Consider the following 69945-nt stretch of genomic DNA (forward strand, 5'->3'; position numbering starts at 1 on the left):
GCTCCTTTGCACAGAAAACACACTCACAAAACAAAGCCGTTGCCGTGGAGTCGATTCCGACTCATAGAGGCTGGTGGCTTCGAATTGCCGACCTTTTGGTTAGCAGCCAAACGCTCTTCCTTAAATCTTTGCTAAGTGATTTATAGTTCTCAGGTGTTGAGCTTCTACTTTATCAGGCCTTATGTGAACACTAAACAGACACAACCTCATAAAATCCTCACAACATCCCTGTTGGCTGAGTTTTGAAATAGTCCCTAATTTACAGGAGAAAACTGAGGCTCAGAGGCGCTGTTTCTGGTCACGATTAATACTGTTGGGATTTGACTTCAGCTGTCTGATCTTACATGGCCGGAGGGGGCAGAGCCAGCCAATCACGACCTGGAAGGCGGAGCCTATTTATCAACACTGCATATACACCTGCCCAGGTGAGGCGTGCACAGCGAACCTTTAAAGCGCACGTCGAGGGCCCCTCCCTCCAGCGGGAATCAGCCGGCCGACGCCAGCCTGGAGGATGCTGGTGAGAAGCAGGGGCCCAGGATCCACATTCCGGGTGCGGCCTCTCTGCTGACGCTGACCCCAGGCCCCTCTCCCTCGCAGAGTCCGGCTGCGTCCCTCGATTCAGAGCCTCCGAGCGCCTCCCTCCCCGACGGCGTCCCTGCGGCCACGCGTCTGTCCCCAGGAGGCCCCGCGAGGCCGCCGGGACCGTGGGCGCCGCCGGGGCTGGAGGAGGCGCTGGGCGCACTGGGGCTGGAGGGAGAACGCGAGTACGCAGGGGACATCTTCGCCGAAGTTATGGTGAGCGGGTCCGGGGCACAAGTCCGTGACCGGCGGCCCTGGGGTTAGGGTTAGAGAAGGCGAAGCTGGCCCACCTACCCAGTAAGCATTTCCGGACTCCCACCTGGCCAGCCTCCTCTCCCACCTCTACCCACTGGCTTTCCTGCTTCCCTGGCCTTCTTGACTGGTTCTCGCAGTTTCCACAGCTCCAACGCCCTTTCCCGCTTCGTGCCCCTCACCATATTCAAGCATCTCCTAATCTCCCCGGACTGCTCTGCCCCTCCTTTGCTTCACAGCCTTTCCCATGGGTCCCTCACTTTTATTCATTTGACAGACAGAGATTCATTTAACAAATGTTTCTGAGCACTGTTCTAGGGACCAGAGATACTGTGATGAGCCAGCCTGTCCTCATTGTAGGGAGACAAACAAGCAAATAGGAGATAATTTCAGAGGGGCCACAAAGACCCAAAACAGGCCATGGGACCATCAGATATCTGTATGAGATATGTCACATTGGAAGAAAGACTGAAGGGATGAATTCATTGACTGAGCATCTTGTGTGTGTCTCTCCTGGGCTGGGTCTCTGTTAGGAGCTGAGATCCAGCTGTGAACTGGACTGAAGTCCTTGCCCGTGTGGTATGGGCAACTCTAGGGGGTAAGCAGGCAAAACGCAGAGAAACACTGGACACCTTCAGAAAGAAAGTAATGAAACAGTGATAAGGTGGAGGGAGGAGTACAAAACAAGGGAACCTTTAGCTGAGACTTGAATGACAAGAGAAGGAACCAGCCATGCAAGGAGCTGGGGGCTGGGGAAAGGCCATTTCAGGAGAAGGAATAGTAAGTGCAAAGGCCCTGGGGCAGGAATGAGTTTGGCATGGTCTTGCAGCCAGAAGAAAGCTGCTGTGGCTGGAGTGTGAAGTATGATGGGAGAGATGGAGGAGGGGATTCTGGAGCAGGGGCAGGACCTGAAAGTGTGGGAAAGGAATTAGGATGTTATTCGGAGGGTACTGGGAGCCAAAGGTTTTTTTTTTGTTTTTTTTTTTTAATTTATTGTTGTAGGGTTGCTATGAGTTAGAATCAATTCTTTGGCAACTAACAACAAATGTGTGTGTGTATAAACATTTGCCGTTTCAGTATTTTTTTTTTTTTACACATACAATTCAGTGATGCTAATCGCATCCATGTTGTCCGACCACCACTACTGTTCCCAGGTTTTCATGGAATGCTCTTTTTTTTTAAGTTGGGAAGTTCCTTGGTCAGATTTGAACTTTAAAAAGTCCCTCTCAGAGCACTGAGAAGGGTTGGTGGGTTAGGGTTGGTGGCCAAGTTTGCTGTCCGGGAGCCCAAGGGGAGACAATCAGGAAGTCAGACTGGAGAGGTCGATAGGGATCGTCCAGGGCAAAGCCCTGGCTTCTAGACGGGGACAGGGAAAGAGGAGCCGATTTGAAGGCCCAGTTTGGGTGTGGCACCGGTGCGATGTCTAACTGGAGTCCAGGAGGCCGCTGCACCCAGGACTGGAGCTCAGGAGAGAGGCCGAGGCACAGGTGTGGAGAGTGAGGCTGGCCCTGCCCAACCCCAGGTGTGCCGCGCGCTGCCAGGGAGGGCCTTGCCACCTGCTGTGACCCCGGAGATGCGCGCGCTAGTGGTGGACTGGCTGGTCCAGGTGCACGTATGTACCAGGGAGGGGGTGGGCCCGGGCCCACATCGCAGCCTGGGACCCCGGTAGTCACCCATGTCCCTCCCCAGGAGTACCTGGGTTTGGCGGGGGACACGCTGTACTTGGCCGTGCATCTGCTGGATTCCTACCTGCGTTCAGGCCGAGTGCGCCTCCATCGCCTGCAGCTCCTGGGCGTGGCCTGCCTGTTCGTGGCTTGCAAGGTGGAAGAGTGCGTGCTTCCCGAGGTACTTCCGGGGTGGGGCGCCTACTGTGTGCCAAGCAAGTTGCTCAGTGCTTCACCTACTCTTGGAATCCTAACATATCTGTATGAGGTTGGGACTGTCAACGTATCCCTTTAACAGAGGAGGAGCCCGAGGCCCAAAGTCAAGTGGCTGGGATTTGACTCGCCCTTGAAAAGTTATAGTCCGTCTTGAGTACTTAGGGTTAACACGTGTGAACGCAGTAACATATCAGAACTGCCTGTTGAAGTAGACAGTAGTGTTTCTGTTTCACAAACGCGGAACTGAGGCTCAGATTGCTTAGATGAATAGCCTTGTGTCACAGTGAATAAATGGTAAGGTTTGAACTCAAACCCCGGTCTTACTGACACTGAGGGCAGTGCTCTCCACGACCTCCAGGCACAAAAATCAATGGCCCATTTTACAGACCAGGAAACTTAGGTCCAGGTTGGGAACTGAACTGATCCTAGGCCCTCCAGGGCAGGGAGGGGAGAGCTGGGGTCCCGCGTCCCTCTCTTCCCCCGCTCCCTCTGCAGCCTGCCTCCCTCTGCCTCCTGGGGGCCGGCTCCTTCTCGCCAGCCGAGCTGCTGCGCGCAGAGCGCCGCATCCTGAGCCGCTTGGATTTCCGGCTGCACCACCCCGGCCCGCTGCTGTGCCTCGGACTGCTCGGTGCGCTGGCTGGGAGCAGCCCCCAGGTATGGAGCGGAGGGGCGGGGCTCGCGGGGAGGGGCGGGGCTCGTGGGGAGGGGCGGGGTCGGACATTTCCACCTGCGTGCCGGCAGGTGATGCTGCTCGCCACCTACTTTCTGGAGCTGTCCCTGCTGGAAGCCGAGGCTGCAGAATGGGAGCCGGGTCGTCGCGCAGCTGCCGCGCTGAACCTGGCACACCGCGTGCTCGATCGGACTGGGCCCGAGCCAGAGTTTTACAGGTATGGCCGCGGCGGAAGGGGTCTCTGCGGCTTCAGGAGCATCCTTTCCGGGTCTGTCTTTACTGCTTCAGAGAATGAGAGACAACTGGGGCGCGGAAGGACTAGACTTGATTTTCCTGGTCGTGGGAGAGAATGGTGTATCTGCCCAGCCTGGGGATCCCATGTTGTTTTTCCTCAGGGGTGTCAGAGAATAGGGTGTCCAGATTTAGAGACCCTTTCTCAGACCTGGAAGTTGCGCTAGTGTTCCTGGCTTGATAATGAGGGGTCTGCCAGACCTTGAGTGCCCCAGCTCCACAGCCGGTCGCGGATGGGGTGCCCTTTAGCTGCTGTAACCCCCCACCTGCCCATTAGCCAGGCCATTGGTGGCAGGGCAAATCCTCGTTGCTCCCAGCCCGTGCTCGCGCAGAGCTGTTCGTCTGCCTGTCTTCGGGCTCCCTCTCCTGTCCCCGAGGTCCTCTCCCACGTGCCTCCCCCCGTCACTGTCTAGTTGAGGCTGGTCCACCTGTCCGACCTCGAGAGCCCCTGAGCCTCCCCCGGCATCCAAGTCGGGGACCCGAGTCTCAGCTTCGAGCCTCTATTTCCACCGCCCAGCCCAGTTTCCCCGTCTCCCCACCGCAGCCCCGCGGAGCTGGCGCCCCTGGAGCCGTGCATGGCCCGCGCCGCACTCCGGGGCCCCGCGCCCGGCCGCGCCGCCGTCTTCCTCAAGTACGCGCGGCCCCAGCGTCAGGGCACCAGCCTGGCCGCCGCCCGCCTGCTCCGCCGCCCGGAACCCCGCCGCCCCGAACCCGGGCCTCCCTGAGTCGGGAACCCGGTCAAAAAAAGACTCCTCTCTGCATGTGTACGTCTTTCACTTCATTAAAGAGTTTCTTTTTATTCCTAGCGCTCTGAATCCTCATTGGCCGAATGCGCTCCCCTCCTTCGCGTTTGATTGGTCGCTTCCGAGGCCTCTCATCCCTCTGCAGGTTGTCACCGAGGCTCTTAATGGCCACTGGGAGATGAGATTCGAATCCCGAACTTCTCCGCGAGAGGGCGCTGGCGGACTTCCCCAAAGTGCCGCTCAGCGGGATAAAACGCGGATCGCAAACTGAAATGCTTAGGGGAGACGCAGCAAGGAAAATCACAGTGCAAACTGAACCACCCTCCGGGCCTTACGTTTGGGAAGAAACCGGGAGGGTTGGGGACTGTGGGGGAGTGAGCATGCCCATCCCAGTCATGAGGAATGCCGCCCTGATGTTGCCAGGTTTTCAGATTTTTGTTCAAGTGAAGCTGAAAACCTGGAATTCCATAAAAATCTCTGCTTTTTTATGTTGACAACTAATTCAATATTTTTTAACGGTTGTGGAAGTCCAGCACATCACATAGGCTGGTATATGCTGGTCACAAGTTTGTGATGTAAGGATCTTTGATAAAAAGAGTTGAGTAACTGCGATGGGATTTCTTAGCCTCTGAAGAGCCTATGTTTCTAGGGGGCCGATTATAACGCCAGCCTGACGGGGTGTGTTGAGGCTGTGAGTTCACATATATGTGAAGCGTTTAGGACAGTGCCTGACACGTGGTAGGTGTCATCCCAGTGCTAGCACTGCATCGTAACAGCACTGTGAGTTAGGCACAGTTGTCCTGTTTGCTACTGTGTCCCTAGCACCTGGGCACTTAATAGGTGCACAGAAAATATTTGCAATATATCAATGGCTGTCTACTTTTTAAAAAAAAAAAGTTTTTGAAATTGTGTTAAGTATATAGATGACAAAACATCTGCTCTTTCAATGATCTTCACACCTGAATCTCTTTTAATTAACACACACACACACACATACACACCCATGAGGGGCAGAAAGGTGACCACGCTGCTCTGAAATTCAAACTGAGGAATATGAGACTCTTAACCAAGCCTGGGTTTGGAGGTGCAGAGGGGAGGAGGTTTCCGCCCCTGAAGTGCTCAAGGTTGGAGGACCAAGGGTGGGGGAGAGACTCACTCAGCAAATGCACTTTACAGCAAAGTACAAGGAGAGACAGAGGCAGATGCTGCTGCTGGGGTGGGAGGTGCTGTGTTCAGGTTTGGGCCTGTTGGGTGGGACCTGGGCCTCCAGGACCTCTTTTCTCACTGGTGGAACTGGCCTGCCGGATAGGCCTCCTGAGCTTCATCTATTCACTCTTCCAGCAGTTATGTGTGGATGGCAGCTCAGAGCGAGGCACTTAGGATCATGTACTTCACAATCTGATGGAAGAGAAGAAATGCCAGCAGTTGTTGGTAATTGCCCGTTGCTGTACCAGCCCCTGTTCTAAATGCTTTCCCTGCATAATATAGTTCAGGCCCTAGCTTGCCTATTCTCCTCGAGACAGAGAAGGAAGTCAAGGTGGAGGAATGTCAAAGTGCTTGGTCAAGGCCCCACAGCTAAGGAAGCAGCTAAGGTGGATTGGAGGGCTATGCCCTCATTCACCCTCAGTTTTTCTTTGAAAATCCTCCCACATGTTTTTTTCTTTGTGCACTCTGTTATTATTGTACAACTCAGTCTGGGTTGCCACTGACTGGTGACTTGTCCAGATGGTGTGTCCGATGAGGGTAAGAAGATCTGTCATTTACACAGAGTTACGCCCTCGTCCAGGCAGTCTTCACTCACTGCCTTAGCCTAGGGTGGGTGCCTCTTACAGCCTGTGGCACTTTTCCCATCTTGGCCCCAAACCCTTCGCCTGTGCCTCTCCCAGCCCAGCCGGACCCTTCTACTTGTGCTTCCCTTGATCACTCTGGGATGTCACTGTCTGGGAACCGGTCTGTCTCCCCCGCTGGACTGGGAGCGCAATGGGGGCAGGGCTGAGGGATGAGTCTCTGCTTCGTCTCAGCATCATTCAGCACAGGGCTGGCCACAGAAAAGGCATGAGAGGGTATTTGTTGTATAAATAAATGAATGATCTCCAAAGCTGATACTGTCCCATGTTACAGACGAGGATAGAGTTCCAGGTAACTCTGTGTGATTTGTCCAAGTCATACAACCGGTGAGAAAATAAGCGAGGATTTGAATTCGGGCAGCTTGAGTCCATATCCTGTGTTCTTACCCAATACGCCAAATGGTTAGTGGGCTGAAACCAGCTTCCCACGAGGTTGAAATCTTTCTGCTTCTTTCCCCAGACTTGTCCTATCCTCCTAGAAAGCCTCGGGTTTGGGCATGGGGGAGGCGAGCGGGCAGCAGGGTGTGGAGGATGAGGGGCTGGGAAGAGGGACAGGCTGGCTGCAGAACTAGGACTGGGGCTGATTTGAAGGTGGGAGTGGGGACGTCTTGAGGGGCTTCTCTAGACCCCTAGGGGGCAGACAGAGTCGGCTGCCGGAGGCGCGGGGGCGGAGGGAGGGTGGGGACCGGCCCTGCGGGGGGCGATGCGGTAGCTGCAGCGGCCGCGGGAGTTTCCCACAATGCAGCGCGGCGCGCTGTCCCCGGCGCTGATGCTCAGCGCTGCCCCGGAGCCTCCGCCGCGCCCTCCTCCCGCCCTCTCGCCGCCGGGCCCGGGCCCCCGCCATGGCTCGGCTCGGCCCGGTGCTGCTCCGGAGCCGTCGGGGGGCCTGGGCGCGGCGCTCGACAGCAGCCTGCGGGCCGCCGTGGCGTTCAAGGCGGAGGGCCAGCGCTGCTACCGCGAGAAGAAGTTCCGGGAAGCCATCGGCAAGTACCACCGGGCGCTGCTGCAGCTGAAGGCGGCGCAGGGGGCCCGCCCTGGCGGCCCGCCCGCCCCCGCGCCCGCCCCCGCCCCCGGGCCCGCCGCCAGCCCCGGGCCGGCCCGCCTCAGCGAGGAGCAGCGGCGCCTGGTGGAGAACACGGAGGTGGAGTGCTACGACTCTCTCACCGGTACGGCGCCGTCGGGGGGCTAGAGGGGCACGCGTGGAGGGGGCTGGGGGCCTGGGGGGGCCAGGGCTGCGGACCGTGGGGGGAGGGCTTGGGGGTGCACGGGGCCACAGGGGTCTCCTGACGGAGGCGCTCGGCGCCGCCGACGAGCTTTGAACTGGGTCTTCAGGCCCCACGTCCTCTGAGTGGCTTTTTCCTCCCTGCCAGCCGCGAACCTAGGGTGAGAAAAGCCTGCCCTGGGTGGGCCATTCACGGCCCGGTCCCTCACCTCCGCGCTTAATACTCGCGGCTCCCGAAACCGCCCAGCTAATCGCCGTGTTTTTGGCGCCCTCTGGCGGCGGCGCAGATTGATTCTATTCTGGTTGGTCAGCAGATTAGCGCCCCCTGCTGGTCCGAGCAAACCCTTGGGCCGGGCTCAGCTCTGGGGAAGGGCGGGGATTCCTTGCAGGCTAGGAGCTGGGCTCCCCGAGTTCAGGCAGAGTCTGGGGATGCCGACAGACTCTGAGAGTCCTGGCCGGTGTCCCCGCAGCTTGCCTGCTGCAGTCGGAGCTGGTGAACTATGAGCGCGTGCGCGAATACTGTCTCAAGGTGCTGGAGAAGCAGCAGGGCAATTTCAAGGCCACCTACCGCGCTGGCATTGCCTTCTACCACCTGGGTGACTACCCACGCGCGCTGCGCTACCTGCAGGAGGCCCGCAGCCGCGAGCCCACAGGTGAGGAGCGGGCGAGGGCAGGGCTGAGAGATGGATTCAGGCAGAGAAATGGATCAGAGCAGACAGTATAAAGACAAGGACTATCTCACGAGGGGGTAATATAGTATCTTACGACTTGGTGAGGATTAAATGAAACGATGATAATAGTATTGTATCTCAAACATGTAGCCCAGGGCCTGATAGTACGTGGGGAGGGGGGCGCAATCAGGGCAGTGAAACAGAACCATCTTGACCCAGAACTGCTTCGAGAAAGTGCTGTTCCACCCACCCAACTTCCCCTCTGCGTCCACCTACTCCCTACATGCCACTCACCAGCTCACCACCATTCATCTTTCCATCCCTCCACCAGCCTTTTGCCTCTCGCCAGCGTTCTCCTAACCCTAACCCAGCCACCTCATCTATTCAGTCCCTGACCCAGCCATGATGTCTGCCATTCACCTAGCCAGCCGTTTACCTGTCCACCCACCCGACCTCATCTCCATTCGCCACCCCCATTCACCTGCTCACTCGCTGCCCCATTCGCACCCTCACCTGCCGCTCACAGGGTCACCAGTGGTGAGCATTTGCTGGTGGCAGACCCCAGGGAGACAATGCCAGGGATTTGGGGGTGGGGGGACAGAGCCTGTTCCTGCCCTCTGGGAGATCACAGGCAGTGCGTCTGTGTGCATAGGCAGACAGGCACGGTACTCAGTTTGTAGGCAAAAAAAAGCAGGATTTGCCTTCCGGTTCTGTGGTTTACAGAGAGCAGGCTCTTGCAGGTGTTGCTGGAGGATGAGTGGACGTGTGTGCGGCAGGGGACATTCCTGGCGAGGGGAGAGCAAGTGCAAAAACATGGAGCTGTGGAGCGTCTCCACTCTGCTCACTGTGGCTGGGCTCCGGGTGGGGGCTCTGGCAATACGGGCTGTGTGAGGCGTGGTGTGCAGAGGGAGAAGGGGTGAGAGGTCATAGGCCAGGTGCAGGGAGGGCTCTGGGGAGCCACTGAAGATGGGACAGTGGGGAGTGAGCGGAGGTGGTGCAGATGTCACCTCCTGCCCCAGGACGCCAGATAAGCTGCCACCCTCCCCTGCAGACACCAATGTCCTCCGCTACATCCAGCTGACTCAGCTGAAGATGAACCGGTGCAGCCTCCGGCGGGAAGACAGTGGGGCCGGGGCCGGGACTCCGGATGTAATCGGCTGAGGCCACACCGGGGGGACTGTCCCTCTCCCCACCCCGCCTCCCCATGTAACTGCCCCCTGACTCATGTGTTCTGTGGTAAAGCACTTGTCACTGGTGACCATAACTTTTGTGTGTGGTATCCTTGTGGGGGCCGGGAGAGGAAATGGGCCTGAGGCTCACTCAGAGAGGCCTATGGAAGGAGAGTGGGCTGGGGGATGCCCATTGGGAATGAGCCAGCATCGGGGCTTGGGCTGGGGACAGACACACAGCAAAGTGCAGTAGGGGGCAGGGGTCACCTTTAATGCTGTATTTTGTGCCAAATTCCCACGATGCCCTGTCCCTGAGTATCCCTGCCCACCCCCCCCCCTTGCTGCAGGTACAAAGGAATAAATTAAGTGGCCCCCTCCCCCCTTCCCCAATAAATAGAACGAGTATCCTGCCCAGGGCCTCCCCAGCCTTGCGGCCTGGTGGGCTGGGGCGGGGCCTGGGGCGCTACATTCATGGCTGCCCAGGAGGGCGTGGTGGGCAGGCCTCAGTGGGCGCCAGGGCTCCCGCACAGGGGCACAGTGTTGTCCTGGCTCTGCCCCTCCATGTCCATGTCGAGCAGCGTGGGCCGCATGCCGGGGGGGCCAGGGCTCTCTGGAGTGTCCGGCCTGCTGGGAGGTGAGATGCTGAGCGTCCGGCCGAAGGAAACCAGTTTCCAGGGGTCCAGGCGGGGGCGGCTGGCAGCCGGCCGGGGGCGCGGGGCAAAGGTCAGGGTGGTGGGACGGCCGGGGAACTCAGGGGGCCGGCGGCGGGTCGGGAACAAGGCCTGGGGGTCAGGCAGGTGGGGGAAGTCCAGGGGGTCTCCAGGGCCTGGAAAGAGAATCAAGTGAAGTGAGGGGAGGGGGTAGTGCAGAGGGTGCTTCTCATGAAGATCGGGATTTGGGGCTTCTCTGGAAAGATTTGCTGCTCTTGTCGGGCCTGCTTCCCAGCAAGGGAAAATCATTCTTAGCCTCTCAGCGGTGAGGCCTTTAGCTAAGCCCCAACCACTCCTAACAGCTCACTCATCTCAGTGTGACTTTGGGCAAGCTCTTTAGCCTTTTGGAGCCTGTTTTCTTGTTGCCCCTTTAGCCAAAGCCCTCATGACTCCTGACTGCCTTACACTGGGCCAGTTCACATATATACACCTACAGTCTATACACCCAGTGTAGATATAGCAAGGTATACCATATACATAGACACCTTAGGCATAACACTGTCTCTGAAGAGGGATAATAGTACCTTACTACATTAAAAAAAAAAAATCCATTGCCCTCCAGCCGATTCCAACCCATAGTGACCCTATAGGACAGAGTAGAACTGCCCCATACTAGAACTCCAAAGAGTGGCTGGTGGATTTGAATTGCTGACCTTTTGGGTTAGCAGCTGAGTTCTTAACCACTACACCACCCAGAACAGGAAAAATTATAGGCTGAAGCCCTGCTGGAAACTTAATCTCCCTCTTAGAAAACCAGGGCAGCTTATGTGTTGCATAGCAACCAAATCTCTTGCCCATTGAATTTTGAGAGGCGGAAACAGTGGTGCCCACTGAAAGGTGGTGGCTGATGGTGCCTCTCTGAATGTATGTCACTCTCCCCAGTCCAGCCAATAATCCAGTCTCATCCATTAGGCTCCTGAAAGGTCTCACTACACCTCTTCCGAGTCTTCAATTCCAGGACTTCGACCTATAATTTTTCTAGTTTCAGTTATGTTTTGGATCACCCAAACTGTAAAAATTCAGGTCTGTTCTGGTTTCAGAGCCCTGGTGGCACAGTGATTAAGAGCTACGGCTCCTAACTAAAAGATCTACAGCTGGAATTCACCAGCTGCTCCTTGGAAACCCTATGGGACAGCTCTACTCTATCCTATAGCATCATTGTGAGTCAGAACTGACTTGATGACAGTGGGTTTGGTTTGTTTTTTTCGGTTCCCAGTTTGAAGCCCTGAGGTAAAGTATATAGAACAGTGCTTAGCACATCATGGGTGTTATGTGTTAGCTATAGTGATTACAGAGTCCCTGGGTGGTGCCAACGGTTAAAGTGCTCAGCTGCTAGAGAAAGGTCCATTCAGAGGTGCCTCAGAAGAAAGGCCTGGCAATCTACTTCTGAAAAATAAGCACTGAAAACCTTGTGGAGCACAGCTCTACACGTGTGGTTGTCATAAGTCCCACTCAGCAGCGATTGGTCTTCGGTGATGATCTCTGCTGTTAATGTCACCTGTCTGGTCCTTTGTGGACACTGGCATTTGCCACCTGGGTCTCAGTCACTGGGGGACCCACAACGCCTCCAGGAATGAGGGCGTGAGGGCACAGAGACCCTCCCTTCCCCATGCCTAGCTGGAGGCCACCCGGCACCAGTGGGTGGAGGCTGGGTTCAGACCCCACCTGGGCGGGGCGCCTCACTCACCAGGGCTGTGGCCTGCGGCCTCGGGCGCCCCCCGCTGCCCCAGTGCGCCGTCTGATGGCGTGCGCCGGTGCCCACGGCTCACGGCACGTGCGGCCGTAACGTGAGTGGGCGTGAGCGACTGGCGGGGGTCCTTCTTGAAGCTCTCCAGCTCCAAGTCCACCAGCGGGTTGGTGCTGGGCGAGGGAGTGGGAGCAGGGGGCGAGGGCGGCGGGGAGGGCGCGGCTGGGGCAGCCTCGTCGCTGTCGGAGCGCAGCAGCGAACGCGTGGAGTTGCAGTCGGACACGGACGACAACGACACGAGGGTGGCCGAGGGCGCCAGGCCCGGGCCAGGCCCCGCGTCGTCGCGGCGGCCTGGGGGTCGCCCGGGTGGGCTGAGGCCGCGCGGGAAGCGGCCGGTGCGGGGGAAGAAGAAGCCGTCGAGCCAGCGCCGCTGCTCCTCGCCATCGGCGGCGCGCGCCTCGGCCAGGTCGGCGCCCAGGCCCACGGCGCCCAGCAGCGTGGCGCAGCTCAGCAGGGCCAGGTCGCAGCGCCGCCGAGCGCCATGCCCGGAGCGGGTCGGGGGCGCGGCCCCCGGCGAGGGCTCGGTGGGCAGCGGCACCGAGAGGTAGGATGGGGTGGTGTAGGGGGACGGGGACACGCTGCTGCTGCCGTCCGCCTCCGCGAACTCCTCTGCAATGGCGGGGCGGGGGGGGGTCACTCGACTCTGGGCTTGGCCCCTGGCCCCGGGGGTTGGGGGCAAGGGGATGCCCCAACGATCCCTCCAACAGTGACACCACCATGTCCCACTAAGCATCATTCTCGAATCTTCCTCCCCCCAAAGCCTCTGGAAAGGTCCCTCTTGCCCCTGGGAATGACCCCCACATCCCAGGAACGGCTGTCCCCTTTTCATGGGAATGCCTCCGACCCACTGGCCTGGTGAAATCCTGACCTCCTCCTTTCCACCAGCCCCGCGGAGTGGCTCGGTTCTTGCCCAGGACAGGTTTCCCTTTGGCCAGGGCACCCCTCCCGCTCCCTCTCCCTTTTACCGGTACCCTCACCCCCTTACCCATCTCGTTGAGGCTGGCGAAGCCAGGGGCGATGGGTGTGTGTTTGGGGGACTTGCCCAGGTTGGGGGCACTTGATGACCACTGTTTGCAGCCCTCCCCCAGGGCCTTCAGCCTGCAGGGGGCACCAGAGAGAGGGGGGCATGGCGTCAGCCGTTTGGCTGCCCTGGGCGGGGAGGGGCATAGGGTGGGGGGAAGGGGGCTCCGCCCTACGGCCAATACCTCTCCTCCCCGCCAAGCCGCTCCTTCTGCAGGGTGGAGCTGGGCCCCCACGTCCGGCCCTTCTTCTTGCCTCCAACCAGCTCTTCCTTCTTTGGGGGCCCACTTCGGCTCCATGTGCCACTGCCACCGCTGTTGCTGCCACCGCTGCTGCCGCTGCCGCCACCATCCACAGGAGTCACTGGGCCGAGAAAGGCCACTGGGTTACTGGGTCTTGGAGAGTCTGCCCAGCTGGGCTCCCAGCCTCCATCCTCCGAACCTCAGATCCACCCTTCCCGGGGAGCCTGAGGGTTCCTTTGGCCACTCCTACCCCTTAGGGCTATCAGCCCTCCCACACTCCCCACTGTGGTCAGGCCACAGCCCCAGCTCCTCAGCGGGGCATCTCACACCCTGCACAGGCTACACCCAGTGCCGTCGAGTCGATTCCGACTCATAGCGACCCTGTAGGACAGAGCAGAACTGCCCCATAGAGTTTCCAAGGAGCATCTGGTGGATTTAAACTGCCGACCCTTTGGTTAGCAGTTTACCACAAGCTAGTCCCTGCTAATTCTTCAGCCTCAGCTTCCATCATTCCTCACAGCCTAACCCTTGGACCCTTCACTTATTCCCAAATGCTTACTGACAGTCATTGGGTAGCCAGGAGGGGGTGTCGACTTGATGCCAACTGTTTTTTTTTTTTTACTAAGTGGCAAGCACTGCTGTCAGTGCTGAGAAGACAGCAGTGAACAAAGCCCCTGCCCTTGTGGAGTTTCTATCTTAGTGGGCGGAGACAGACACCAGTCCTAAGAGAGAAGTCCTTTATGTGGATTGTTTGCAGGGGACACAGAGCAGGGTAAGGGGCCTGGGGCATCAGGGCAGCCTCACGTTGGAGAAGGACATCTTAGAGTGCAGATTAGAAGGAGCTGAGGGAGTGGGCCAACTACCTAACCAGGGGAAGACATTTCAGGCAGAGAGGGCAGCGATGCCAAAGCCTGTGGCTGGGCCTGCCTGGAGGGTTCCAGGAATAGCTAGTGCCAGGGAGGAGGGGAGGGGCTGCAGGCCAAGAGCACTGTGTTTTGCAGGCCCCTACTGTCTGTCTGTCTGCCAATTCCCAGGCAGGGGCTTCTCCACCTCCATGCGTTTGCACAGGCTGTTCCCTTCACCTCGAGTTCCATCCCCTGTCTGTCCCTTTCCAGGCCTGGCTGACTACTTGCCCTTAAGCCTCCAGCTCTGGAGTCAGTTGCTCTCCCTTCTCTGTTCCTACCACACTGATAATACCAAAAACCCAAGCCAAACCCCCTGCCCTCCAGTCGATTCTGACTCACGGCGACCCTATAGGACAGAGTAGAACTGGCCCATAGGGTTTCCAAGGAGCAGCTGGTGAAATCCAACTGCCTACCTTTTGATTAGCAGCCAAGCTCTTAACTACTGCACCACCAGGGCTCCACACTGATAATAAACCTGTTGGTGTCGAGTAGATTCTGACTCATATGGACTCTGGTGGCATACTGGTTAAGAGACACAGCTGCTAACCAAAAGGCTAGCAGTTCAGAGTCAGATGACAGTGATAACAGTATGCTGATGATAGGTATACATTGTATGGTTGTGATTTGTCTCTGAGGCCCTGCTAGACTGACCTGGGCCTGGTACCATGTAGGTGGCCAGGCAGAGGTGTCTAGCGGAGCAAGGTGGGGGCAAGGCCAGGGTGAGTGATGGGGCCATACAGACTCAGGAGTCGGCCTTGCCTCCTTCAGTCCATCACTGAACCCTGAGAGCTTTTCCTCTGCCATGGAGCCCCCATCTGTGGCTCACTCTCTCTCCAAAGCCCCCACCCTGGTCCAGCTACCATCATCCAACTGGCCCCTCTGCTTCTACTCCTGCCCAGCTACAATCTAGACTCCCTGCAGCAGCCAGAGGGAAAAGGGAATTTTATCACGTCACTGCCTTGCTCAGAGCCTGCTGGGGTCTCCCCACTGGCTTATAAGGCATGGTGTGATCTGGCCCCCTCTGACCACAAACCCACGCTCTCCCACCCATTCACTCTGTTCCAGCCAAGCTGCCCTTCCTGGAGATACACAGGCCTCACTTGTTTCCACCTCAGGGCCTTTGCCTGTGCTGTTCCCTTTGCCAAGGACACTGTTCCCTCAGCTCTTGCGTGTTGCATTCCTCACCACGTAGACCCGTGTTCCCAGCTCACCTCCTCAGAGAGGCCTAAATGATGACCCTTCTCTTTTATTCCTTCCTTGATTTCTTTTCTGGTGCTTACCACTCCGGGAAGCATCCTGCTTACTGGTGTGCTTGTGTGCTTATTGTCTGTCACCCCCTGATGAGAATGGGGAAGGGACCGTGTGTTCTTGTTCCCCACTGTCTCCAGCTCGGTGAGTGGCATGCACTCAGGGAAGTTTGGTGACTGACTGACAGACTGGCTGGGGGCTGGGGGACACTCACAGCGAATGGCCCTCAGCCGGGGGATGATGCTGGGGCTGGCGGGGGGGCTGGCCCCATCTGATCCTTTCCGCTTGTCCAGAGTTGGAGAGGCCTGGACCGTGATCTTATGCTCGAAGCCTGCAAAAAGGGAGAGAGACCTTAAGCAGACCATCCCCTTTGGAGAAGGGCAGAAAGAAGGGTAGAGTGGGCATGTCGCCATTTTGCATTCCTTTCAGTGTGCCAGTCTCAGGGTATGGTCTCCACAACAAAGGCAGCAGCAACTGGAGACCCGCTGGGAATGCCACTCGGTGGGCCGCCCCTGAATCAACAACTCTGGGGGAGAGGCCCAGCAGTCCATCTGTTTTCACCAGCCCTCCAGGTGCCTGGATGACGTTCAAGGCGGACTAAGGATCTAGGCCTGCGGGTCCATCACGGGGCCATGAGCCACATGTGGCCACTGAGCATTTGACATGTGGCTGGTGTGACCGAGGAACTGGACTCCCAAGTTTTTCTGAATAGCAATTAATTTAAATTTAAAAACCGATACTTCGATTCGGTTATTGGAGGCATCTAAACATCTTTGGAACAGCTTGGATATGTGAATCTACTCTTCCAACTGTAAATGTTATGAAATCGAAATACAGGTCATGTAGTTTCAACCAAAGTTTAGTGTCTGGACTGAGAGGTGCTGTAAATAGAAAATACACACTGGATTTCAAAGATTTAGCTCAGAAAAAAGGTGAAAGGTCTCATTAACAATTTTTTTTTTGTATTTACTATGAAAGGATAACATTTTGAGTTAAATAAAATATATCATTAAAGTGAGTTTCACTAGTTTCTTGACCTTTTTTTAACGCGGCTACTAGGAAACTTACAATTATACGTGTGGCCTGTACGGTATTTCTATTGGACATTATTGCTGTAGGTACTAAACATCAACGGCTGTAGCAACATAGAGACAGACCCCCAGACCTTCTGTGCCTCCTGAGGGATGGAAACACCACCACCTAGGAAGCAGCCTTTCTAAAAAAACCCAAAGAACCTGAATCTGATTAAGCCTGGAGATTCCAATTATTAGGGTTAACCATGAGAAACTGCTGTTTTGGCAGGTCAAAAAGGGTCGAACGTCAGCAATATCACATGGTTTAACCTACTATTGGAGTCCCTGGGAGGTGCAAATGGTTAACGTGCTTGGCTGCTAACTGAAAGTCTGGAGGTTTGACTCCACCCAGAGGCACCTTGGAGGAAGTCCTGGCAATCTACTTCCAAAAGGTCACAGCCACGGAAAACCCTATGGAGTACAGTTCTACTCTGACACACATGGGGACGCCATGAGTCAGAGTCAAGTGGACGGCAAGTGGTTTTAATCTAAAGCCAATTTTTAGGGAATCCAGGGGACACAGGGGCATGTTAAATGATACTATGGTGTTATGGATTGAATTGTGCCCCCTCCCCCCAATATATGCTATAAATTCTAACCACTATACTTTTTTTTTTTATACCTGTGGTTGGGAGCCCTGGTGGCACAGTGGTTAAGTGTTCGGTGCAGGGGTTAAAGGTTGGCGGTTAGAATCCACCAGCCGCTCCTTGGAAACCCTATGGGGCAGTTCTACTCTCTCCTATAGGGTTGCCATGAGTCAGAATCCACTCAACAGCAATGAGTTTGGTTTTTATACCTGTGGTTATAATCCCACTTGGCAATTGGTTTTCTTTGTTATGTTAACTAGGCAGGATTAATGTATAACCCAAACCAAACCAAACCCACTGCCGTCGAGTCGATTCCAACTCATAGCGACCCTATAGGACAGAGTAGAACTGCCCCATAGAGTTTCCAAGGAGCACCTGGTGGATTTGAATTGCCAACCTCTTGGTTAGCAGCTGTAGCACTTAACCACTACGCCACCAGGGTTTCCGGATTAATGTATAAAAATGTATAGTATGTCTTAAATCAATCTCTTGAGATATAAAAGAGCAGACTGAGCAAGCAAGGGGCAAGCAAGCACAGGTGGTGGAAGATGGATGCCCCACAAGATCTCCAAGGAACCAAGAAGGAGAAGCTGAAAAAAAACAAGGATCTTCCCCCAGAGTCGACAGAGACACACAGCCTTCCCCTAGAGCTGACGGCCTGAATTCGGACTTCTGGCCTCCTAAACTGTGAGAAAATAACTTTCTGATTGTTAAAGCCACCCACGTGTGGTATTTCTGTTATAGTGGCACTACGTAACTAAGACATACAGGAACACAAGCCGCAGAATGTAGACTATGAGTACTCTACAGGACAAAGCCTCTCCTCTACAAATTACTAGCAAAGGAAAACAGAGGCAGATTGAAAAATTAAATTTTAAAAATAGTTTGCTGACAAAACCATAAATATAAGAAAGTGGTTACCCCAAAAGTCACCATAGGGGGCACGTAGCTGCAAGGTTCTTTCTGCTTTCATGGGGTTGTTCATAATAATTCATTAAGTTGTACTTTTTTGGGTCATTTCTGTATCTGAGATATATTTAGCAATAAGTAAAAAAATAAAGATCTCCAAGGAACCAGGAAGCAGAAGCTGAAGAGACAAGGACTTTCCCCCAGAGCTGACAGAGAGAGAGAGCAGGGCTGGCACCCTGAATTTGGACTTCCGGCCTCCTAAACTGTGAGAAAATAAATTTGTTTGTTAAACCCACCCACTGGTGGTATTTGTTATAGCAGCCATAGATAACTAAGATGGAATTAGACGTCAATCCACAGAAAGCGAGACCCCGGGGTAGCACACTCCGGCAGCCCGGGGGTGGAGCGCAGGGGTGTGGGCGGTACCCGAGGGCAGGCTGATGTGGCTGCTGCCTTCCCGCAGCTTGAGCAGGCGGCTGCGCTTGAAGTTGCCCTTCCGCTTGCGGACCCTGGGCTTCTCCTGGCTCAGCTGGGACATGAGCAGGTGCAGCTCCCGCTCCACGATGTCCATCTCGCGCTCGGCCAGCTCCTGCTCCCGCCGCCGCAGCTGCTCCTCCTGGAAGCGCTGCTCCTGCGCCGCCCGCAGCAGCTCCTCCTCCCGGCTCCGGAGCTCCTGCGGAGAAGCGGTGGATGGGACGCGGTTCGGGGTAGGGGTGGGGTTGAGCTACTTGGCCCCGGGGAATGGGCCCGGGGCTGCAGGGTCTGGTTGGTGCTCTGCGCAAGGACCCCTGCTGTGGGGTGAGTTGGGGTCAAGGTCCAGCCCACACTTCACTAGCCAAGTTGGGTGCCAGGCAGGGGACTGTGTTAATCTGAAGAAAGGGGTCCCTTTCCTTTTCCTCTTTTATTTTTAATTTTTAACTCTCCATTTAGGAAAACCTCAAACATCCACAAGAGCAGAGAATGGTGAATTCCCCCCCCCATATACCCATCATTCAGCTTCAACAATTATCTATACTTTGCCAATCTTGTTTCATTTACCCCCTTCTTCTTCCCTCCTCCCTCTTCATTTCTGCTGTAATATTTCAAAGCCAATCCCAGACATCATGCAGTATCACCTGTAAGTACTTCAGTACAGGGTGCCTTTTTCTTATTAATCCAACAGGAGGCTGCCCTCTCTTAATATGCAAAAATCTCATTATCTTTGCATGGACTCAGAGCCTGGAGCTCAGGGGAAGGGACTCTGACCCTTCCAAGGCACCAGAACTCAAGGATCTGGCTCTCTACCCCCTACTGTGCCCCGCCCCACCTTCTCCTTGGTCCGGAGGTCGTCAAACATGTGCTGAATCTCCAGCTTCCAGTCTTCTTGCAGCGAGTGGAAGGACTCCAGTGGCATCTGGAACAGGGCTGACTGTTCGATGACTTCAAGCCGCTTCAAGATGCTGCCAAAGTCTGGCCGCCCATGGGGGTCTGGGTCCCAGCATTCTGGGGTGGGGATGGGAGTTGTGAGAGACCATGCTCTGGGAAATCAGCCTGCTCAGCAGAAGGCAAGGCCTCAGGGAACTGTGGACAAACTGCTTCCATGGAGCTTGGGGAGGGATTCAAAGCCAAGCTTCTGGCAATACTATTTCACTCAGTGGAGGGAAAGCCAGGGACCTGCTCCCTAAGGTGGGACTAGTGGTAGAATCAGAGATTGAGGGGAACTCCGGGCCAATGACTCCTAATGAGTTGCTCTCAAGAGCTATGGGCTGGGCCAGAACAAGGATCTGGGGGACCATGGAGCCAAAATGGGGGGAGACTCTTCACAGTCTGATGGGTTCCAGCCTGTTCTCCCTCAATCCTGGGCCCACTGGTGTGAAAATAAGAAGTCTGGGCCCAAGGACTCCTGCCACCCTAAGCTGAGCCTACATCTCCACGGGGCCCTGGCTCACCCTCCAGTAGGCGGACAAAGGGCTCGGGGCACGTGGAGGGGATGGGCAGCGTCAGCTTGTTCATAGCCACGCCATACGCCACGGCCAAGGCGTCGATCTCACGGTAGGGGACCTCACCCGTCAGCAGCTCCCACAGCAACACTCCGAAGCTACAGGTAGATGACAGGGAGGGTGATGCTTAGCCCACACCAGTCCTTACCTGCCCTCCAGCCTTGTCCTCTTCCCATGGCAGGTCTCCCCCACCCCTGGTGGATGAGGCCACAAGAACCTGATTTGACCTCCAGTGGCCAGTGGGGTGGGGCTGGTTCTCCGATGTTTCTCCTTTGCTGTCTCTCTTCCCTCACTCCTGCCTGAAAACTTTTGGTTAGCCCCCTATGCCTACCGGGCAAACCCACCCTTCTTAGCCTTGACCTCTGATGACCCCTGCATCCTTGCCTCTAAACATTTTCAGCCCCCATACCAACCCCTACTCCATCTTACAGCCAAACTGAGCAACTGAACAAACCTTATCTTTCCTAACCTCTGGTCTTGGTACATGCTGTTCCCTTTGTCTAGAACAGTCTTCCCTTTGGGTAATTATTTGTTCTTCAAGTCTCAGCTCTGGTGACTCCTCTGCTCCCACTGCCATCGAGTCAATTCAGACTCATAGCAATCGTATAGGACAGAGTAGAACTGCCCCACAGAGTTTCCAAGGAGCGCCTGGTGGATTCGAACTGCCAACCTTTTGGTTAGCAGACATAGCTCTTAACCACTATGCTACCAGGGTTTCCAGTCCTCTGCTAGGAAGCCTTAATTCCACAGTCTCCAAAGCTGGGTTAGAGGCCCCGCCTCTATATTCTCACCGAACTTGCGGCCCTCACCTCTAAAAACATGTTAATGCTATTTAACATTAAGCACTTACTCCAGGCACTGTGCTAGTAATTCTCACAAGAGCCTGTGAGGCAGAAGGTATTGTGTGGCTCCATTCTGTCTGGTGAGCAGGTGTGGGCTCAGAGAGGTTAAGCTGCTTGCCCAAGGTCACACAGCTAGTAAGTGGTGGAGCCACATTTGGATTCAGGGCTGCCTGCCACCCATGACAGAGCCCAGGCTACACAATACCAGGGCGTGCATCACTGTACTACAATCCCCCATGTCCATCTTCCCCAGTAAACTGTGCACCCTTCAGATCCGGTTCACCACTTTGTGCCATGCCTGACAAGTAGTAGATTACTGTTCTCCCCCAACATTTACCCATTCATTCATTCAACATCTACTTATTGAGCACCTACTGTGTGCCAGGCACTGTTCTAGGCACCGGGGATACGGCAGCGAACAAGACAGATACATCCCCTGCCGTGATACAGCTGACACTCTTGCCTTCTTCCTGGGTCACAGCACTGGTGAGTTTGTGTGGGCATATGCTTCCAGAAGGAATTTTCCATCTTCCTTTGCAGCTGTATGTGGCTGTATGACTACAGTTCTGGCTAGTAGGATGTAGGAGGATGTGTGGTGTTCAACCAACCTCTAGAAAGTATCTTTAGAGAGAAGGGGTGCTCTCTTCTCCTTTCTACTGGTTCGAATGTGAACATAAAAGCTGGAGCTCAAGCCACCATTTTAGGCCGTGAAGTGAACTTGGGATCAAGGCCACACAGGGTGGAGCAAAACAACACTGATTTTTCACCTGGAGGTGGCATGTCCCCCACCTCTCCCATGTCCCTGGAAACCTGTGGAACGTTCTTTTTGTGACTGGGAGTGCTACAGACATTGGTGGCTGAAGCTATGGACACTTAGGGTCCCGAGAAGCCCAGGACAGGACCACACAAGGAGGAATTGCCCTGCTCAAATGTCCACCACGCCTCTGTGGAGGAACCTTACTAGAAGGAGCCTGAATCCCTGATGCCAGGATTGCCATGTCAATCCTGGGCTTTACAGGAGAGAGAAAAAATTCCAGTCTTCTTATTTTGGGTTTCCCGTTCCTTGCCGCTGACACACAGCTCCACTGAATGCTTGGAACTATAAATGGACGCTGGCCATAAAGCCCTTTCTCCCAAAGGGCTGCTCTGCTCTAGGATGAGCCGGGAACTCCCTCTTGGATCTGTCTGTGCCTCAAACCTGTTAATTTGCTGCTTGGTCCCTCTGGAGCCTCCGTTGGGGACTGATGGGAACAGTAAGCGTGGAGACCTGGGTTTGGCTCCAAACAAGCAGGAGGCCTTGAGGTGAAGTTCTCACTGCCACCATCAATAGCCCCCTCGTGGCCTCTGTGTCCACTCCTGTCCCCTCCAGCCCATTCTCCACACAGACAGGGGAGGCTTTAAAATGCTAAGTCAGACTGTGTCATTTGTGACTGCCCCTAATGGCTTTCCATTGCACTTAGGATAAAGCCTGAGGCCTGTCCCCTCATCGCCAGTGGCGTCCGGTTCCTTCCTACATTGTTTTCCCCTGCTCTCCTGCTCTGCCTGCTCTGGCCCAGCCACGCGGGTCTCCTTGCTGCTTCTGTAATCCACCAAGCTCGTTCTCACGTCAAGGCCTTGGTGCTAGCTGCCTCCTCTGCCTGGCAAGCGCCTTCCCCAGACTTTGCATGGCTGGCTCCTTCCTGTCACTGGGAACTCAGCTAGAACATTACTCCTCAGAACACCCTTCCTGGACCATCCAACCAAAAGTAGCCTCCAGCCCTCTCAGTTCCTTTCAAGCTCCTAGCTCCTAACGTTACCTAACACTTTTTCTGGTGTTTTGCTTCCTATCTTTAAAAAGATTGATTTTCTTAAAAAAGGCTTTTTTTTTTTTTTTAAAGCTTCTTGTGTACTTATTACTTACTATCTCTGGTGGTGCACTGGTTAAGAGCCTGGCTGCTACCAAAAGGTTGGCAGCTCCAATCCACTGGCAGCTCCAATCCACCAGCCGCTTCTTGGAAATCCTATGGGGCAGCTCTACTCTGTCCTATAGGGTTGCTATGAGTGGAATCAACTCCATGGCATGGGTTTTTTTTTTTTTTTTCTTTTAAATCCCAGAGGGCAGGAAGTATGTCTGTTTTTGTTCACCGCCGTAACCCCAAAGCCCAGCACAGTTGGATGAATGAATGAACGAATGGTTGCCTCCAAAGGCCTCAATTTCATGGTTTGACAAATGAGGGCAGTGCCCTGGCTGCTTCCCTTTCAGTGCTGATATTCTACCTCTGTATTTTTGCAATTTTTACATTTCATTTCGAGTGGCTCCTCAGTTGCCATTTCGAATAGCAGAGCAAGTAACTGCTTTGGGTCTGTCTGCAAGTCTGACCTCAGGGGCTGGCCCCGTTGCCAGGCGGCCAGGGTCCTGGCTATAGTGGAAGGCCGCCCCTCCAGTCTGCCCTCGCCCCCGTCTGCCCTCCCCCACTTCCGGAAGGCCGCCCCTCCAGTCTGCCCTTGCCCTTGTCTGCCCTCCCCCACTTCCGGAAGGCCGCCCCCTACTCTGTCCTTGCCCCCGTCTGCCCTCCCCCACTTCCGGAAGGCCGCCCCTCCAGTCTGCCCTTGCCCCCGTCTGTCCTCCCCACTTCCGGAAGGCCGCCCCTCCAGTCTGCCCTTGCCCTCGTCTGCCCTCCCCCACTTCCGGAAGGCCGCCCCCTACTCTGTCCTTGCCCCCGTCTGCCCTCCCCCACTTCCGGAAGGCCGCCCCTCCAGTCTGCCCTTGCCCCCCGTCTGTCCTCCCCACTTCCGGAAGGCCGCCCCTCCAGTCTGCCCTTGCCCCCCGTCTGTCCTCCCCCACTTCCAGAAGGCCGCCCCTCCAGTCTGCCCTTGCCCCCCGTCTGTCCTCCCCCACTTCCGGAAGGCCGCCCCTCCAGTCTGCCCTTGCCCCCCGTCTGCCCTCCCCCACTTCCGGAAGGCCGCCCCTCCAGTCTGCCCTTGCCCCCGTCTGTCCTCCCCACTTCCGGAAGGCCGCCCCTCCAGTCTGCCCTTGCCCCCCGTCTGCCCTCCCCCACTTCCGGAAGGCCGCCCCTCCAGTCTGCCCTTGCCCCCGTCTGTCCTCCCCACTTCCGGAAGGCCGCCCCTCCAGTCTGCCCTTGCCCCCCGTCTGCCCTCCCCCACTTCCGGAAGGCCGCCCCTCCAGTCTGCCCTTGCCCCCGTCTGTCCTCCCCACTTCCGGAAGGCCGCCCCTCCAGTCTGCCCTTGCCCCCGTCTGTCCTCCCCACTTCCGGAAGGCCGCCCCTCCAGTCTGCCCTTGCCCTCGTCTGCCCTCCCCCATTTCCGGAAGGCCGCCCCCTACTCTGTCCTTGCCCCCGTCTGCCCTCCCCCACTTCCGGAAGGCCGCCCCTCCAGTCTGCCCTTGCCCTCGTCTGCCCTCCCCCATTTCCGGAAGGCCGCCCCCTACTCTGTCCTTGCCCCCGTCTGCCCTCCCCCACTTCCGGAAGGCCGCCCCTCCAGTCTGCCCTTGCCCCCCGTCTGTCCTCCCCACTTCCGGAAGGCCGCCCCTCCAGTCTGCCCTTGCCCCCCGTCTGTCCTCCCCCACTTCCGGAAGGCCGCCCCTCCAGTCTGCCCTTGCCCCCCGTCTGCCCTCCCCCACTTCCGGAAGGCCGCCCCTCCAGTCTGCCCTTGCCCCCGTCTGTCCTCCCCACTTCCGGAAGGCCGCCCCTCCAGTCTGCCCTTGCCCCCCGTCTGCCCTCCCCCACTTCCGGAAGGCCGCCCCTCCAGTCTGCCCTTGCCCCCGTCTGTCCTCCCCACTTCCGGAAGGCCGCCCCTCCAGTCTGCCCTTGCCCCCCGTCTGCCCTCCCCCACTTCCGGAAGGCCGCCCCTCCAGTCTGCCCTTGCCCCCGTCTGTCCTCCCCACTTCCGGAAGGCCGCCCCTCCAGTCTGCCCTTGCCCCCCGTCTGCCCTCCCCCACTTCCGGAAGGCCGCCCCTCCAGTCTGCCCTTGCCCCCCGTCTGCCCTCCCCCACTTCCGGAAGGCCGCCCCTCCAGTCTGCCCTTGCCCCCGTCTGTCCTCCCCACTTCCGGAAGGCCGCCCCTCCAGTCTGCCCTTGCCCCCGTCTGTCCTCCCCACTTCCGGAAGGCCGCCCCCTACTCTGTCCTTGCCCCCGTCTGCCCTCCCCCACTTCCGGAAGGCCGCCCCTCCAGTCTGCCCTTGCCCTCGTCTGCCCTCCCCCACTTCCGGAAGGCCGCCCCCTACTCTGTCCTTGCCCCCGTCTGCCCTCCCCCACTTCCGGAAGGCCGCCCCTCCAGTCTGCCCTTGCCCCCCGTCTGTCCTCCCCACTTCCGGAAGGCCGCCCCTCCAGTCTGCCCTTGCCCCCCGTCTGTCCTCCCCCACTTCCAGAAGGCTGCTCCTCCAGTCTGCCCTTGCCCTCGTCTGCCCTCCCCCATTTCCGGAAGGCCGCCCCCTACTCTGTCCTTGCCCCCGTCTGCCCTCCCCCACTTCCGGAAGGCCGCCCCTCCAGTCTGCCCTTGCCCCCGTCTGTCCTCCCCACTTCCGGAAGGCCGCCCCTCCAGTCTGCCCTTGCCCCCCGTCTGCCCTCCCCCACTTCCGGAAGGCCGCCCCTCCAGTCTGCCCTTGCCCCCGTCTGTCCTCCCCACTTCCGGAAGGCCGCCCCTCCAGTCTGCCCTTGCCCCCCGTCTGCCCTCCCCCACTTCCGGAAGGCCGCCCCTCCAGTCTGCCCTTGCCCCCGTCTGTCCTCCCCACTTCCGGAAGGCCGCCCCTCCAGTCTGCCCTTGCCCCCGTCTGTCCTCCCCACTTCCGGAAGGCCGCCCCTCCAGTCTGCCCTTGCCCTCGTCTGCCCTCCCCCATTTCCGGAAGGCCGCCCCCTACTCTGTCCTTGCCCCCGTCTGCCCTCCCCCACTTCCGGAAGGCCGCCCCTCCAGTCTGCCCTTGCCCTCGTCTGCCCTCCCCCATTTCCGGAAGGCCGCCCCCTACTCTGTCCTTGCCCCCGTCTGCCCTCCCCCACTTCCGGAAGGCCGCCCCTCCAGTCTGCCCTTGCCCCCCGTCTGTCCTCCCCACTTCCGGAAGGCCGCCCCTCCAGTCTGCCCTTGCCCCCCGTCTGTCCTCCCCCACTTCCGGAAGGCCGCCCCTCCAGTCTGCCCTTGCCCCCGTCTGTCCTCCCCACTTCCGGAAGGCCGCCCCTCCAGTCTGCCCTTGCCCCCCGTCTGCCCTCCCCCACTTCCGGAAGGCCGCCCCTCCAGTCTGCCCTTGCCCCCGTCTGTCCTCCCCACTTCCGGAAGGCCGCCCCTCCAGTCTGCCCTTGCCCCCCGTCTGCCCTCCCCCACTTCCGGAAGGCCGCCCCTCCAGTCTGCCCTTGCCCCCGTCTGTCCTCCCCACTTCCGGAAGGCCGCCCCTCCAGTCTGCCCTTGCCCCCCGTCTGCCCTCCCCCACTTCCGGAAGGCCGCCCCTCCAGTCTGCCCTTGCCCCCCGTCTGCCCTCCCCCACTTCCGGAAGGCCGCCCCTCCAGTCTGCCCTTGCCCCCGTCTGTCCTCCCCACTTCCGGAAGGCCGCCCCTCCAGTCTGCCCTTGCCCCCGTCTGTCCTCCCCACTTCCGGAAGGCCGCCCCCTACTCTGTCCTTGCCCCCGTCTGCCCTCCCCCACTTCCGGAAGGCCGCCCCTCCAGTCTGCCCTTGCCCTCGTCTGCCCTCCCCCACTTCCGGAAGGCCGCCCCCTACTCTGTCCTTGCCCCCGTCTGCCCTCCCCCACTTCCGGAAGGCCGCCCCTCCAGTCTGCCCTTGCCCCCCGTCTGTCCTCCCCACTTCCGGAAGGCCGCCCCTCCAGTCTGCCCTTGCCCCCCGTCTGTCCTCCCCCACTTCCAGAAGGCTGCCCCTCCAGTCTGCCCTTGCCCTCGTCTGCCCTCCCCCATTTCCGGAAGGCCGCCCCCTACTCTGTCCTTGCCCCCGTCTGCCCTCCCCCACTTCCGGAAGGCCGCCCCTCCAGTCTGCCCTTGCCCCCCGTCTGTCCTCCCCACTTCCGGAAGGCCGCCCCTCCAGTCTGCCCTTGCCCCCCGTCTGCCCTCCCCCACTTCCGGAAGGCCGCCCCTCCAGTCTGCCCTTGCCCCCGTCTGTCCTCCCCACTTCCGGAAGGCCGCCCCTCCAGTCTGCCCTTGCCCCCCGTCTGCCCTCCCCCACTTCCGGAAGGCCGCCCCTCCAGTCTGCCCTTGCCCCCGTCTGTCCTCCCCACTTCCGGAAGGCCGCCCCTCCAGTCTGCCCTTGCCCCCCGTCTGCCCTCCCCCACTTCCGGAAGGCCGCCCCTCCAGTCTGCCCTTGCCCCCGTCTGTCCTCCCCACTTCCGGAAGGCCGCCCCTCCAGTCTGCCCTTGCCCCCCGTCTGCCCTCCCCCACTTCCGGAAGGCCGCCCCTCCAGTCTGCCCTTGCCCCCCGTCTGCCCTCCCCCACTTCCGGAAGGCCGCCCCTCCAGTCTGCCCTTGCCCCCGTCTGTCCTCCCCACTTCCGGAAGGCCGCCCCTCCAGTCTGCCCTTGCCCCCGTCTGTCCTCCCCACTTCCGGAAGGCCGCCCCCTACTCTGTCCTTGCCCCCGTCTGCCCTCCCCCACTTCCGGAAGGCCGCCCCTCCAGTCTGCCCTTGCCCTCGTCTGCCCTCCCCCACTTCCGGAAGGCCGCCCCCTACTCTGTCCTTGCCCCCGTCTGCCCTCCCCCACTTCCGGAAGGCCGCCCCTCCAGTCTGCCCTTGCCCCCCGTCTGTCCTCCCCACTTCCGGAAGGCCGCCCCTCCAGTCTGCCCTTGCCCCCCGTCTGTCCTCCCCCACTTCCAGAAGGCTGCCCCTCCAGTCTGCCCTTGCCCTCGTCTGCCCTCCCCCATTTCCGGAAGGCCGCCCCCTACTCTGTCCTTGCCCCCGTCTGCCCTCCCCCACTTCCGGAAGGCCGCCCCTCCAGTCTGCCCTTGCCCCCCGTCTGTCCTCCCCACTTCCGGAAGGCCGCCCCTCCAGTCTGCCCTTGCCCCCCGTCTGTCCTCCCCCACTTCCGGAAGGCCGCCCCTCCAGTCTGCCCTTGCCCCCCGTCTGCCCTCCCCCACTTCCGGAAGGCCGCCCCTCCAGTCCGCCCTTGCCCCCGTCTGCCCTCCCCCACTTCCGGAAGGCCGCCCCTCCAGTCTGCCCTTGCCCCCGTATGCCCTCCCCACTTCCAGAAGGCCGCCCCTCCAGTCTGCTCTTGCCCCCCAGTCTGCCCTCCCCCACTTCCGGGAGGCCGCCCAGGTCCGCCTTCTCAGCACCTCCAGACGTCACTGCTTTTGGAGAAGAGGGAGAGGCGGATAACCTCTGGCGCCATCCAGGCGTATGTCCCCGCTGCGCTCATTTTGGTTGTCTTGTGCCACTCGCGGGCGAGGCCGAAGTCCGTGATCTTGAGCACCGTGTCTGCGAGGTTGTGGTTCTCGATGGCCTCCAGAATGAGAACTGTAGGCAGGGAGAAAGGTGGGTCACCCCAGACCTGCTGGGCTGCAGACCTGAGCGTCTGGGCCTCATGCGCTCCCCCACTGTGCATCAGCTCCTTTCCTGGCTGGGACCCCTGTGTCTTTCCATGTGGGTAGGTGGCCTCCCCTGGGTCCCCTGCCCTCCTGACTCCCACCTGGGCTCCAGGAGCTCAGTAAAAGTTCACTGGCCATGGTCTTGGCTCTCCTTGGTCCAGGCCTTGAATTCCCAGCCACCCGAAAAGCGGGAACTGCAAACCATGAGCGGGAGGGCTGAGCGTGGCTTTCCCTTCATCTGTCATCCCCTCTGGTAGACTGCACTAATGGCCTCAATTCTTTACTCCTTTCTGTGTCCATGCTCTCCGGCACGTGACTGCAGCTGTTCCCACTAAAGGGCAGAGTGACTCTCCCCAGCCCTTGACTTTGGGCAGAGTGCTGGTGGTGCAGTGGTTAAGAGTTTGGCTGCTAACCAAAAGGTCTAGAGTTCAAATCCACCAGCTGCTCCTTTGAAACCCTATGGAGCAGTTCTACTCTGTCCTATAGGTCTCTATAAGTCGGAATCGACTCGACGGCAACGGCTTCGTTTTTTTGGGTTTTTGACTTTGGGTCGGTCACACGACTTGCTTTGGCCAAGAGAATGAGGCAGAAGTGACTGAGTACCAGTTCCAAGGCTAGCCTTCAGGAGACCTTACACGTGTCTGCTTGCCCTCTTCTGCTTCTCCCACCACCAAGAGAACCCGCCTTGGTTAGCCTGCTGGTCCCAGACAGAGGAGAGACTTAGCACACAGCCTCCCCAGGTGGGCCCAGCCTAAATCAGTTTACCCTCCAGCAACCGGCAACCTATGAGCAGTAACAAGTGATTGCTGTCTTAAGCCACTGAGCTTTGGGGGTGGTTTGTCACATGGCAGTATTGTGGCAAAAGCTGATACATCTCTCAGACATACTGAATGGCTCCAGTTTGTCTGCTGCCTAGGATTATTACTAACAGTAATAACGATCACAGCTAATGTTTATCACCCCGTTGCCGCCAAGTTGATTCCAGCTCATAGTAGTAGAACTGCCCTGTAGGGTTTCCAAGGAGCGGCTGGTGGATTCAAACTGCCAGCCTTTTGGTTAGCAGTAGAACTCTTAACCGCTGTGCCACCAGGGCTCCAACGTTTATCAGGGGCCTATCATATTAGGGTCGCTATGAGTCGGGATCAACTCGACGGCACTGGGGATTATATGCCAGGAACTGGGCTAAACCCTTTATGGAGTCCCTGGGTGGTACGAATAGTTAAGGTGCTCAGCTGCTAGCGGAAAGGTTAGAGATTTGAGTCCACCCAGAGGCACCTCGGAAGAAAGGTCTGTCGATTGCTTCTGAAAAATCAGCCATTGACAACCCTACGGAGCACAGTCCTATTGTAACGCACATGGCATGGCCGTGAGTCGGGGCTGACTAGACAGCAGCTGGTTCAACACTTCCTGTGAATTAACTCACAGGGAACCTGTTTTATCGACTAGGAAACCGAGGCTCAGAGAGATGAAGTCACTTGGCCACGATCACACAGCTCGAAAGTGGTGGTCGCAAGGGCTTGAACTAGGTCTGTCATCGGAGCCCAATCTCTCAGCGGCTGACCTGCTGCTGCCTCCTGTCTGAGGCCCTGCGGTGCACGCGGTACTGCCTGCGTTTGAAACGCGGCTCTGCCATTTATCAGCTGCATAACCTTGTACCCTTCCTAGCGCTAAGCTTTCTTTTCCGTTAAATGGGGATAACAGTATTTACTTATAAATAAATTTTATAATAGTTATTACTTATTTATTTTATAAGGCTGTAGTAAAGATTTATTGCCTAAGCACAGTTAGGTCCTTTAAAAGTGTTAGCTCTTAGTGTGTGATGTCTCTGTAACTGTGTTCCATTTCTCACCTTTATCTTTTACCATCCTGGTTCCTTCCCCACTAATAATAAGAATGAGGTAATTTTATTATCGTGCCATTTGGCAGATGAAGAAACTGAGGGTTAGAAAGAACAGTAAATTACCCCAGGCCATGCAGTTAGAGATCTTGCCCATTCTTCCGGCTGGACTTAAATGCCACCTCCTCTAGGAAGCCTCCTCTGACTCCCTAGCCCGTGACTCCAGCTCGCCTTCCTGTGCGGTGACCCTGTGATGGACAGAACGCTCCGTGGTCTTACACTTTATTTCTGCATTTATTTCAGGCTAGGCAGAAGTCAGCTGCCTTTAAAAATACGTACCTGATTCCATCACTCCCTGCTTAAAGCTCTCTAATGGCTTCTACGATACTGAATAAACGTCCTATGTGACCTGGCCCCTGCCTACATTTCTGACCTCATCTCCTTGCACCTCTGCCTCACACCGGCTGCTCCAACCCCAATGCCAACAAGGCATGCTCATTCCCAACACAGGGCCTTTGTCCTTGTCCCTCCCACTTTGCCCAGATCTTGTAAGGCTGGGTCCTTTTCATTCAGGTCTCTGCCCTGACCACCCAATCTAAAACTACTCCCTCTAGGGCACAGCTGTAGAAACTACTTAGACATGGGGACTGAACTACTGGACTTGAAGGCCAAGGACCTTGGTCTCAGGGGACATTTAGGCCAGTTGGCAACACACAGTTCATAAAGACAATGTTCTACATCCTAGCCTGATGAGTAGCATCTGGGGTCTTAAAAGCTTGTAAACAGTCATTGAAGAAACAACTACTGGTCTCTCCTCATGTGGAACAAAGGAGAACGAAAAAAACCGAAGACTTGAGGAAGCAATTAGTCCAAAGGGCTGATGGCCTACATGAACCACAGATTCCTCTAACCCGAGACCAGAAGAACTAGATGGTGCCCAGCTACACTACTGACCACTCTGACTTGGATCACAACAGAAGGTCCCAGGTAGGATGGGTAAAAAATGTAGAACAAAATTCAAGTTCCAAAAAAAATAAAAAACGCCAGAGTTACTGGCTGGAGAGAGACTGGGACTCCCCAGGACTGTTGCCCTAAGGCACTGTTCTAACTTGAAACAAGACTCATGGAGGCCACCTTTCAGCCAAATAATAGATTGGGCTATAAAATAAACAATAACACCTGTGAAAAACGTGCTTTTTAGAACAATCAACTATATGAGGCCAAAAGGGCAACATGTGCCCAAAACCAAAGATGAGAAGGCAGGGAGGGACAGGAAAAGGAGACTAATGGAAACGGAGAACCCAGAGAGGAAATGCGCAGAGTGCTGACACATTGTGGGGATTGCAACCAAGGTCACAGAACAGTTAGTGTAAAAATCATTGGTTGGAAAACGAATTTGCTATGTAAACTTCCACCTAAAGCACAATACAATGTTCAAAAAAATAAATTGCTCTCTCTGCTCCATCCTTAATCTGCTGTATTTTCTTGGGAGCCCGATACTGTCTGAAATTTTGGTACGTATGTAATCTCTTTCTTATTCACTAGGATATATGTTCCTGGAGGGTGGGAATCTTATGCCTTGTTCACGTCTATGATCCCAGAGCCTAGAACAGTGCCTAGTACCTAGCAGGTGGTTAAGACTCAAAGAATGAGTGACACCGGTTGAGCGGCTCCTTGGGACAGGGTGAGTGGGGTAAGCTGTGTGTTCCGTCTCGGCTGTGGAGCAGTCCCCTTGCTCTGGCAGGAAGCCCTGGCCTCAGGTCTACCAGCCCTTTGTGAAGGTCGCATTGGCTACAGAAAAACCTGGAGCTGTGTGATGTCCTCATATCCCACCTACTGGATGTGAATCAGCAGGGGTGACGACGGACCGAGAAGGGGCCCAAGACATCAAAAGGAGCACACGGGGGATGGGGGTCCTGCCTCCGTTCATAGGGCATTTCAGGGAGTTAGAGCATAGTGGTGCAGTGGTTAAGCACTCTGCTGCTAACTGAAAGGGCAGTGGTCTGAATCCACCAGCTGTTCCTCAGGAGAAAGATACGGCAGTTTGCTTCCATAAAGAAGACAGCCTTGGAAACCCTATGGGGCAGTTCTACTGTGTCCAGTAGGTTCGCTATGAGTCAGAATAGACTGGACGGCAATAGGTTTTTAGAGCACAGGTGCAATGGTTAAGCGCTCAGCTGCGAACTGAAAGATCAGTGGTTCGAACCCACCAGCTGCTCTGCAGGAGAAAAGACCTGTCAATCTGCTCCTGTAAAGATTACAGCGCAGGAAACCCTATGGAGCAGTTCTACTCTGTCATATAGGCTCGCTATGAGTCAAAATCGACTCAGCAACAACGGTTGGTGGTTTGAACCCACCCAGAGGCCTGGGAAGACAGGCCTGACAATGTGCTTCTGAAAGGTCCCAGTGTTGAAAGCCCCATGGAGCAGCTCTACTCTGCACACACGGGGTTGCCATGCATTGGAGTCAGCTCAGCAGCAACTAACCCCAATGGAGCCTGTGTATCACAGCAGATAGGGACTGTGTCTGTCCTGCTCCCTTCCCCAGACCTGGCACAGGCCTTGGCACACTGGGTACCTGGTACTGCCAGCTGACGTCTGAATGCTGGGCCTGGGAGATAAGGAAGACTCAGCGCCACGGTTCAAAGGGCTTGCAGGTGGTGGAGGGGTACGGAGGGGTGGGGTGGGGTGGGGTGGGCCAAGGCGTAGCAACAACCATAGAAATAGTGGGATGAATTCAAACACATTTCCAGAGGGAGAATGGGCAGATTCAGGCAGATGAGATGTGAGGGTTTGGGGCAAAGGGGAGCCCAAGAATGCACCTCACACTTCTGGGCTTGGGCATGAGCTACGTGAGGGAGAGAAACATGCTGGCCTCGTTGACTGCTGTTCCCCTCTGCTTAGCACATGATCTAGCCCATGAACGAAGAATGAATAAATAAACCCAGAACTGAAAGGAGTGTGATGGGGTAGAGGAAGGACAGAGAGCCAGGAAGGTGGGACTTCCTCCTGCTGTATCCCTAAGGCCCAGGACAGGGTCTGGCCACAGTGGGCTCTCTGGAAATACCTGTGTGATGAATGAATTGCTAATTCGTGAGGACTGTAAGGGCAGAAACCCTGGCTGTCTTGGTCTCTGCTGGGCTCCTTCTTAAGAGATGCTCAATTAATATTTGCTGACTCAATGAGAAGCTTATCGATCTAGATGTGGGCCCTGGGGTACCTTCCCTTCCATTTGGCTTCATTTATTAATTGGTTCATTTATTCATTCAAACAACCAATCAACTCTTGAGAGCTTGTGATAGGCCAGGCAGCCTGGAAGCTTTTACATAAGCCTCTCCCACATCTGTCCCTCCTCTCTCATCCTTCCCAGTGCCTGAGAGGCCGAGGAGGACTTCAGGAAGTGGTTCTCACTGGGGTCAGTTCTGCCCTGAAGTGGACATTTAGCAATGTCTGAGAACGTGTTTTTGGTTGTCATAACTGGGGGAGGGAAGGACGCTAATGACATCTAATGGCTAGAGGCCAGGGATGCTGCAAAACAACCTACAATGCACAGGATAGCTCTCACAACAAAGACTCATTGGGCCCAAAACATCAACAGTGCCGGGTTGAGAAACCCTGAGTCCAGGGTAGGCTCTGTCTGCCTCTGCCTGGTGGACTGGCAGAATGGGCTGGACCGTGAGCGCCATGACGGCAGACGCTGCATCTGTCCTAACGGTGGAAGGTAGTTCTTGAATAAATATTTATTGAGCTACTGTTGCAGTTGTTGGAGGTAGGGCATGCTATGGCTGCTCATGAACAGGTCAGCAGTTCAAATTCACCGGCCGCTTCTTAAAAACCCTATGGAGCAGTTCTACTCTGTCCTATAGGGTCCTTACAAGTCAGAATCGACTTGACCGCAATGGGTTTTGGGGTGACTCTACAGCCATGGAGCAGGTAAGGCCTTCACTCCCTCTGAGCCTCCTTTTTCTCCCTTAATGGGGGCACGACTTGCCCACCCAGCCCTAAAGGTAGATTGCAGCCTCCTCTTGACCCACATGGCCTTCCCGTGTCCCTCCCCAGTTTCCCACCCCCGAGGCTGGGCCTCACAGGCTCTGGGAAAGGAGCTTTGTGGGAGGAGGACCACTTACTGTTGATAGACTTGAGGTCCCGGTGGATGATGGGCACAGGAGCATCATTGTGTAGGTAGTTCATGCCCCGGGCAACCTGCACAGCCCAGTTGACTAGCACGTGAGGGGGCACCCGGCGCCCAGCCAGCACCCGGCTCAGTGCGCCCCCTCTGGCATACTCCATGACAAGGCAGAGGTGTGGGGGGCTGAGGCAGGCGCCCCGAAGGGCAATGATGTTGGCGTGCTGCAAAGCTCCGAAGAGCCGGGCCTCCTGGCGCACCTGCTCAGCTGTCACTGCCGGGTCCCGCTCAGGGTCCAGCCGGGCGGCCTTGACAGCCACCTCCTCACCACGCCACAGGGCCCGGTAGACTTTGCCAAAGCCCCCCACACCGATGATCTCCTCCAGTTGCAGCTCGTGGAAAGGGATCTCCTGGGGCAGCTGGAGGCCCGCGGGCGCGGCGGGCGCCCCGGGGGCCACGTAGTTGCTGGGGAAGACACCCACTCGGCCGCTGGGCAGCTGCCCGGTCCACCAGCCCTCGTCGCCGGACACGGCACAGTCCTGGGAAAGCACCTGGACGCGGTCGCCCCTCCGAAGGGTCAACTCCTCCTCGCCCGCCGCCTCGTAGTCGAACACCGCGGTCCAGACGGGCCCCGCGGGGGTCGCGCCCCACTCCTTGGCCGCCGCCCCCTCCTCCTCCTCCATGGGGGAGGGGCCGGGGGCTGCGGGAGGCCGCTTCACACAGGCTGCCCGCTTCACACAGGCTGCCCGCTTCACACAGGCTGCCCGCGGGATGCTGAGGGCGGGCCCCGGCAGCCGGGGCGGGGGGCAGTCCCTGTGGGCTCTGGTGGGCTTCTGTGGGCCATGGCTGGGGAACCCGCGGCAGGAGCCAGAAATAGCCTCTGTAGAAGGGCAGGATCGTCCCTTCTGATTCCCGCTGCCCAAGCGGGGCGGGGTGGGATGGGGAGGGGTTCACCTGTCTTCCCCAAATGTCAGGGCGCTAAAAGCGCCTGGTCGCGCAGCCCCCGAATTCCTGCTGGGGCCCGCCGGTGGGGGCGCGGGCGAGGGACGCTGGCAGCCCCCTTCCCCGCGCCTCTCACCCCGTGCAGCTCCACCGGCGGCCCCCGGCTCCGCATCCCGGGCCACGGCCACCGGGAGGGGCGGGGTGGTGGGCCCGGGGGCGCCCGCCCCGGGGCGGGGAGGCGCGCCCCTCGGCCTCCTCACGCGCGGGGCGGCCGGGCAGCCCCCATCCTCGGCACCGGCCTCCCGGTTGGCCCCTGCCCCTGCCCCCGCCCGCGCCGCTTCCCGGGGCCGCCGGCGGTGCCCGCGTGACGTGCTCGCGGCCGCGGCCGCGGTGCGGCCTGGGAGTTGTAGTCCCCGGCTGCGCGTCCTCGACGCCCGCCGCCAGACCCCTGCTGCCCAGCTCGGGCTGCAGTGGGGGTTCCGAGGGGCGGGGAACATTCTCCTGGGAAGGAAAACCCGGCCTCGGGCCGGCTGGGCCGGGCGCCCGGAGGAGGGAAGAATGAGGGGGTCAGCGTTGTCCACACCCTGCAGGGGCCGCGACCCATGGTGCGATGACAGTAAATGACGCGCTGCGCAAAGCGAAAAGTAGGAGCAACGAAAACTAGGGATAACGCCGCGGAGCATCGATGGTGGCCGGGACGAGGCCCGGCGGGGGGGCCGACCCTCGGGCCCCGACCCGAGGTGCACACTGGGAAATGTAGTCCGCCGTCGGCACCCGGCGTTGCGGGAGGCGAACCCCAAGCCGCCGGCTTCAGGGAGCCGGCCGATGGCTTCAGCAAGCTAGGGGGTCAGGGTGGCGAGGCTTCTGCAGGGCAGCGGGGGCTGGGAGGATGGGGTAGTTGTCCCTGGGGATGTGCAGCCACGCCTCCTTTCCACACCTGCTCTGGGTTCCTCTGCCTCGGCAGTCAGAACTCGAGAATTCCCCGCCTCCCATAATATGAGCTTGAATTTATTAGGGTTTAATCGTATGGTGCCATTAAATACAAAAAGTCCGGTTTTATTTAGTTAGTTATTATTGAGACTATACACAGCAAAACATACACCAGTTCAGTTTCTACATGTACCGTTTAGTGACATTGATTACATCCTCGCAGTTGTGCAACCGTTCTCACCCTCCTTTTCTGAGCTGTTCCTGCCCCTTTAATAGAAACTCACTGCCTCCTAAGATTCCTATGTAATCTTTCGAATTGCTGTTATAAATTTGATCCCATATAGTTTTTAAAAGAGCATAATGCTCAAGGCAGACATCTACTAAAAACCCTAAGCTAAATTGTTGTTTGGTTTTAAGAGGACTTCAGGGACATTTTTGCCTTAAGGTTTAGAGATTATCTCAGGGCAATAGTTTCAGAGGTTTATCCAACCTTCATGGCTCCAAGAAATCTGGAGTCCATGAGAATTTTAAATTCCGTTCTGCATTTTCCTTCTTCTGATCCGTAGTCTTCCATAGAATCTTTGATCAAGATGTTCAGTAATGGTAGCGGGGCACCATCCAGTTCTTCTGGTCTCATGGCAGAGGAGGCAGTTGTTCACGGAGACAGTTAGCCACACATTCTATTTCCTCCTATTCCTGATTCTCCTTCTTCTGTTGTTCCAGGCGAATACAGACCAATTGTGCCTCGGATGGCCGCTTGCAAGCTTTTAAGACCCCTGGCACTCTGCAAGGAACTAGGAGGTAGAACAGAAGCGCTGAACATGTTACTAGGCCAGTTAAATGGCATGTCCCATGAAACAATATCCCTAAACCTTGAAACCAAGGAACCAAATCCCATGACATGTTCATTTGTACATAAACAGCTTCAGCAGCTACCCTTTTTTGTTGTTGTTGTAAGTATATCACACAGCTTTTGTCCATTCGGCTTCCTACAGGTGTACAACTTATTGACAGCAATTACAGTAATGGGCTGTGCACCCCTCCCTTAATCAATGTGATTTTTCCATCACCATTAACCTCCCCTGCTCCTTCTCTGTCCTGTCCCTGGTATCCACTAATAAACTTTGTTCTCTATGCATTCGTTTGTTCTTGTCTTTTTATGTAAGCGAGGTCATACAATATTTGTCCTTTTGTGATTGCCTTATTTTACTCAGCATGATGTCTTCCAGCACCAACCATATTATAGCATGCATGTATCAAGACTTCATTTTTCCTCCTGACTGAGTAGTAGTCCAATGTATGTATGTACCACATTTCATTTATCCATTCATCCGTTGATGGGCATTTAGGTTGTTTCCACCTTTTGGCTGTTGCGAATAGTGCTGCAATGAATATTGGTATACAAGTCTCTGAGTCTCTGCTTTCAAGTCTTTTGGGTATATACTTAGGAGAGGAATTGCTGAGTCATATTTTTTTTTTTTTTTTTTATGGCATAACGGATTGAATTATGTCCCCTCAAAAATGTGTGTATCAGTTTGGCTGGGCCATGATTCCCAGTATAGTGTGATTTTCCTGTATGTTGTAAATCCTGCCTCTATGATGTTTATGCGGGAGGATGGGCCGCAGTTGTGTTGGTGAGGCAGAACTCAATCTACAAGATTGGATTGTGTCTTCAGAGAGTATGGCCCCCGGATGCCCTTTCTGGAATTACGAAGGAAATAAACATACTTTATCCCAGAGGAGGAAACCCGGGTGGTGTAGTGGTTAAGTGCTATGGCTGCTAACCAAAAGGTCAGCAGTTCAATTCCACCAGGCACTCCTTGGAAACCCTATAGGGCAGTTCTACTCTGTCCTATAGGGTCACTATGAGTCAGAATTGACTCGATGGCAATGAGTTTTTTTTTTTTAGGTGAAAGCTTACAGAGCAAATTAGTTTCTCATTCAACAATACACAAAATTATCTTGTGACATTGGTTGCCCACCCCGTGATGTGTCAACACTCTCCCTTTCTCCACCTTGGGTTCCCCGTTTCCATTCATCCAGTTTTCCTGTCCCTTTCTGCCTTCTCTTCTTTGCTTTTGAGCTGTGTGTCCATTTAGTCTCGTATACATGGTTGAACTACATGTGTTATTGTTTGTTTTATAGACCTGTCTAACCTTTGGCTGAAGGGTGAACCTCAGGAGTGACTTAATTACTGAGCTGAAAGGGTGTCCCGGGGCCATACTCTCAGGGTTTCTCCAGTCTCTGTCAGGCCAGCAAGTCTGGTTTTCTTTTTGAGATAGAATTTTGTTCTACATTTTTCTCCAGCTCTGTCCTGGACCGTCTATTGTGATCCCTGTCAGAGCAGTCAGTGGCAATAGCCGGGCACCATTTAGTTGTACTGGACTCAGTCTGGTGCAGGCCGTGGTAGATGTGGTCCATTAGTCCCATTAGTCCTTTGGACTAATCTTTTCCTCGTATCTTTAGTTTTCTTCATTCTTCCTTGCTGCCGAAGGGGTGAGACCAGTGGAGTTTCCTAGATGGCTGCTCACAGGCTTTTAAGACCCCAGGCAGAACTCATCAAAGTGGAATGTAGAACATTTTCTTTATAAACTGTGTTACGCCAATTGAGCAAATGTTCCCCAAGACCATGGTCCCCACAGCCCCGAGCCCAGCAATTAGGTCCCTCAGGGAGTTAGGATGTGTCTATGGAGCTTCCATGACCTTGCCTTGTAAAAGTTGTTCTGGCTTCCCCAGTATTGTGTGCTGTCTTACCCTCACCAAAGCTATCTCAGTGATGGAGTTCTTGACTTCCATACTGGAGACCTGGGTTTGATTACTGGCCAATGCCCCTCATGCTCAGCCCCCACCCTTCTGTCAGTGGAGACTTGGGTGTTGCTATGATGCTGAACATGTATTGGGTATTGCCTTTACCTTCACCAATATTAACATGTGCTCCTATCTAGTTAGTAATTTTCCCTCCTCCCCATCCCATCCCTGGTAACCATCATAGAATTTTTTTTTCCTATGTGTAAACCTTGTTTTTTTATAATAGAGGTCTCACACAATATTTGTCCTTGTGTGATTGACCTGTTTCACTCAGCATAATGTCCTTGCAATTCATGTTGTGAGATGTTTTGAGGATTCGTCGTTAATCTTTTATTGTTGTATAGTATTCCATTTTTGATTCATTTTTGACTACTTTCAATTTTACTAGGTTCATACTTCATACATTCCACGTTCTGATTATTAATGGAAGCTTGCAGCTGTTTCTTCTCATTTTGAGTCTTGCCACATCAGCAAATGAAAGTCCTGAAAACTTTATTCTATCCACGTCATTAAGGTCGACTCTACTTTGAAGAGGCAGCTTTTCTCCAGTTGTATTTTGAGTGACTTCCAACCTGAGGGGCTCATCTTCTGGCACTATATCAGACAGTGTTCCTTTGCTATTCATAAGGTTTTCACTCACCATTTTTTTAACAAGTAGATCTCCAGGTTCTTCTTCCTGTTCTATCTTAGTCTGGAAGCTCAGCTGAAACCTGTCCACCAAGAGTGACCAAGCTGGTATTTGAAATACCTGTGGCATAGCTTCTGCAAGCCACCGTAGTAGGACAGACTAACAGACGAGTGGTGGCCTAATATTATGGTGGAATTTAAAAAGCAGTTATATCAAGGATAGCTAACACACACACACACACACCCATCTATATATACATATGTATGTATATAACTCACATATCCCCTTTGAATGCATGAGTAAGCAGGGGGGGGGCACCACAGATTATCAGTGTTTAGGGCCCTCCCATGCCTTTAACCCAGCCCTGGTTTTGTTGTTGTTGTTAGGTGCCATCGAATTGGTTCCGACTCATAGCGACCCCACACACAGCAGAACGAAACCCTGCCTGGTCCTACACCATCTTCACAATCATTGTTATGCTTGAGCCCATTGTTGTAGCCACTGTCAATCCATCTGTTTGAGGGTCTTCCTATTTTTTGCTGATGCTCCTGAATTTGAGGATCTTTCACGAATTCTGAAAACTTTTTAGGTATTATTTCTTCAAATGTGCCTCCCCTTTTCTATTACCTTAAAACAACAACAGCAACAACTCTAATTGGATGTAGGTTGTACCTTCTCACTCTGTTCTTCATATTTCTTAAGCTACGGTTCATAATTTCCATCCTTTTTCTCTCTCTGCTTTTTCCTGTGTAATTCCTTCAAGTATGTGTTTCAGCATCTTCTCCTTTCAGCTGGATGTAATAGTCTATTTAACTTTCCCATTGAGTTTTTAATTCTATTGTTATACTTTTTATTTATATAATTTCTAGTTTTCTCATTCAAATCTTTCTCATTAACTTTGATAGCTTATTTTTCCTTTAAAAGCCAAAACCAAAACCCATTGCCGTTGAGTTGATTCCGACTCATAGTGGCCCTGTAGGACAGAGTAGAACTGCCCCACAAGGTTTCCAAGGAGCGGGTGGCGGATTCAAACTGCTGACCTTTTAGTTAGCAGCTGAGCTCTTAACCACTGCGCCACCAGTAGTCTTTAAACTCCTTTAGTATTCTTTAAACTCCAGTGTTCATTTCTTTTGAGAAGTAAATATATTTTATTTCGTGTTCAGGTACCTGAACCATCTGTTGAGTCTGATTCTGAGGTTTATTGTTGCTGCTTATGTGGCCTGTTTCCTTGTTTGCTCAGGGATTTTTAGAATGACAAACTCATGTTCTTTGAGCTTTAATATGTAGAAATTACTTAAAGCCTGGGTTTAAAATACATTCCTCTGGACATAAGTGTTCATTTATCCCATGTACCTGTGGGAAAAGCAGACTTGGGATCACTCTAAATGTTGTCTGGAAGTTAGGATACACAAATAGTATGAATTTAGGTTTCAAACTCACAGGAGTGTGGACTTACAGGAATACTCAGGGGAAATTTTTCTTTTGCTTTGCTCATCATAAAGCCCTCTGGGGGAGGGCCTTTCTGCTGTACCCACTGAGGGTTTGAGGGTTCTGGATTTTTATATATAGGCCTATGATTTTTTTTTAATGAAAATGAAAGAGATTTATTGATGGATATCACAAATGCAGTTGGGCAACAATTTGCGAAATTGCAACTTGTTCCAAGGAACAGAAAATGAGGAAGGATTTTATACATCAGAAGTCTAGGGAAACAGTAATTATCAGTCATACATTACTAAGTCTAAGGCATACATTAGTTGATCTTTGGATGTCCCGTCCTGGAGCTAGCTTGTGTAAGCATTTTGCAAAAATGGTTTTAATGATCTTTCCAGGATATGGGCAGCTTGTACAAAAACATTCTTTTTAAGAGTAGTTACAGTTCTGTCACACTCCTCCTCCCCTTTCTCCCTCAGTCAGTGCAGAATAACCCATTACTGTGAGCTTGGCTTAAATGGCTCATATTTTTCAGATCTTTTAGCACAACACAAAAATGGAGTTTGGCCTGCGCCCTGAGTAGAAGCCTCTCCTATGCCAAGCACCTAGATTTTTTGGAGGGCTCTTTCATGATCCTAGGAAGTAATACACAATTTTTTGTGTGAGAAGGATTTGAGATTAATTAATTAATTTTTTTTTTAGGTCAAGACAAGTTTAGATTGGTCTCTTTATTTATTTTTTTTTTTAAATGTGCTTTAAGTGTAAGTTTACAAATCAAGTCAGTCTCTCATAAAAAAGCTTATATACACCTTGCTGTGTACTCCTCATTGCTCTTCTCCTAATGAGACAGCACGCTCCTCCTCTCCACCTAGGCCTATGATCTTTTAAAGAGCTCACCTACTAACTAAAAGGTCAGCAGTTCGAATCCTCGAGCCACTCCTTGGAAAGCCAGCAGGGGCAGTTCTACTCTGTTCTATAGGGTCACTATGAGAATCAGTTCGATGGCGATGGGTTTTTTTTTTTTTAATGATCTTTACTCTGCCGTTCACTTGGGCCTCATGCTTTTTCTTCTGTGTAAATAGCCTATTAAATCCCAGGCTTCAGGCAGATAACCACAGGAAAACTGCTGAATAGAGAGCTCACTTCACTTTTCTGCATTCATACTCTCTTTTTTTTTGGTCTGCAAGAAATTGCTACCAGCTCACCTATGCATTAAGAGATGTTATTTCTGTTTCACCAGCAATTTTAGGTGTACTGTACTGGACTTTCTCAGATATTCAGTCTGTCTCAATGCCAAATTTGAAGTCACACCATTTAGATTTCTTATAATTACGAATATATCAAGTCTTTTTTTCTGCCTCCTATTCTTCAATTTACCATAATTTCTTTTTGTCTTTCTCTTTTCCTAACTTCCATAGATAGATCGATTTTTTCCTTCTGCTGATTTGAAAAATTATACATCCTTTCTTTCTTCTAGTATTTAATCCTAGTTAAGACTAATTTGTGTTTTTTTTTTGCTATAAATTTAGCTTTGTCCACATAGCTTTCTCTCCCTCCTGTTCTCTTTTACCCTCAAACTGCCATTTTGGTATTTCTTAGAATTTTGGTTTTGTATGGATATACTTTTCTGGCATTATTTATTTATCATTACTAACTTTGTTCACTATTATTTCCTGTCTTAGTTATCTAGTGCTGCTATGACAGAAATACCACAAGTAAATGGCTTTAGCAAACAAATTTATTCTCTCACAGTTTTGGAGCCTAGAAGTCTGAATTCAGGGCACCATCTCCAGGTGAAGACTTTGTCTGCTCTGGGGGAAGATCCTGGTCATCAATCCTCCCCTGGTCTAGGAGCTTCTCAGTGCAGGGACCCTGGGTCCAAAGAACATGCTCTGCTCCTGGCTCTTCTTTTGTGCTGGTAGGAGATCTCTATCTTTCTACTCACTTCTCTCTCCTTTTATCTCTTACAAAAGGTGATACAGGCTACACCCCAGGGAAACTCCCCTTACAGTGGATCAGAGATATGACTTGAGTAAGGGTGTCTTATTCCACCCTAATCCTGTTTAATATAATGTAATTCTGCCTTATTAACCATGGGCAGAGATTAGGACTTATAACACATAGGATAATTACATCAGATCATGAAATGGAGGACAACTACACGATACTGAGAATCATGGTCTAGCCAAGTTGACAAACATTTCAGGGGAACACAATTCAATCCATAAAAAGTAAAAAACCACTATAATAGCACTCCTTTATTTATTCTTTTTGTGTGCCCGAGGACAACATACTACACCTCTGTCCAAGTGTAAAAAAGAATAATTTGACACAGAGAACTTAACTTTTTGAACCTTGCAACCAACCCTGCCATGTGATATAGATGTATTCTAATTTTTCCATGCCAGTAATATGTACCTACCACACCTGTCTCAGAACAGTGTATCAAATGCTCCTGGAAAACATTACACAGAACCCTCACATACAGGGCTAAGAAAAGCTGAGACTGATGAATTTTCCCATTGGGACTCTCCCTTCTTGGCAGATACTTAGCTTTGACTGCTCCTCGAACTAGTTTTACGTATCTAATTTTCTAGCTATCCCTTCAACACAATGTGCAATGTTGAATGCTCCAAGTTGGAAAGTGAAATTCTGATTTCTATTGGGTATTACTACTGCTTTTATTCCCCACACACCTGTCAGTTTGTTGTACTGTGGGGGCTTGCGTGTTGATGTGATGCTGGAAGCAATGCCACTGGTAATTCAAATACCAGCAGGGTGACCCATGGCAGACAGGTTTCAGCTGAGCTTCCAGACTAAGACAGACTAGGAAGAAGGAATCAGCAGTCTGCTTCTGAAAAGAATTAGCCAGTGGAAACCTTATGAATAACACCAGAACATTGTCTGATACAGTGCCAGAAGATGACCCCCCAGGTTGGAAGGCACTCAGAAGACGACTGGGGAAGAGCTGCCTCCTCAAAGTAGAGTAGACCTTAATGACATGGATGGAGTCAAGCTTTCAGAACCTTCATTTGCTGATGTGGCATGACTCAAAATGAGGAGAAACAGCTGCAAACATCCATTAATAATTGGAACATGGAATGTACAAAGTATGAATCTAGGAAAATTGGAAATTGTAAAAAAATCAACTGGAATGCATAAAGATCGATATTCTAGGCGTTAGTGAGCTGGAATGGACTAATACTGGCCATTTTGAATCAGACAATCATATGATCTACTATGTTGAGAATGACAACTTGAAAAAGGCATGGCATTGCATTCATTGTCAAAAAGAACATTTCAAGATCTATCCTGAAGTATACAATGCTGTCAGTGATAGGATAATATCCATAGGCCTACAAGGAAGAACAGTTAATATGATTATTATTCAAATTTATGCCAAAGATGAAGAAACTGAAGATTTTTACCAACTTCTACAGTCTGAAATCAACCAAACATGCAATTGGGATACATTGATAATTACTAGAGATTGGAATGCAGAAGTTGGAAACAAAGAAGGATCAGTAATTGAAAAATATTGTCTTGGTGATAGAAATGACGCTGGAGATTGCATGATAGAATTTTGCAAGACCGGTGACTTCTTCATTGTAAATACCTTTTTTTCACCAACGTACACAGCAGCTATACACATGGACCTTGCCAGATGCAATACACAGGAATCAAATTGACTACATCTGTGGAAAGAGACAATGGAAAAGCTCCGTACCATCAGTCAGAATAACTGAAGAACGGACCGTCAATTGCTTATATTCAAGTTCAAGCTGAAACTGAAGAAAACTAGAACAAGTCCACAAAAGCCAAAATATGACTTTGTGTATATCCTACCTGAATTGAGAGACCATCTCAAGAATGGATTTGACATGTTGAACACTAATGACCGAAGACCAGACAAGTTGTGGAATGACATTAAGGACATACGTGAAGAAAGCAAGAGGTCATTAAAAAGACAGGAAAGAAAGAAAAGGCCATAATGGATGTCAGAAGACACTCTGAAAATTGCTCTTGAACGTCAAGTAGCTAAAGCAAAATGAAGAAATATTTAAGTATAAGAGCTGAACAGAAGATTTCAAAGGGTGTCTCGAGAAGATAAAGTATTATAATGAAACGTGCAAAGACCTGAAGATAGAAAACCAAAAAAGAGGAACATGCTTGTCATTTGTCAAGCTGAAAGAACTGAAGAAAAAATTCAAGCCTCGAGTTGCAATATTGAAGGATTCTATGGGGGAAGTATTAAATAATGCAAGAAGCATCAAAAGAGGATGGAAGGAATACACAGAGTCACTGTACCAAAAACAATTGGTCGACTTTCAACCGTTTCAAGAGGTAGCACATGATCAGGAGCTAATGGTACTGAAGGAAGAGGTCCAAGCTGCTCTGAAGGCATTGGCAAAAAACAAGCCTCCAGGAACTGACGGAATATCAGTTGAGATGTTTCAACAGATGGATGCAGTGCTGGAAGTGCTCATTCATCTATGCCAAGAAATTTGGAAGACAGATACCTGGTCAACTGACTGAAAGAGATCTATATTTGTGCCTATTCCAAAAAAAAAAAGGTGATCCAACAGAATACAGAAATTATCGAACAGTATCATTAATATCACGTGCAAGTAAAATTTTGCTGGAGATCATTCAAAAGCGGCTGCAGCAGCATATTCACTGGGAACAGCCAGAAATTCAGGCAGGATTCAGAAGAGGACGTGGAACCAGGGATATCATTGCTGATGTCAGATGGATCCTGGCTGAAAGCAGAGAATACCAGAAAGATGTTTACCTGTCTTTTATCGACTATGAAAAGGCATTCGACTGTGTGCATCATAATGAATTACGGATATCATGAGAAGAATGAAAATTCCAGAACACTTAGTTGTGTTCATGAGGAAACTGTACATAGATCAAGAGGCAGTTGTTCGAACAGAACAACGGGATAGTTTGTGGTTTAAAGTCAGGAAAGGAGTGTGTCAGGGTTGTATCGTTTCACCGTACTTAATCTGTATGCTGAGCAAATAATCTGAGGAGCTGGACTATATGAAGAAGAACGGGGCACCAGGATTGGAGGAAGACTCAGCAACAGGCTATGACACGCACATGACACAACCTTGCTTGCTGAATGTAAAGAGGACTTGAAGCACTTACTGATGAAGATCAAAGACCACAGCCTTCAGTATGGATTACACCTCAATATAAAGAAAACAAAAATCCTCACAACTGGATCAATAAGCAACATCATGATAAATGGAGAAAAGACTGAAGTTGTCAAGGATTTCATTTTACTCGGATCCACAATCAGCACCCATGGAAGCAATAGTCAAGAAATCAAAAGACGCGTTGCATTGGGCAAATCTGCTGCAAAAGACCTGTTTAAAGTGTTAAAAAGCAAAGACATCAGGCTAAGGTGAACCTGACCCAACCCATGGTGCTTTCTTTCACTTCATATGCATGCAAAAACTGGAGGATGAATAAGGAAGAATTGATGCCTTTGAATTATGGTGTTGGAGAAGAACATTGAATATATCATGGAGTGCCAAAAGAATAAACAAGTCTGTCTTGGCAGAAGTACAACCAGAGTGCTCCTTAGAAACAAGGATGGCGAGACTGCATTTAACATACTCTGGACATGTTATCCGGAGGGATCAGTCCCTGGAGACAGACATCATGCTTGGTAAAGTAGAGGGTCAACGAAAAAAAAGAGGAAGACCCTCAATGAGATGGATTGACACAGTGGCTCCAACTACGGGCTCAAGCATAATAATGATTGTGAGGATGGGACAGGACCCCGCGGCGTTTCATTCTGTTGTACTTAGGGTCACTCTGAGTCAGAACCGACTCGGTAGCACCTAACAACAACCGCTTTTATTACCCTGTCCACCAGGCCTGTTTTCTAGTTCCACAAAAGGATTTAAGGCTGTTTTCAGATACTAATTCTTCTTGTTTTAAATTTTTTTAAATGTAAAATTTAATTTGTTGTTATTGTTGAGGATATACACAGCAAAACAAACACCGGTTCCACAGTTTCTCCACAATTCAGTGACACTGATTACATTCTTCCAGTTACGCAACCATTCTCCTATTTCTTTCCCAAGTTGTTGCTCCCCATTAACGTAAACTCACTGCCCCCTAGGTTCCTATCTAATCTTTCTAGTTCAATTTGATCCCATATAGCTAGTTCTTAAAAGAGCTTAATGCTCAAGGCAGGCATTTTTTTAAATATAAAAACTTAACTTTATTGCTTTTTATTTGCTTTAGTAAATGTTGGTATTTTATTTGCTGTGATAAATATTTGCTCCAAATGGAAGGAGTCATTTGGTTCAGGGGGGCAGGATGGGTAACATTCTCCAGACAGAATGCAACCATTCTTTCTTCCCCCTTCCCAATTCTAGTCATAAGGCTGGAAAATCAATGCAGCACCCTGATACATCTGCTGTGGGCTTTAACAAACATAATGTTCTTGTTAACATATGGTGATAGATTAATGTCCATCTGTAGGCTCTAGTTTTTTAAAATTTTTTGTTGTACTTTAGGTGAAGTTTTACACAGCAAATTAGTTTCTCATCGAACAATTAATGCATATATTGTTTTGTGACATTGGTTGCCAACCCCGTGGAGTGTCAACAGAATCCCCTTCTTGACCTGGTGCTCCCTATTACCAGCTTTCCTGTCCCCTCCTGCCTTCTAGCCCTTGCCCGTGGGTTGGTGTGCCCATTTAGTCTTGTTTTCTTTTATGGATCTGTCTAATCTTTGGCTGAAGGGTTAAACCTCACAAGTGACTTCATTACTGAGCTTTAAGGGTGACCAGGAGTCATACTCTTGGGGTTTCTCCAGTCTCTGTCAGATCGGTAAGTCTGGTCTTTTTTTGTGAGTTAGAATTTTGTACTACATTTTTTCCCAGCTCTGTCCAGGACCCTCTATTGTGATCCCTGTGAGAGCAGTCGGTGGTGGTAGCCAGGCACCATCTAGTTATGCTGAACTCAGTCTGGTGGAGACTTTGGTAGTTGTGGTCCATCAGTCCTTTGGACTAATCTTTCCCTTGTGTCTTTGGTTTTCTTCATTCTCCCTTCCTCCTGATGGGGTGAGACCAGTGGAGTATCGTAGATGGCTGCTCAAAATTTTTAAGGCCCTAGACACTACTTACCACGGTAGGATTTAGAACATTTTCATTGTAAACTATGTTATGCCAATTGAGCTAGATGTCCCCTGAGACCACGGTCCACAGCCCTCATCCCAGTAATTCGGTCCCTCAGGAGGTTTGGCTGTGTCTATGAAGCTTCCATGATCTTGCCTTGGTCAAGTTGTGCTGACAAGGCAGACATTTTTTATTAGTTAAGCTAAACCACTGTTTGGTGTGAAGAAGACTTTAGGGGATATTTCTGGTTTAAAGGTTACAGCTAATTCTTTTTCTTGATTTGGAACCCTTCTTGATTTCTTTTCCAGACCTTTATGAGGCATACTGCTTCTCCTTCAACAGGCATGTAACTGAGAGGAAGGACCCAGGTGTCTGGGCTTTCAGGCCTCCTCTGCCCTCCTTCACTGAGTTGTTGTCGCTGTTAGCTGCTGTCATGGATTGAATTGCATTCCCCCAAAACATCTGTCGAATTGGCTAGGCCATGATCCCCAGTAGCGTATGATTGTCCACCATTTTCTCATCTGATGTAATTTTCCTATTGTTGTAAATCTCTATGATGTTGGATAGGATTAGTGGCAGGTATGTAAACTTAATCCACAAGCTTAATCTACAACTTAAGCCAATCTCTACTGAGATATAAAAAAGAGAAGCAAGCAGAGAGACATGGGACCTCATACCACCAAGGAAGCAATGCTGGGAGCAGAGTGTGTCCTTTGTACCTGAGGTTCCTGTTCAGAGAGGCTTCTAGACCAGGAGGAGATTGATGACAAAGACCTTCCTTCAAAACCAACAGAGAGGGTTGCTGATGCCCTGAATTTGGACTCCTAGCCTACTAGGCTGTGAGAGAACAAATTTCTTTTTGATAAAGTCATCCACTTGTGGTGTTTTTGTTATAGCAGCACTAGATAACTAAGACAGCTGCCATCAAGTTGACTCCAACTCATGGTGACCCTAAGGTCTGGGGACCATGACCTCCGGAGTCTTTCCAGTCTCAGACCATTAAATCTGGTCTTTTTATGAGAATCTGGGATCTGCATCCCGCAGAAAGAAATGTCGCCCAGTCTTGCATCATCTCACAGTTGCCAGCATGTTTGAGTTCATTATTGTGGCTCTTGTGCCAATCCATCTTACCCAAGGTCTCCCACACCCTTGTAGCCCTCTACCAAACGTGATGTCCTCCTCTAGCCATTGCTCTCTCCTGATGACATGTTCAAAGCAAGCAAGTCAGATAATGTTCTTTCACCGAATTAAATAGCTAGTTTACATACAAGTAATTTTTATCTATTTTATTTAATTGTGTCCTGTTCCTAGCTTCTTTGGTCAATGAACTCATTCACCCATTCATCCAATAGCTATTGTTTTTATTTGGAGAATCAAATCTGAAAGCTTTATTCAGAGACTGGTGCTATGGGTTGAATTGTGTCCCCCAAAAAGATACGTTGAAGTCCTAATCCCCAGTCCCATGAATGTTTGAAAATAGGGACCTTGAAGATGTTATCAGTCAATTTAACATGGGTCATACTGGGGTGGGTCCTAATCCAATAAGAATGGTGTCCCTTATTAGTCATCTAGTGCTGCCATAACGGAATTACCACAAGTGGATGGCTTTAACAAAGAGAAATTAGTTTTCTCACAGTCTAGTAAGTTACAAGTCCAAATTCAGGGCATTGCTCCAGGGAAAGGCTTTCTCTCTCTGTCAGCTTTGGAGGAAGGTCTTTGTCCTCAATCTTCCCCTGGTCGAGGAGCTTCTCAGGCACAGGGACCTTGAGTCCAAAGGACACGCTCTACTCCTCGTGCTGCTTTCTTGGTGGTATGAGGTCCCCAACTCTCTGCTTGCTTCCCTTCCCTTTTGTCTCTTGAGAGATAAAAGGTGGTACAGGCTGCACCTCAGGGAACCTCCCTTTACCTTGGATCAGGGAGGTGACCTGAGAAAGGGTGGTGTTACAATCCTACCCTAATCCTCTCAACATAAAATTACAACCACAAAATGGAGGACAACCACACAATACTGGGAATCATGGCCTAAACAAGTTGATACACATATTTTTGGGGGACATAATTCAATCCATGACACTTATAAAAGAGAAGAAGCACCCACGGCCTCCACCAGACTGAGTCCCGTACAACTAGATGGTGTCTGGCTACCACTACCGACTGCTCTGATAGGGATCACAATAGAGGGTCCCAGACAGAGTTGGAGAAAAATGTAGGACAAAATTCTATCTCAAAAAGACAGGCCAGACTTGCTGGCCTGACAAGAGACTTGAGAAACCCTGAAAGCATGGCCCCCAGACACCCTTTCAGCTCAGTAATGAAGTTACTCCTGAGGTTCACCCTTCTGCCAAAGATTGGACAGGCCCATAAAACAAAATGAGACTAAAGGGGCACGCCAGCCCAGGGGCAGGGACTAGAAGGCTGGAGGGGGCAGGAAAGCTGGTAATGGGGAACCCAAAGTCAAGAAGGGTGGAGTGTTGACATGTCGTGGGGTTGTTAACCAATGTCATAAAACAGTATGTGTACTCTCTGTTTAATGAGAAACTAGTTTGTTCTGTAAACTTTCACCTAAAGTATGATAAAAAAAATACAGAAAAAAAATTTTAAAAAGATGCACAAAACTCGCTCAACACACACACAGCGGGAAGTCAGTCATGTGACAACAGGTTTACGCTGCAGCGGCGAGCCAGTGAATGCCTGGGGCTTCTAGAAGCTGAGAGAGACAAGAAAGGACCTTCCCCTAGAGCTTTGGGAGACAACATGGCCAGACTGACGTGTTGATTTGGACTCTTGGCCTCCAGAACTGTGAGACAATAAATTCCTGTTCTTTAAGCCACTCTGTGTGTGATACTTTGTTACAGCAAAGAAAACTAGTAACAGTTACCGGTTGTTGTAGAGACAACTTCAACACCTGGTGACCCCACGTGTGTCAGAACACAACTGTGCTCCGTAGGGATTTCAATGGCTGATTTTTCAGAAGTAGATTGCCAGGACTTTCTTCCAAGGCACATCTGGGCAGACTCAAACCTCCAACCTTTCAGTGAGCAGCTGAGCGCGTTACCCATCTGCACCACCCAGGGACTCCAGGAAACTAACACAACTGGTAATATCATAAAACCAAGGAATGTCTCCAAAATAATTTCAGATACCATCATAGCCTAGAGGGAGGAATTCTGATTTCACACGGGGTTGAAAGGAGCTTTCCGAAGCAGTTCCCATCACACCCATTCGGCCTCGTTTGGCAGACAAAGTCCCAAGTCCTTCCCCTCAGGAGTGAGACTGAGGACAGGCAACATCTGGGGGTGCTCCAGACTTTTCCAGACGACTTGGTTTAGAGAACTTGTGGGAGTCGGAGGGTGGCTTAACACCGAGGACTTGGGGACGGGCTGAGAGGGAGAATTTTGGGGGAGAGGTGGGAGCAGCAGGTGTTAGTGAGGGGGAGGAAGGACAGAAGCACTCTTTCAAGCGTGAAACACGATTTCTTTTAATAGACTTGTGTGAAGAAGGCATTTTAGGAGTTTAAGAAGCATAGAAGGGAACATAGGGAAGGGAATGATATTAGATGACCTTAGGATCAACAGTGATTCAGAGGTAGTACAGGTGAGACTCAGCAGTAGTACAGGTGTGATTCAGAGGTAGTACAGGTGTGATTCAGAGGTAGTACAGGTGTGATTCAGAGGCAGCACAGGTGTGACTCAGAGGCAGCACAGGTGTGATTCAGCAGTAGCACAGGTATGATTCAGAGGTAGTACAGGTGTGATTCAGAGGCAGCACAGGTGTGACTCAGAGGCAGCACAGGTGTGATTCAGAGGCAGCACAGGTGTGACTCAGAGGCAGCACAGGTGTGATTCAGCAGTAGCACAGGTATGATTCAGAGGTAGTACAGGTGTGATTCAGAGGCAGCACAGGTGTGACTCAGAGGTAGTACAGGTGTGACTCAGAGGCAGCACAGGTGTGACTCAGAGGCAGCACAGGTGTGACTCAGAGGCAGCACAGGTGTCTGAAGAGGGCAGCGATGGTTCAGTGGTAGAAATCTTGCCTTCCATGTGGGAGGCTCAGGTTCGGTCCCGGCCAACGCCCCTTGTGTGCGGCCACCGCCCATCTGCTGGTGGAGGCTTGCAAGTTGCTCTTCTGCTGAACAGGTCTCAGTGGAGCTTCCAGACTGCGATGGACCACGCCTGGCAGTTTTACTTTCAAAAATCAGGGGGTGAAAACCCTGTGGATCACAAATGGTCTTAATACACAATCAGTCAAGGGGATGGGACAGAACCAGGCAGTGTTTATGTCCATCGTGCAAGGGTCACCATGAGTCGGGGACCAACTTGACAGCAGTTCTCAACAACAGTAACAACAAGTGTCTGGGTTCCCAGCCCTCTTCTGCTCTTCTTTATTAAGCTAGGAAGCAAAGAAAAAAAAAAATTATTGTGCTTTAGATGGTTTTCAGAACAAATCAGTTTCTCATTAAACACTTAATACACATACTGTTTTGTGACATTGGTTGCCAACCCACGACGCGTCGACACTCTCCCCTTCTCAACCTTGGGCCCCCATTTCCATTTATCCAGCTTTCCTGTCCCCTCCTGCCTTCTCGTCCTTGCCCCTGGCCTGGTGTGCCCACTTAGTCTTGTATACTTGGTTGAACTGTGTGTACTATTGTTTGTTTTATGGGTCTGTCTCATCTTTGGCTGAAAGGTGAACCTTAGGAGTGACTTCATTAGTGAGCTAAAAGGATGTCCAGGGGCCATACTCTTGGGGTTTCTCCAATCTCTGTCAGATCAGTAAATCTGGTCCTTTTTTGCGAATTTCAATTTTGTTCTACATTTTTCTCCAGCTCTGTCCGGAACCTTCTATTGTGATCCCTGTCAGAGCAGTCGGTGGTGGTAGGCACAATCTAGCTGTGCTGGACTCAGTGTGGTGGAGGCTGTGGTAGTTGTGGTTCATTAGTCCTTTGGAATAATCTTTAGGACGCAAATCTAACGTAGATAACTGCATCTATTAACCATCATCCATTTCCTTCCCCCAGCCTTCATGTATGACAAATTCATTCTCCCACTGAAAAAATATTTACTGAGCACGATCTCTACTGGATACGGTGCAATCAGGGAGACAGTCCTGCCTTCATGCAGCTTGTAGTCTGGGTGGGGGAGAGAGAAGCTGAGGAAGCACGTACAGGTGTGTTGAGCGTTCCAGAAGGGGAAGTAGAAGGCGTGGGTGGAGTGAATGAACAGAAAGAACCAACTAGGTCTGAAGTCTTCAGTGAGGAAGCTGAGACCTGAAGGATGAAGAGTGGGACAAAGAGCGTTCCACACAGAGAACCGTGCTGTGAAATCCCTGAAGTAATTAAAGTGTCAATTCGCAGTGCTGAAAGAAGTAACAGGGAGAGTGGCAAAGGCTAAGGATGGACAGCCAGCATAGGTCTACTGTGAAGAACTTTGTAGAAAGGTTAAGGATGTTAGATGCTCTCCTGAGGGAAATGGGAAGCTGGCGAAGGATTTTAAGCGGGTTTGGGGAGGTGCGAGGGGTCAGGGTGGCTTGGTCTCCTCTGGCTGTCAGGTAGATGGTGAGTTAAGTGTTAATTGGAGGCAGAGAGGTCACTTTGAAGGCTACTAAAGTTCAGATGAGGAATGATGGTGGCTTGGAAGAGGGTGGCTTCTGTGGGGACTGAGGGAAGTGAAAGATTTAGAACTTCCAGAGCATTCTAAGGAGCCCTGGTGGTGCAGTGGTTAAAAGCTTGGCTGCTAACCAAAAGGTTAGCAGTTTGAATCCATCAACTGCTCCTTGGAAACCCTACAGGGCAGTTCTATTCTGTCCTATAGGGTTGCTATGAGTTGGAATCAACTTGATGGTAACAGGTTTAGGACCTTTGAAGGGATCACTACCTAGGGGCTCCAAGTGCTTGCTATATGCCAGATAATTGTTAGTCACTGAACATCTTAACTCTATTTCACCCTTAGAACAACACTATGAAGTAAGTACCTATCATGGATTGAATTGTGTCCCCCCAAAACATCTGTCGACTTGACTAGGTCATGATTCCTAGTAATGTATGATCGTCTACCATTTTGTCATTTGATGAGATTTCTCTATGTGTTGTAAATCCTATCGCTACGATGTAATGAGATGGATTAGTGGCAGTTATATTGATGAGATCTAAAAGATTAAATAGTGTCTTAAGCCAATCTCTTTTGAGATATAAAAGACAGAGGTGAGTGGAGAGACAAGGGGACTTCATACCACCAAGAAAGCAGTGCCAGGAACAGAGCACGTCCTTTGGACCCAGGGTTCCTGTGTAGAGAAACTTGTAGGCCAGGGGAATATTCATGAGAGGGACCTTCCTCCAGAGCTGACAGAGAGAGAAAGCTGTCCCCAGAGCTGACACCCTGATTTTGGGCTTCTAGCCTATTAGACTGTGAGAGAATAAATTTCTCTTTGTTAAAGCCATCCAACTGTGGTATTTCTGTTATAGCAGCACTAGATGACTAAGACAGTACAATTTGTCATGTTTCAAAAGAAATAACTCGAACAGGCAATGTCTAAAGTTTCAAGCACTGTAGGTGGGACTTAACATGCAGCGCTTCATTTAATCCTCACTGCAAACCTATTAGGTAGGTACATTTATTACCATTCCTATTCTATAGGTGTCCCTGGGTGGTGTAAACGGTTAACACACTTGGCTGCTAACTGAAAACTTGGGGGTTTGAGACTACCTAGAGGTGCCTCAGAAGAAAGGCCTGGTGACCTATTTCCAAAAAATAAATCAGCCATTGAAAACCCTAAGGAGCACAGTTCCATTCTGACATGCTTGGGGTCATCACGAGTCTGAACAGGCTCAATGGCAACCCATCAGGTACCTTAATAGGTGCCTACTAGGTGAATGGATAAACAAACCATGGTGCACCCATACAATGGAGTATGCTGTGCGATGGATCACTTTTGTGCAGCCGTCCTTGCAAGTGATTAGGTGGGGTTATGCAAATAAGGTAATTGTGACCCACTAAGGGGATTTTTTTTTTTTAAGGGGATTGGTGAGTTGTCCCATCCCTCTAGGCTTATAAGAGAGCCAATTCCAGAGCAGAGAGAGGATTCCACCACCGCCAAGGAAGAAGAGACAAGATCAAAGTGTGTCTTTAGACCCAGGATCCCTCTGCTGAGAAACTCCTGGAGCCAGGAGAGAGAGAGAGAGAGCTGTAACACTGAAGATGGTAAGAAGTGGTAGAAGAGAAACGGTGGCAGGAGAGAATGGCAGGAGACAGCGTGGTGGACTTCTCTGCCCACACAGTGAGAAGGTATGCCTTTGGGCAGGAGGCTTCCTGAAGGAGTAGGGTGCCTCCAGGCACTTGGTGGAGCTAGTTTTGCCAGCCCACAGAGATAGAGCTGAGTGTCTTTGGGCTGAAGCAGAGTGGGGTGCCTCTGGGCACTTATCAACAGAGCTAAAAGAGCTTTGTAACACTTACCTGAGCAGGGGAGAGGATGAGGGGCCAGAGAAAGTTGTGACTGCGAGCACGGCTGAGAAGAGGCTGTCCTGATGGAAGAACTGTATCCTGAGCACTCTGACTCATAGCTTTCCTGTGTACGACAGAATGAAACACTGCCCAGTCCTGATCCATCTTCAAAATCATTGTTATGCCATGGAGGAATCTGGAAGGCATTATGCTGAATGAAGTTAGTCAGTTGCAAAAGGACAGATATCGTATAAGACCACTATTATCAGAACTCAAGAAATAGTTCAAACAGAGAAGAAAATATTCTTTGATGGTTATGAGAGGGGTGGAAGGAGGTAGGGAGGGAGAGAGGTTTTCATTAATTAGATAGTAGATAAGAGTAATTTTAGGTGAAGGGAAAGACAACATGCTATACAGGAGAGGTCGGTACAACTGGACTAAACCAAAAGCAGTTTCCTGAATAAACTGAACACTTCAAAGGCCAGCATAAAAGGGGTGGGGTTTGGGGACCATGGTTTCAGGGGACACCTAAGGCAACTGGCATAATAAAATCTATTAAAACATTCTGCATTCCAGTTTGGAGAGTGGGTTCTGGGGTCTTAAATGCTAGCAAGTGGCCATCTAAGATGCATCAATGGGTCTCAAACCACCTGGAGCAAAGGACAATGAAGAACACCAAGGACACAAGGTAACAATGAGCCCAAGAGACAGAAAGGACCACATAAACCAGAGACTACATCATCCTGAGACCAGAAGAACTAGATGGTGCCCAGCTACAACCGATGACTGCCCTGACAGGGAACACAACAGAAAACCCCTGAGGGAGCAGGACAGCAGTGGGATGCAGACCCCAAATTCTTGTGAAAAGACCAGACTTAATGGTCTGACTGGGACTAGAAAGACTGCAGTGGTCATTGTCCCCAAACCTTCTGTTGGCCCAAGACAGGAACCATTCCCAAAGCCAACCCTTCAGACAGGGATTGGACTGGACCATAGGATAGAAAATGATACTGGAGAAGAATGAGCTTCTCCGATCAAGTAGACACGTGAGACTATGTGGGCAGCTCCTGTCTGGAGGGGAGGTGAGAGGGCGGAGTGGGTCAGAAGCTGGCCAAATGGACACGAAAACAGAGTGGAGGGAAAGAGTGTGCTGTCGCATTAGGTGAAGAGCGATTAGGAGTATATAGCAAGATGTATATAAATTTTTGTATGAGAGACGGACTTGATTTGTAAACTTTCACTCAAAGCCCAATTAAAAAAAAATCATCATTATGCTTGAGCCCATTGTTCAGTCACTGTGCAATCCATCTCATCAGTCATATTTCACGTGACTTCCAACCTGAGGGGCACTATATCAGACAACGTTCCACTGCTTTTCATAAGGCTTTCACTGGCCAATTTTTTCAGAAGTAGCCAGGTCCTTCTTCCTAGTCTGTCTTAGTTTTGAAGCCCCGCTGACACCAGTTCACTACAGGTGGCCCTGCTGGTATTTGAAATACTGGTGGCATAGTTTCCAGGATCACAGCAACGCACAAGCCACCACAGTACAACAAACTGACAGACAGGTGGTGGATTAACATCCTCGTGGCTAGGATTTACAACGCATAGGATAACTGTGTCAGACCACAAAATGGAAAACAACAACCCAATACTGGGAATCATGGCCTAGCCAAGTTGCCACATATTTTGGGGGGACACAATTCAATCCATAACACCCTCCTAGCCACGTGACCACACAAGCATCTTAATAGCCTTTGAGTTTAAGAAAGAGTTGAGGAAATTTACTACTGAATTATTTATATCATCTGGTATGATTTTACAACCCATTGCCATCGTCAGGCTCATAGTGACCCAACAGGGCAGAGTAGAACTGCCCCATAGGGTTTCCAAGCCTGTAATCTTTATGGAAGCAGACTGGCACATATTCCTTCCGTGTAGCGGCTGGCAGATTTGAGTAGCCGACCTTTCGGTTAGCAGATGTAACTAACCACTGTGCCGCCAGGGCTCCTATGATTTTATAAACCATGTCTAATTTTCAAACCAACCATACCTTTTAATCTAGAGAATTCATAAAAACATTCCAAGCCTTAAAAATAATTCAAGTATAAATATCTTTAACAGGAAAGAAAAGCTAACAAGTTTTGTTAGCACCGGGAGTGTTCTCATCTTTTTTTCTCCTTGGGTGTCAGAAGCTTGAGAACAGTGAATACTGTGCAATTCAAAAATGCATTTGCTTTGAGATTTTCTTTGGCCTTCCAATCCAGGTAATACTTTACTGATCCTAAGCTAACTTCCATTCCTAAAGGGGAAGCATATATTCTGACCTTATATTTTCTTCTAAAAAAGAGGTTTACGTAGTTTTCATTCAGGTGAGTGAATAGCGTATTCAAAGCAGAGAAAACTGAGACTATGAGTCGCTTTAGGGAACACGAAGAGTTATGTATTTCCAGAACATAAAGTTTAGGAAAGCAGAGGAGGCTCAACTGTAACGGGAGAGAAAAGATATCTGACCTCCTCTCACTTCACAGGGGGAAGGAGAATCAAGATCAACAGCCCGAGGCTGATTCCTGTGAGGCGGAGGTCAGACGTGCCTCCTCTCCGCCATCTTTACCAATTCTGACACCAACTGTCCCTCACACGCCACTCTCTACTTCTCTGCTGGGTTCAGTAACTCATTGCAATGCCCACACAGAACTCACAGACCGTACTCATGATTACGGGGTCTACTAGGGAATTAACAGGTTATAATTCAGGCTCAGGAACACTTAAGGATACAGTTCTTCCGTCAGGACAGCCTCTTCCCAGCTGTGCTTGCAAGCACTCCTCTCTCTGGCCCCTTGGCCTCTGACCTGCTCGGGTAAGTGTATCAAAGCTCTTTTAGCTCTGCCATAAGTGCCCCAGGCACCCCGCGCCACCAATAAGCCTCAGCCTGAAGGTGCTCAGCTCTAGCTGTGGGTTAGCCAGCCTAGCACTGCCAAGTGCCTGGAGTGGCCCTGCTTTCCCAGCAAGACTCCTGCCCAAAGGCACTCAGCTTCCTCGCTCCATAGGCTGGGAAGCTCACCATGCCATTTTCTGATGCTGGTCTCTTCTGCTGCTGTTTCTCTGCCACCACTTTTCGCTGCCTTCAGTGTTACAGCTCTCTCTCAGTCTCATGGTTCTGGGAGCTTCTCAGCACAGGGATCCTGGGTCCAAAGAACGCACTCCTCTCTTGGCCGCTCCCTCTTTGTGGTGGTGGGATCTTCTCTTTGCTCTGGAATTGGCTCTCTTTTTAAGCCTAGTGGGTTGGCAAAACTGACCAATCCTCTTGGTGGGCCACAATTACCTTATTTGTAAAGTTCCACCTGATCGCTTGGGTGGGAGTTCTAAGGTCATGGCAAGAAAGGCCACAAAAAGTGATCCATTGCACCGAAGCCTTTTATGCTGAATTAGAAATTGCTCTGTCAGTTTGTCATACTACAGTGGCTTGCATGTTGCTGTGATGCTGGAAGCTGTGCCACCGGTATTTCAAATACCATCAGGGTCACCCATGGGACAGGTCTGGGTGAGAGGTGCAGGGACCATTTGTGCAGAGACTGAGTGAAGTGAGGGAGTGAACGATGTGGAGATCTGGAGGGAGAATGATCCAGGGCACAGCCAGTACAAAGGCCCTGAGGTAGGACTATGGTTGAAGTCCTTGGGGAAGAGCAAGGGGGAGCCCAGAGAATGAAAAGGCAGGATGAGAGGTAGTGAGGAGCCATGGTAGCCAGGGGCCAGGTCTTGTAGGCTATGGCAGGGGGCTTTGGGTTTTGTTTTAAATGTTCTGGGAAGTCATCCACAAGCTTCTGGCAGAGATCTAATGTGGTATGATTCACATGCTAAAAGCATTACTCGTGTTTCTCTATGGAGAATTATGGTCAGGGACCAAGCAGCACAGCATGCAGGAGATGTGGTGGTGATTCGAGTACTGACTATCTTAATTGTCAATATATTTTTCCTACATCACTTTGATTCTCCTTTTTTGTGGTATTACTGTATTGCAACCAAATTTCTGTGGTTAAATTTTGTTAAAAAAAACAGGGGCGGAGCCAAGATGGCGGACTAGGCAGACGCTACCTCAGATCCCTCTTACAACAAAGACTCGGAAAAACAAGTGAATCGATCACATACATAACAATCTACGAACCCTGAACAACAAACACAGATTTAGAGATGGAGAACGAACTAATACGGGGAAGCAGTGATTGTTTCCAGAGCCTGGAGCCAGCGTACCAGTCAGATACGGCACAAGCACAGAGAGCTGCTCCACCCCCCTGAACTAACCCCGGGAGGGGGACCAGCCGGTTCCACGGGCGGCGTGGGATGCAGCCGGTAGGAGAAGTCCCCGGGAGGCAGTGACTGGTCTTGGAGCAGAAAGAGCAGCGTCCGAGCTGGGGAACCGTCCTGCAGGGATTTGGACTGGATGCAGGTACGGCATAAACACGGAGAGTTGCTCCACCCCCCTGAACTAACCCCGGGAAGGGGCCCAGCCGGGTCGTGTGGGCGGCATGGGACGCAGCCGGTAGGAGAAGTCCCCGGGAGGCAGCAACTGGTATTGGAGCGGGGAGAACAGTGTCCCAGCCGGGACACTCGGTCACGGCACAAGCACGGGGAGCTGCTCCACCCATCTGAACTAACCCCGGGAGGAGGCCCAACTGGTTCTCGGTGGCGGCACGACCACGAGGCTGGAGGGACGAGAAGTCCCCGGGAGGCAGCGACTGATTTTGGAGTCGAGAGTGCACCGTCCCAGTAGGGGAGCCTTGACGCTGGGCGTGGGGCTGGAAGCGGAGGATCTGACCATGACTCCAGCGGGCCAGACCCCCTGGGGGCAATCTCCACACAGCCAGCACACATAGGCGACACGCCCGCGGGAATCTCAGATATAATAGTCATTACAAGCAAGACAAGCAACTCTGGCTATATTCTGAGGTGCTACTCTCCTATCTCTCTGTTCCCTCCCCCACCCTCCCCAGGCGGCTTCATTAACATCTGAATAGCCTGAGCCAGAGGGAGAACTCTGATAGGGATCTGACTGCATTTTTTTTTTAGCGGATTTTCTGGAAAAACTAGTTTCCCAGTGATGGCTCGGAGACAACAATCCATATCAAACCACTTAAAGAAGCAGACCATGACAGCTTCTCCAACCCCCCAAACAAAAGAATCAAAATCTTTCCCAAATGAAGATACAATCTTGGAATTGTCAGATACAGAATATAAAAAACTAATTTACAGAATGCTTAATGATATCACAAATGAAATTAGGATAACTGCAGAAAAAGCCAAGGAACACACTGATAAAACTGTTGAAGAACTCAAAAAGATTATTCAAGAACATAGTGGAAAAATTAATAAGTTGCAAGAATCCATAGAGAGACAACATGTAGAAATCCAAAAGATTAACAATAAAATAACAGAATTAGACAATGCAATAGGAAGTCAGAGGAGCAGACTCGAGCAATTAGAATGCAGACTGGGACATCTGGAGGACCAGGGAATCAACACCAACATAGCTGAAAAAAAATCAGATAAAAGAATTAAAAAAAATGAAGAAACCCTAAGAATTATGTGGGACTCTATCAAGAAGGATAACCTGCGGGTGATTGGAGTCCCAGAACAGGGAGGGGGGACAGAAAACACAGAGAAAATAGTTGAAGAACTCCTGACAGAAAACTTCCCTGACATCATGAAAGACGAAAGGATATCTATCCAAGATGCTCATCGAACCCCATTTAAGATTGATACAAAAAGAAAAACTCCAAGACATATTATCATCAAACTCACCAAAACCAAAGATAAACAGAAAATTTTAAAAGCAGCCAGGGAGAAAAGAAAGGTTTCCTTCAAGGGAGAATCAATAAGAATATGTTCTGACTACTCAGCAGAAACCATGCAGGCAAGAAGGGAATGGGACGACATATACAGAACACTGAAGGAGAAAAACTGCCAGCCAAGGATCATATATCCAGCAAAACTCTCTCTGAAATATGAAGGCGAAATTAAGATATTTACAGACAAACACAAGTTTAGAGAATTTGCAAAAACCAAACCAAAGCTACAAGAAATACTAAAGGATATTGTTTGGTCAGAGAACCAATAATATCAGATATCAGCACAACACAAGGTCACAAAACAGAACGTCCTGATATCAACTCAAATAGGGAAATCACAAAAACAAACAAATTAAGATTAATTAAAAAAAAATACACATAACAGGGAATCATGGAAGTCAATAGGTAAAAGATCACAATAATCAAAAAGAGGGACTAAATACAGGAGGCATTGAACTGCCATATGGAGAGTGACACAAGGCAATATAGAACAATACAAGTTAGGTTTTTACTTAGAAAAATAGGGGTAAATAATAAGGTAACCACAAAAAGGTATAACAACTCTATAACTCAAGATAAAAACCAAGAAAAACGTAACGACTCTAACATAAAGTCAAGCACTATGAAAATGAGGATCTCACAATTTACTAAGAAAAACGCCTCAGCACAAAAAAGTATGTGGAAAAATGAAATTGTCAACAACACACATAAAAAGGCATCAAAATGACAGCACTAAAAACTTATTTATCTATAATTACCCTGAATGTAAATGGACTAAATGCACCAATAAAGAGACAGAGAGTCACAGACTGGATAAAGAAACACGATCCATCTATATGCTGCCTACAAGAGACACACCTTAGACTTAGAGACACAAACAAACTAAAACTCAAAGGATGGAAAAAAGTATATCAAGCAAACAATAAGCAAAAAAGAAGAGGAGTAGCAATATTAATTTCTGACAAAATAGACTTTAGACTTAAATCCACCACAAAGGATAAAGAAGGACACTATATAATGATAAAAGGGACAATTGATCAGGAAGACATAACCATATTAAATATTTATGCACCCAATGACAGGGCTGCAAGATACATAAATCAAATTTTAACAGAATTGAAAAGCGAGATAGATACCTCCACAATTATAGTAGGAGACTTCAACACACCACTTTCGGAGAAGGACAGGACATCCAGTAAGAAGCTCAACAGAGACACGGAAGATCTAATTACAACAATCAACCAACTTGACCTCATTGACTTATACAGAACTCTCCACCCAACTGCTGCAAAATATACTTTTTTTTCTAGCGCACATGGAACATTCTCTAGAATAGACCACATATTAGGTCATAAAACAAACCTCTGCAGAGTCCAAAACATCGAAATATTACAAAGCATCTTCTCAGACCACAAGGCAATAAAACTAGAGATCAATAACAGAAAAACTAGGGAAAAGAAATCAAATACTTGGAAAATGAACAATACCCTCCTGAAAAAAGACTGGGTTATAGAAGACATTAAGGAGGGAATAAGGAAATTCATAGAAAGCAACGAGAATGAAAATACTTCCTATCAAAACCTCTGGGACACAGCAAAAGCAGTGCTCAGAGGCCAATTTATATCAATAAATGCACACATACAAAAAGAAGAAAGAGCCAAAATCAGAGAACTGTCCCTACAACTTGAACAAATAGAAAGTGAGCAACAAAAGAATCCATCAGGCACCAGAAGAAAACAAATAATAAAAATTAGAGCTGAACTAAATGAATTAGAGAACAGAAAAACAATTGAAAGAATTAACAAAGCCAAAAGCTGGTTCTTAAAAATTAACAAAATTGATAAACCATTGGCTAGACTGACTAAAGAAATACAGGAAAGGAAACAAATAACCCAAATAAGAAATGAGAAGGACCACATCACAACAGAACCAAATGAAATTAAAAGAATCATTTCAGATTATTATGAAAAATTGTATTCTAACAAATTTGCAAACCTAGAAGAAATGGATGAATTCCTGGAAAAACACTACCTACCTAAACTAACACATTCAGAAGTAGAACAACTAAGTAGACCCATAACAAAAAAAGAGATTGAAACGGTAATCAAAAATCTCCCAACAAAAAAAAGCCCTGGCCCGGACGGCTTCACTGCAGAGTTCTACCAAACTTTCAGAGAAGAGTTAACACCACTACTACTAAAGGTATTCCAAAGCATAGAAAATGACAGAATACTACCCAACTCATTCTATGAAGCTACCATCTCCCTGATACCAAAACCAGGTAAAGACATTACAAAAAAAGAAAATTATAGACCTATATCCCTCATGAACATTGATGCAAAAATCCTCAACAAAATTCTAGCCAATAGAATCCAACAACACATCAAAAAAATAATTCACCCTGATCAAGTGGGATTTATACCAGGTATGCAAGGCTGGTTTAATATCAGAAAAGCCATTAATGTAATCCATCACATAAATAAAACAAAAGACAAAAACCACATGATCTTACCAATTGATGCAGAAAAGGCATTTGACAAAGTCCAACACCCATTCATGATAAAAACTCTTACCAAAATAGGAATTGAAGGTAAATTCCTCAGCATAATAAAGGGCATCTATGCAAAGCCAACAGCCAATATCACTCTAAATGGAGAGAACCTGAAAGCATTTCCCTTGAGAACGGGAACCAGACAAGGATGCCCTTTATCACCGCTCTTATTCAACATTGTGCTAGAAGTCCTAGCCAGGGCAATTAGGCTAGACAAAGAAATAAAAGGTATCCGGATTGGCAAGGAAGAAGTAAAGTTATCACTATTTGCAGATGACATGATTATATACACAGAAAACCCTAAGGAATCCTCCAGAAAACTACTGAAACTAATAGAAGAGTTTGGCAGAGTCTCAGGTTATAAAATAAACATACAAAAATCACTTGGATTCCTCTACATCAACAAAAAGAACACCGAAGAGGAAATAACCAAATCAATACCATTCACAGTAGCCCCCAAGAAGATAAGATACTTAGGAATAAATCTTACCAAGGATGTAAAAGACCTATACAAAGAAAACTACAAAGCTCTACTACAAGAAATTCAAAAGGACATACTTAAGTGGAAAAACATACCCTGCTCGTGGATAGGAAGACTTAACATAGTAAAAATGTCTATTCTACCAAAAGCCATCTATACATTTAACGCACTTCCGATCCAAATTCCAATGTCATATTTTAAGGGGATAGAGAAACAAATCACCAATTTCATATGGAAGGGAAAGAAGCCCCGGATAAGCAAAGCACTACTGAAAAAGAAGAAGAAAGTGGGAGGCCTCACCTTACCTGACTTCAGAACCTACTATACAGCCACAGTAGTCAAAACAGCCTGGTACTGGTACAACAACAGGCACATAGACCAATGGAACAGAATTGAGAACCCAGACATAGATCCATCCACGTATGAGCAGCTGATATTTGACAAAGGACCAGTGTCAATTAACTGGGGAAAAGATAGCCTTTTTAACAAATGGTGCTGGCACAACTGGATATCCATTTGCAAAAAAATGAAACAGGACCCATACCTCACACCATGCACAAAAACTAACTCCAAGTGGATCAAAGACCTAAACATAAAGACTAAAACGATAAAGATCATGGAAGAAAAAATTGGGACAACCCTAGGAGCCCTAATACAAGGTATAAACAGAATACAAAACATTACCAAAAATGATGAAGAGAAACCCGATAACTGGGAGCTCCTAAAAATCAAACACCTATGCTCATCTAAAGACTTCTCCAAAAGAGTAAAAAGACCACCTACAGACTGGGAAAGAATTTTCAGCTATGACATCTCAGACCAGCGCCTGATCTCTAAAATCTACATGATTCTGTCAAAACTCAACCACAAAAAGACAAACAACCCAATCAAGAAGTGGGCAAAGGATATGAACACACATTTCACTAAAGAAGATATTCAGGCAGCCAACAGATACATGAGAAAATGCTCTCGATCATTAGCCATTAGAGAAATGCAAATTAAAACTTCGATGAGATTCCATCTCACACCAGCAAGGCTGGCATTAATCCAAAAAACACAAAATAATAAATGTTGGAGAGGCTGCGGAGAGATTGGAACTCTCATACACTGCTGGTGGGAATGTAAAATGGTACAATCACTTTGGAAATCCATCTGGCGTTATCTTAAACAGTTAGAAATAGAACTACCATACAACCCAGAAATCCCACTCCTAGGAATATACCCTAGAGATACAAGAGCCTTCATACAAACAGATATATGCACACCCATGTTTATTGTAGCTCTGTTTACAATAGCAAAAAGTTGGAAGCAACCAAGGTGTCCATCTACGGATGAATGGGTAAATAAATTGTAGTATATTCACACAATGGAATACTACGCATCGATAAAGAACAGTGACGAATCTCTGAAACATTTCATAACATGGAGGAACCTGGAAGGCATTATGCTGAGCGAAATTAGTCAGAGGCAAAAGGACAAATATTGTATAAGACCACTATTATAAGATCTTGAGAAATAGTAAACCTGAGAAGAACACATACTTTTGTGGTTACAAGGGGGGGAGGGAGGGAGGGTGGGAGAGGGTTTTTTATTGATTAATCAGTAGATAAGAACTGCTTTAGGTGAAGGGAAAGACAACACTCAATACATGGAAGGTCAGCTCAATTGGACTGGACCAAAAGCAAAGAAGTTTCTGGGGTAAAATGAATGCTTCAAAGGTCAGCGGAGCAAGTGCGGGGGTCTGGGGAACATGGTTTGCAGGGACTTCTAAGTCAATTGGCAAAATAATTCTATTATGAAATCATTCTGCATCCCACTTTGAAATGTGGAGTCTGGGGTCTTAAATGCTAACAAGCGGCCATCTAAGATGCAGCAATGGGTCTCAACCCACCTGGAGCAAAGGAAAAGGAAGAATACCAAGGCCACATGACAACTAAGAGCCCGAGAGACAGAAAGGGCCACATGAACCAGAGACCTACATCATCCTGAGACCAGAAGAACTAGTTGGTGCCCGGCCACAATCGATGACTGCCCTGACAGGGAGCACAGCAGAGGACCCCTGAGGGAGCAGAAGATCAGTGGGATACAGACCCCAAATTCTCATAAAAAGACCAAACTTAATGGTCTGACTGAGACTGGAGGAATCCTGGCAGCCATGCTCCCCAGACCTTCAGTTGACACAGGACAGGAACCATCCCCGAAGACAACTCATCAGAAATGAAAGGGACTGGTTAGCGGGTGGGAGAGAGACACTGATGAAGAGTGAGCTAATGATATCAGGTGGACACTCGAGATTGTGTTGGCAACTCTTGTCTGGAGGGGGGATGGGAGGATAGAGAGAGAGGGAAGCCGGCAAAATTGTCAAGAAAGGAGAGACTGAAAGGGCTGACTCAAGAGGGGGAGAGCAAGTGGGAGTAGGGAGTGAGATGTATGTAAACTTATATGTGACAGACTGATTGGATTTGTAAACGTTCACTTGAAGCTTAATAAAAGTTATTAAAAAAAAAAAACAACTTATTATTGTACTTTAGATGAAGGTTTACAGAGCAAACTAGCTTCTCATTAAACAATCAGTACCCATATTGTTTTGTGACATTGTTTAACAACCCCACGACATGTCAACACTCTCCCTTCTTCACCTTGGGTTCTCCATTACCAGTATTCCTGTTCCCTCCTGGCTTCTCGTCCTTGCCCCTTGGCTAGTGTGCCCATTTAGTCTTGTTTTGTTTTATGGGCCTGTATAATCTTTGACTGAAGGGTGACTCTCAGGAGTGACTTCATTACTGAAATAAAAGAGTGTCTGGGAGCCATACTCTTGGGGTTAAAAATAAAAAAAAATTTCAATAGAATTTATTTTTCAGAGAAGTTTTAGGTTTCCAGAAAAATTGTGCAGAAAATGCAGTGTTCCCATACGCCCCCTCTCCCCACTGCACACTGTTTGTTCCTCCTTCTAATGACAGCTTGCCTTCCTGTGGCATGTTTATTACAATTGATTAATATCGATACATTATTAAGTAATATTGTAACATTATTAACCAATATTGCTACATTATCACCTAATATCGATACATTGTTAACTAACATAGATACATTAATATCGCTACATTATCACCTAATATAGATACATTATTAACTAATATCAGTACATTATTGATACTGACACACTATTAACTAATATTGATACATAATATTGTTACTTTATCAACTAAGATTGATACATTATTTACTAAAGTCTGTAGTTTACATTAGGGTTCACTCTGTGTTGTACAGTCCCATAGGTTTTGACAAATGTGTCATATGTCCACCATTACAGTCTCATACAGAATTGTTCCATTGTCTTAAAAATGCTGTGCTCCACCTATTCATTCAAAGACTCCCCCTCCCCCCCACTCCCTGGGCCCCTAGCAACCACTGATAAAATCATCAATTCTTTTTTTTTTTTTAATAATTTTTATTGTGCTTTAAGTGAAAGTTTACAAATCAAGTCAGTCTGTCCCATATAAGCTTATATACCCCTTACTACATACTCCCATTTACTCTCCCCCTAATGAGTCAGTCTGCTCCCTCCTTCCAGTCTCCCTTTCGTGACTGTTTTGCCAGTTTCTAACCCTCTCTACCCTCCCATCTCCCCTCCAGACAGGAGATGCCAACACAGTCTCAAGTGTCCACCTGATACAAGTAGCTCACTCTTCATCAGCATCTCTCTCCAACCCATTGTCCAGTCCTTTCCATGTCTGATGAGTTGTCTTTGGGAATGGTTCCTGTCCTAGGCCAACAGGTTTGGGGACCATGACCGCTGGGATTCTTCTAGTCTCAGTCAGACCATTAAGTCTGGTCTTTTTATGAGAATTTGGGGTCTGCATCCCATTGATCTCCTGCTCCCTCAGGGGCTCTCTGTTGTGCTCCCTGTCAGGGCAGTCATCGGTTGTGGCCGGGCACCATCTAGTTCTGGTCTCAGGGTGATGTAAGTCTTTAGTTCATGTGGCCCTTTCTGTCTCTGGGGCTCATAGTTATCATGTGACCTTGGTGTTCTTCATTCTCCTTTGCTCCAGGTGGGTTGAGACCCATTGATGCATCTTAGATGGCCGCTTGTTAGCATTTAAGACCCCAGACGCCACACTTCAAAGTGGGATGCAGAATGTTTTCTTAATAGAATTTATTTTGCCAATTGACTCAGAAGTCCCCTTAAGCCACGGTCCCCAGACCCCCGCCCTTGCTCCGCTTAAAGTCATCAGTTCTTATCACACGAACTAAACCAGTTGCCGTGGAGTCAATTGGGATTCACAGCGACCCCGTGTGCGTCAGGGTGGAACTGTGCTCCACAGGATTTTCAATTGTGATTTTTTGGAAGTAGATTGCCAGGCCTTTCTTCCAAGGCACTTCTGGGTGGACTTGAACCACCAACCTAGTGGAGCACTTAACAGTTTGTGCCACCCAGGGACTCCAGACATACATACTGCTGTTGTTGGTATGCGCTGTCGAGCCTATTCCGACTTACAGTGACCCTGGAGGCCAGAGTAGAACTGCCCCATAGGGTTTCCCATGCTGTAATCTTTACAGGAAACAGATCGTCGGGGTTTTCCTCCCACAGACTGGCTGGTGGGTTCCAACCACTGACCTTTTGGTTAGCAGCCAAGTGCTTTACCACTGTGCCACCAGGGCTCCTTCACACATACTAACCAAAACCAAACCAAACCCGATGCCATCGAAGTCGATTCTGACTCATAGTGACCATATAGGACAGAGTAGAACTGTCCCACAGGGCTTCCAAGGAGTGGCTGGTGGATTTGAACTGCCGACATTTTGGTTAACAGCTGAGGTCTTAACCACTGTGCCACCAGGACTCCATTTAAATTAAAAACATGATCGCTGCTTTTCAAACAGAGAGATGGGTCACAATTTTAAAGTTGATGAGTTTCTCAAATTCTAGAAAGACCTCAATAAAATACTGTTTCTGTACTGCTGAAGGATATTTTTGTCTCAGGAAACGTGATCTAATTATTTCTTTCTTGGAATCCATCTGGTATTGCTTATGTTTGTCAGTCAAAGGAAAGAGTGTCTTCGCTGGACTAGAAGTTGGGCTCGTTCAGGAGCATCATTGCTTATGTTTTATGATTTAGATTAAAGAATGGCCATAGGAAGCAGTCTCAATTGTACTGCTGTGGTTTGAAAACTCTGAAGTTGCTTATTGCATTCTCTCTCTCTCTTTGTTTTAACAAATGTTTCTTTTTTTTTTTTGTCAGTCTGATAGGGAAAAAGTGCTTCCCCCCCCCCCTTTTAACTATTTTTAAAATCGTGGTAAATATATATGTAATGGAGCCCTGGTAGTGCAGTGGTTAAGAGCTTGGCAGTTCGAATCCTCCAGCCACTCCTTGGAAACCCTGTGGGGCAGTTCTACTCTGTCCTGTAGGGTCACTATGAGTTGCAATCGACTCCATGGCAGTGGGTTTTATACAGGCAACAAAACATTTGCCATTTCAACATTTTTCTCTTTTTAAATTTAAGGACCACAAAGGCAATTATTGAGGGATCTATGGGTGCTGAACGACAATGATTGTGAGGTAAACTCCCTGGGGGCTTGCCTCATTCTGTTTTAAAGGATAGATTTGGCACATTTCCTTGCAGCCTGGAGTGGCCGTGAGACTTGGTGCCGACAGATGACGTGGGATTGGATGTCTCTGAAGAGGGTTTCCCTTCTGTC

General features: G+C 50.3%; 4 protein-coding genes across 4 annotated transcripts; 3 read left to right on the top strand and 1 right to left on the bottom strand.

The window, feature by feature from the left end:
* Positions 1 to 437: 437 nt before the first annotated feature.
* On the top strand, positions 438 to 844 carry LOC126085597 (cyclin-P-like). The gene is made up of 2 exons (XM_049901162.1): positions 438 to 517; positions 598 to 844. The coding sequence occupies exons 1-2, from the start codon at positions 512 to 514 to the stop codon at positions 841 to 843; spliced, it is 252 nt and encodes an 83-aa protein (XP_049757119.1). The 5' UTR covers positions 438 to 511; the 3' UTR covers position 844.
* Positions 845 to 1706: 862 nt separating this feature from the next.
* LOC126086307 (cyclin-P-like) lies at positions 1707 to 4397 on the top strand. The gene is made up of 6 exons (XM_049902459.1): positions 1707 to 1745; positions 2270 to 2443; positions 2521 to 2676; positions 3207 to 3365; positions 3453 to 3598; positions 4217 to 4397. Exons 1-6 carry the CDS (start codon positions 1707 to 1709, stop codon positions 4395 to 4397), a joined length of 855 nt encoding a protein of 284 aa, XP_049758416.1.
* A 2604-nt stretch (positions 4398 to 7001) lies between these two features.
* TTC9B (tetratricopeptide repeat domain 9B) lies at positions 7002 to 9409 on the top strand. The gene is made up of 3 exons (XM_049901384.1): positions 7002 to 7428; positions 7955 to 8137; positions 9207 to 9409. Exons 1-3 carry the CDS (start codon positions 7002 to 7004, stop codon positions 9314 to 9316), a joined length of 720 nt encoding a protein of 239 aa, XP_049757341.1. The 3' UTR covers positions 9317 to 9409.
* Positions 9410 to 9673: 264 nt separating this feature from the next.
* MAP3K10 (mitogen-activated protein kinase kinase kinase 10) lies at positions 9674 to 35323 on the bottom strand. Its single transcript, XM_049901392.1, has 10 exons — positions 34052 to 35323; positions 27837 to 28017; positions 19694 to 19842; positions 19072 to 19247; positions 18192 to 18438; positions 15411 to 15527; positions 12987 to 13164; positions 12767 to 12879; positions 11722 to 12390; positions 9674 to 10150 (listed from the first exon to the last, which is right to left on the bottom strand). Exons 1-10 carry the CDS (start codon positions 34731 to 34733, stop codon positions 9828 to 9830), a joined length of 2835 nt encoding a protein of 944 aa, XP_049757349.1. The 5' UTR covers positions 34734 to 35323; the 3' UTR covers positions 9674 to 9827.
* Positions 35324 to 69945: the final 34622 nt, after the last annotated feature.

Source organism: Elephas maximus, chromosome 11 (genome assembly GCF_024166365.1).
Source record: "Elephas maximus indicus isolate mEleMax1 chromosome 11, mEleMax1 primary haplotype, whole genome shotgun sequence".
In the NCBI taxonomy this organism is placed as follows: domain Eukaryota; kingdom Metazoa; phylum Chordata; class Mammalia; order Proboscidea; family Elephantidae; genus Elephas; species Elephas maximus.

Coding starts and splice junctions, on each gene's coding strand:
- LOC126086307 (XM_049902459.1), top strand. CDS start 1,707: ATGGAGGAGGGGATTCTGGAGCAGGGGCAGGACCTGAAA. Junction 1,746..2,269: donor AGCAGGGGCAGGACCTGAAA/GTGTGGGAAAGG, acceptor ACTGGAGTCCAG/GAGGCCGCTGCACCCAGGAC. Junction 2,677..3,206: donor AAGAGTGCGTGCTTCCCGAG/GTACTTCCGGGG, acceptor CTCCCTCTGCAG/CCTGCCTCCCTCTGCCTCCT.
- TTC9B (XM_049901384.1), top strand. CDS start 7,002: ATGCAGCGCGGCGCGCTGTCCCCGGCGCTGATGCTCAGCGCTGCCCCG. Junction 7,429..7,954: donor GTGCTACGACTCTCTCACCG/GTACGGCGCCGT, acceptor GTGTCCCCGCAG/CTTGCCTGCTGCAGTCGGAG. Junction 8,138..9,206: donor CCGCAGCCGCGAGCCCACAG/GTGAGGAGCGGG, acceptor CCTCCCCTGCAG/ACACCAATGTCCTCCGCTAC.
- MAP3K10 (XM_049901392.1), bottom strand. CDS start 34,733: ATGGAGGAGGAGGAGGGGGCGGCGGCCAAGGAGTGGGGCGCGACCCCC. Junction 19,843..27,836: donor AAAAGCAGTGACGTCTGGAG/GTGCTGAGAAGG, acceptor ATCTACCTGTAG/CTTCGGAGTGTTGCTGTGGG. Junction 19,248..19,693: donor CTTTGTCCGCCTACTGGAGG/GTGAGCCAGGGC, acceptor TCCCCACCCCAG/AATGCTGGGACCCAGACCCC.